The sequence below is a fragment of the Kogia breviceps genome, chromosome 5 (assembly GCF_026419965.1).
Source record: "Kogia breviceps isolate mKogBre1 chromosome 5, mKogBre1 haplotype 1, whole genome shotgun sequence".
Lineage (NCBI taxonomy): Eukaryota > Metazoa > Chordata > Mammalia > Artiodactyla > Physeteridae > Kogia > Kogia breviceps.
In genome coordinates this window covers 36,691,144-36,763,232 of record NC_081314.1, presented here as the reverse complement: position 1 = coordinate 36,763,232, position 72,089 = coordinate 36,691,144, and the positions used below count along the sequence as shown (strand labels likewise).

The following is a 72,089-nucleotide window of genomic DNA, read 5'->3' as shown; positions in this document are numbered from 1 at the left end:
TTGTTTCTTGCTTTGTTACATTTTCCTATAGAACACATTCACAGTAGTGTAAATAATTTCCTGGGGGAATCTCATGTGGAGAAGCCATCATTATTTTTTTGGTGTTATGGTTTTGCTTTGGCTCTCATAGAATGTCTGCTTTTGCCCTTTGAATGCTTAGACACCACATTTTGTAGCCCCAGTACTCTTTCTAACAATAGAAGTAACATAAGAAAAACTAAAATATGTGAAGTAGAGAACGGAGCCACAAACAAGAATCTAGAGCAGAGATGTAAGAGTTTAATAGCATATTTAAGACAATTCATGAAAAACTTAACTGGGACTTGAAGATACTGACTTAAATGGTGATTGATCAATTGATATAGCACAAAATTTTAAAATGTTATCTATATTTTGGAAGATAATAATATGGCCAAAATAATGAGGAGAACAATTACTGTAAATACGGTTTTTGCCTTAGTATACTTGTGAGAACCCAGGCAAGTGAGAATACTCTATGAAAATAAAAAATCTTAATGCTGAAATGTGAAGGAGAAAGTGAAATGATTAATACAGAGTGAAGAGAAGCATGAAGAATAAATGTCAGCAAAAATAAATGTTGCTTTTTGAGGTGAAAATGTTGCAGTTTGAATAGAAAATTCCTGAAGTTGGAGAGAAAAAAAAAATGACCATTTTTCTCCTGTGTTGAAATAATATGAGACATGATGTAATACAAATAAGAGCTACACTAAAATAGAATGTATAACAATTTTTTGTAGGAATAAAGTAACAGAAAACAAGAATTCTTAGATGACATAAAGTAAAAAGAAAAAATTAGGGGCTTCCCTGGTGGTGCAGTGATTAGGAATCTGCCTGCCAGTGCAGGGGACATGGGTTTGAGCCCTGGTCCAGGAAGATCCCACATGCTGCGGAGCAACTAAGGCCGTGGGCCACAACTATGGAGCCTGCACTCTAGAGCCCACAAGCCACAACTACTGAGCCCGCGCGCCTAGAGCCCGTGCTCCGCAACAAGAGAAGCCACCACAACGAGAAGCCTGCGCACCGCAACGAAGAGTAGCCTCCAATCTCTGCAACTAGAGAAGCCCGCCACAGCAATGGAGACACAATGCAGCCAAAAATAAATAAATATATATATTTATTTAGAGAAAAAAGAGAAAATTACTACAGCTAATGAATAAGAAAGACAATACTTTAACATTCAAAAAACAGAGAGTCAGTTTATCTGAATTAGTTAAAAATCATTCCAAATGCTCAAAAATAAGGAATTGGTTAGCTTCCATCTATTGGAAATCCGCTGCTTTTGAATAACAATGAAGACCAGCAGAATCTGCCATAGAAAGATGTTTATGAGACATTTTAGGTGAACAAAATAGACAACACATAGTATGAGTCTATTTCTTTGTATATGCGCACATGTAGGAAAAATTCACCAAACAATTACAAGTGACTACCTCTTAGCAGCAAAATCATGAATTTATTCATTTATTAATTCATTCAAAAATGTTTACTGAGCACCTGCTGTATGTCAGGCATTGTACAGGGCTCTGGATAAATGTTTGTGAACAAAACAGATATGCTTCCTGCTCTATGGCATTTAAATTCTGGAGGAAAATCAGACACTTAACAAGTAGACAGATGAATACAATTAATTAGACATTATTGCTAAGTGCTCAGGAAGTAGTAAGCGTGGTGTCAGAATGCTGTGACATAGAGGAATAGGGTAGAGGTGGGGGTAACATGCTGGCGGGTTGCACAAAGCCTCTCTCAGGAGGTGATACTTATCAATACCCTGGCATTTGAAGGGAGGGAAGGAGCCAGCCCTTTTAACAGCCAGGAGAAGAACATGACAGGTGATGACATGAGAAGAACATGAAGAGACATTAAAACATTTTTTTTGAACTCAAGAGGCTCAGGGGTGTAGATTCAGGAACTACTTTTGTAAAAATAGACTATTCCAGAGTAATTTGTGATTTTTATTTTCTTTATATTTATATCATAAAATGTTTAGGACAGTCATTCTGCTACTTAACATCTTTTATAATAGTGGGAAAAAAAGCAATAAAGGCTAGGAAAAAGATGTCCAAGTTGCAGACTGACTAAAGATCGAGGCTTCTGGTATTGGCAAAGTCAACGTTATTAAAGATAAAAGGAAGGGGGATTTTCACAGAGAAAACAATGAGGTGGAAATTTGAGAAAGCCAAAGGTGAAATAAACAAGCAGTGACCATAAAGTATGTTGCTAGATTTTGGCGTGGTTGGGAGGAATATAGAGCAATGGGAAGGTAAGCGGTGACAGAAAAGGAACCCCACTGATGGTCACGAGCGACTCATTGAATTCATCTTATCATTTGGTCACACATTACAGAAGACGAACTACTCCTCATCAATCCTGAAGATCTAGTTTGTATCCCACCCCCTTCATGAAGCCTTCCTGATGACTTCAGCACAGCATGGTGCTTGCTTTCTGGATTTTTATAGCATCTCTAATAAATGCTATAATGTACAATAGTGCAATCAATACTAGCACTTAATTGGGACCAACTTGTTTAGTTTTAAATTGCATTATGAAGAAGCCCTTTTCTGAATCAAATTTACACATTTTAGTATACTTCCAAGGATGCAAATGTCATGATTGTGTAAGAAGCACTCATTTTTGAGTACTTTGTTGGCTAAAGAGAGCCATTTTTAAAAAGTTACATACATAACAAACATTTTATTTTTATTTAGAATGTAAATGGATATTCACTTATTAATCTTTTAATGTAAGGCAAAATTCTTTTCTTGGAGTTTGAGTTTGTTGATTTAAGTGCCATGTTGTCTTCCTTGTATAAAATTCAAAATCTACGATTTTCAAGATTTTGAACAAGATATTAAAGACATTCTTAGAGAAATTTGAAAGTAGAATCCATCTAACATTCTACCTTTTCCTCCAGTCCTTTAAAAATTGTTACACCCATTTGATTTGACTCTAGTATTTTTAAGGGACTTGCCTTTATTAAAACTTTCCACAACGGGCTTCCCTGGTTGTGCAGCGGTTGGGAGGCCGCCTGCCGATGCAGGGGACACGGGTTCGTGCCCCGGTCCGGGAGGATCTCACATGCCGTGGAGCCTGCGCGTCCGGAGCCTGTACTCCGCAACAGGAGAGGCCACGGCAGTGGGAAGCCCGCGTAACGCAAAAAATAATAATAATAATATTGGGACTTCCCTGGTGGCGCAGTGGTTGAGAGTCCGCCTGCCGGTGCAGGGGACACGGGTTCGTGCCCCAGTCCGGGAAGATCCCACATGCCGCGGAGCAGCTGGGCCCGTGAGCCATGGCCGCTGAGCCTGTGCGTCCGGAGCCTGTGCTCCTCAACGGGAGAGGCCACAACAGTGAGAGGCCCGCGTACCGCAGAACAAAAACAAAAACAAAACTTTCCACAAGCATTCAGCTGAGATTTTGTAAAAACGACTTTTTTCACCCTCATATTTATCAGTTTATAGAATATTCAATTAAATGACATAATTATAATAACAATTCCAACTGGCATTAATAATTTGGAGACAAACTTAACTGACTCTTAGTAAAATACAACCCAGCTAGTGTAATCCCTGTCATTACGTAGGGTGTGTGTATGTACTGGTCATGGCTAATGTACCATTGGCACCAGTCAGTATATTTTCTGGATGAACTGGCAGGGCATCAGGTAATTTGTGACTGGAAAATAGATACAAGGGTTTCTTCCATACTTACTTTCTATACTTATTTTTTTTTATGTCCATCTTCTAGCTTAGATGACTGACCATGATGGATCATTGGAACAATTACTGCATTAAAGTATGGCCACTAAAGTGTTTTCATCAAATTGTAATATTTCATAGAGGAAGGTAGGAATCCTCCTTGAATTAAATAAGAAAATACATATCAAGTGGTTAGCACCTTGCATGGCACGCAGAAGATGCCTGACCAAACCATTAGTAGTTATATCGTAACCTATATTCTCCTTTGAAGACCAGTGGGAAAGTGAAGGTAGCCTCAGGAGCTGTCTTTGGGATAATTTATGGTGGGGATGGAAGGTGTTCCTTTCCTTAGGAATATCTGGGATCCTTCAGTTATTTAGGGACAAACACTACTTTAGTCTTTTTCTGAGACAGAGGGATAGAGTTGGGAATTGCCCAAAAAGAGGGTCTACTATACATGTAGTCCTGATTCTTGTCCTAGCTGAAAACTGGGGAGGCAGTGCAAATCTCTTTGCATCTTAATGCAAGTTCCAAGGAGACCTTTATCCATTGCTGTGGCTTAAAAGGTAAACAGTTGCCACCAGGAAAGAAACCCTTGACCCAGAAAACATTCAGCGCCATGAGTTAGATATCGGATTTAGCTCTGGTACAACCATGAAATGACATTAATTCATGTATGTCTCTGGTGGCTTGGGGAGCCAGGGAGTGGGCTCCCTGAGATCTTTTCAGAGGGCCCCTGAAGTTAAAACTATTTTCATAACTATACTAAGATGTTATTTGCTTTTTTCACCCTCGTTTTCTCATGAGTGTGCAGTGGAGTTTTTCTAGAGACTAATTGATGTGTGATATTGCAACAGAGTGGGCTCAGGAACAGATGGGATAATCCAGTTCTCATCGATTAAGCCAAATGTTAAAGAGATTTGCAAAAATGTGAAACAACACTATTCTCTCACTACTTAATTTGTTTCGGAAAATAGAGTTATTTTTCATAAAACCCGTTATTTATGGTAACACAATGAGTTTGTTATTTATAAATGAATAAATTGATATTTCAGATTTTTCTATTTTAATTTCAAATATGGTAAATTTTGAAAAATATTTACCCACATGAACAAAAAGCTTTCTGGAGTCCTGGATAATTATTAAAGTGTAAAGAAGTCCTGAGATCAAGAAGTCCTGAGAACAAGTGATGTAGAAGAAAAGAGACTGGATCGAACCCTAGGAAATGGTACAGCCAAGAGATGTAGAATTTGTAATGATCAATTAGCATTTAACAGATTATATTATTATGGATCCTTGATTCCAAACACTTTTAAAGGCGAGTGAATGCATTCTAAGAGCCCTGAAACATTTTGCCTCAAACCTTTTAAAGCAAAACCAGACACAATGCAGAGTAATTAACAAAAAGGAAAAAACAGACTCATGTTTCTAAAGAATTTAGCAGGAGAGGAACTGAGAGGTGAAGAAATTTTCATGCCTTGTAATGGTGCAGTCTTTTAATTAAAATATGGATAAAGTTTGAATTTAACCCACAAGCTTTGAAAGTTACTGAAAAATTCTTATTTTAAAATTGCCATCTAGCTAAATTAGCTAATACTTTGTTAATTTCCTTTATCCGTATTCTTCTCTAGCCTATGTACGAGCAGGTATAATGCATTGTTTTAACCTATATGAAGCAGAAATAGCTGCTCAAATACCAAGCCAACGCAGTAATCATTAAAAAAAAAATCATAAAAAAACACCTCAAAATAGCGTGGATACTTGAATATGTAGATTGATAGTATGTTTAACTACAACCTTTTAGTAGCATGCGCCATATTCCATGACTCATCTTCATGAGTCATGATGAACAACATGACCTACTTGTACATGTTTAGTTTGTGACGACTGGGTAACAATAGGTGAGACACTCCGGTGGTATCATTAAGATTCAAGAGCCTTTACAAAGGCAGGTCTTTGGAATAACATTTCATTAGTTGCCCACCTAGTTTTCAATCAGTAACTAACCCTTAATTATTCTGTAAGTTCATCCTGGAGCATGCATTTCTTAAAATAACATTGATGATTTTTTTATATTGCAAAAGGAATACATGTTCATTGTAGAAAATACAGCAAGTATGGAGAGGCTAAAAGAATTAAATGAGTATCAGAGGCACAGCCTTCTCATGAAGATCATCCTCTTAACATTTTGGTATGTATCTGGTTAGTCTTTTGTGACAAGTAAATATACCCGTATGTTTTTCTTTTGCAAAAATGGGACTATACATACTGTTTTGTAAATTGCTTTCCCCCCAATAGTATTTCATTAACATTTTTCTTTCAAGTATACTTCTTTTAGTACTCACATTACCTAAAGTTCTCCAGATATTTTTCTTGCTATTATCTTAGATTATGAGAGTGTATTACGCTGTCTTGAAGGTTATATTTCTCAGGGTTCTTGCTTGCAAACAACAGAAACGGACTCTGGCTAAATTTCCCAGGAAAGGAGTTTTCTGGAAACATTGGCAGCTCCAAGGGTGAGGGGTAAAGTGGAACAACCAGGCTCAGAACATGGAAACAAATGCCCACTACAATGAAACACTAGAGATTTCTACCTAAATATGTGCACGTTTAAAAATTTAGTCCTGGGCTTCCCTGGTGGCGCAGTGGTTGAGAATCCGCCTGCCGATGCAGGGGACACGGGTTCGTGCCCCGGTCCGGGAAGATCCCACGTGCCGCAGAGCGGCTGGGCCCGTGAGCCATGGCCACTGAGCCTGCGCGTCCGGAACCTGCGCTCCGCAAAGGGAGAGGCCACAACAGTGAGAGGCCCGCGTACCACAAAAAAAAAAAAAAAAATTTAGTCCTACCTGCTTGACCCTGCAGAATCTATTCCATACACTTAGATTAGGACTGAGAGATGACAAAATGGTAAAAGACCAACAGCTCAACCACTGATATACATGCACCTCCGAACCAGAGGGGTTCGTCATCATTATATAATGAGACCAGCAGACCAAAGACCCCTGAGCTTGCTGCATTGTGAGTCAGATGTAAGACAGGCCGATTTCATTTCTCACTTATGGTTATTTATGGAGCACATACATTGCAGTTATTTCTTTGCGTGTTGGGAATGACCACGGAGGGCTGTCCTGAGGAGGCTTTGAAAGTCAGCTGGAAAGTAGGGCTGGATGACCTCAGTGTGAAATGCTCAGTCTGTGGCAATGTTCAAAAGCAGAGGAGGCGAACCCAGGGCGTGAAGGCTCTTAAGATTTAAGGCTGTGCTATGTTGCAGGGGCAAATCAAGCCCTTTCATTCCCCATCGCCCTGTTCGAAACTGCTAAGTCTGAGACCACGTGTTAGTCTGACTGAGACAAGAGCTTGACCAGGCATTTTGAAATATAAGATGAATTCTTGGGGAAAGGTGAGAAACTGTGCCATTTTGAAAAGTCGTCTTCTACTAAAGTCATTTCATGATGACATTTAGCAGCATTAAAAATGACATGGGGAAGAAATAGTGCCTCGAGAGATTAGAATAGAATTTCTCTTAGCTTTCTTTTAAAGTTCTGGGGAGTTCTTCTAGAGACAGGTACTCCTGGTTTGTTCAGTAAAACTGGATCTCCAGTAACTGTTCTACGAGGGAGAGGCTGTCTTTCATACAGCACTGGACTCTTAGTGGTGACAAAAAATTATCAGTCTCTTCCCTCCAACACTCCCTCTCCCTCCCCCCAAAGAAGTGAGCTTAAGTCTTAAAATAGGAGCTTGCTGAGAAAGTTAGTGCCCTAGTCTCTGCAACCCTTTTTATCCACGTGTTTTCTCAGAAAATAAAGGCTTCAAAGAGTTGCCACTAAGAAGTAAAGAAATGGGCAGTAAGTGAACAAAGAGAAAGGCAGGTACTCACATCTGCTACTGAGGACATACTCGTCCACTCTGCCTGTATCTTCTCAGTTAATGCTCCCGACCAGTCCGTCAGTAGGTATTAGTATTTCCATCTTACAGAAGAGGTAACTGAAGCTCAGAGAGGTTGAGACTTGCCCACAACCACAGACGCTAACAAGGAGATACCAGATGCAAACTGTGGCTTTTTTCCACTGTAAACTATTTCATCACAATCCTTGTGTTGGGGGTAAGGGGTATCAAGGAGAAGAAAACTGGTCAAGGACACTGCACTGATGGGGAGAACGGAGACGAAACAAAACCATTTTATGATATTTGTAATTGACGTTTGTTGGTGTTAACATCTATATTTGTAGTTGACCACAATATAACATGTAATACAAAATTACATAAATATAAAGGACTGATTATTAACTGAATTTATTTAACAACATGGTCACTAAACACTAATATGAAAACTCTGTCTGTGGCTCACATATTCATACTCCTTACATTATCAGAAATGTTTTTGTGATAATCCATTCTACTATCTGATAAATTTTGTAAATGGCCATATCTGTTTATCTCTATCTCTATCTCCCTATCTATCTATATCTATCTATCACCTGTATCTATCTATCATCTATTTATCTATCTATCTATCTATCTATCATCCATTCATCCATCTTTCCTCATAGGTATACCATGTGTATATATGTACCCTCACACACATACATACATACTCGAAAAAAGGTTTTAATTCTTGGGACATCTTTAGGGTTTTATGTTATTTAAAACAATATAATAACATTTTCTGATTATAAAACTAATCTTTGCTCATTGATGAAAAGTTTTAAAAGTGGGAGGAAAATCAAAATCACCCAAATCTTATAAATCAGTGGAAACCACTGTTAACGGTTTGTTGTATTTCCCTGTATTCTAAAAAGTATATGTTCAGGGGAAAAATCTTCCTCTCTTGAGACCATTATAGAGTCATAAGAAATCAACCAAAGTAGTACAGATCTGTCCTGTGTATCCTTACCTGGTTACGCACAATGGTCACATCTTATACAACTATGGTATAACACCCAAATCCAGGGAACTGACATTGGTGCACTGTGTGTGTATAGTTCTGTCATTTTAATCACATGTATATATTCATGTAATCACCACAACAATAAAAATTGTATATATACATTTTAAAAATTGGGAACTTTCTGTATAATCTGCTTTATAACTTTTTTCTTCATTTAACAATTTAGTACATTGAGAACATTTTTCAATACAATGAATATCTCTCCTATAATGCTTATATTTTTGTCTATCTAGTGTTCCATTGTGTTGACATACACATTTGTGTGCATCTTGGATACTTTCTTTATAGTAAGTAGAATTAGGAGGTCAATGGCCATGGACATGTTAAAGGTATTGGCAGCATGCTACTATTCATTTCTTGAAATAGTGTATCAATTCATACTCATGTGAGCAGAGTGGATGACACTGTCCACTAACCAGTGACTTGGCCAGCATAGGTATTTGTAGTAAAAGAAACCAATACCTATTTGATAAGGTGAAAAGTGTTTAATTTGCATCTATGCTTTAATTTGTATATGTGTGATTTATAGTCAGGTTGAATGTTTCTTATGCTTATTGAACATTTATATGTCTTGATTATAAAATTTTTATTCCTATACTTTTGCCAAATTTTTCTATGGGGGATTTTTTTCCTGTATATATTTGTAAGTGTCATTTATCTGTGAAGGACATTATCCACTATCCCATATGTAGTGATTTCTTTGGTATGTTTGTTTGAGTTTGTTGTTGGGTTTTAAGTTTTGTTCATAATGATTTTGCTGTGCAGAAGTTAAGAATTTTTGTGTTATCAAGACCTATTAATCTGTTTTTAGTAGTTTCTGCCTTTGGAGAGTCCTTTTCCACATTGAAATACTCAAGTTTTTTCTTTGTTCTTTTAAGATTTTTTTATATTAAACCCTTTAAACCATTTGTCTTCTATTTTAGTGTGTAGTATGAGCTAAGTATCTAGTTTTTGTTCTAAGTTGTTAACTATCCAAATTACAGGTTTTAAGCCCTTTTTAAAAAAATTAATTTATTTATTTTTGGCTTCATTGGGTCTTCGATGCTGCGTGCGGGCTTTCTCTAGTTGCGGCGAATGGGGGCTACTCTTTGCTGCGGTGTACGGGCTTCTCATTGCAGTGGCTTCTCTTGTTCCAGAGCACGGGATCTAGGTGTGCAGGCTTCAGTAGCTGTGGCTCGCGGGCTCAGTAGTTGTGGCTCGCGGGCTCTAGAGCGCAGGCTTAATAATTGTGGCGCATGGGCTTAGTTGCTCCGCAGCATGTGGGATCTTCCTGGACCAGCTCTCGAACCCCTGTCCCCTGCATTGGCAAGCAGATTCTTAACCACTGTGCCACCAGGGAAGCCCCAAATAACAACTTTTAAAATCCTTTCATTAATCTGAAATGTCTCATTTATCGTATATTAAAATCACGCTTATACTGCACAAAGGATAAAAAGTGGATTTGAACTCATATTCATTCATTTCATTTACTCATTCATTCTTCAACTTACTCATTCCACAAACATTCATTTAATCCCCACCATGTGCTTTAGATGCAGTGGTTAAAATGATGCACAGGTTGGACAAGGTACTTGTCATCACAGGACTTTCATTCTTTTAGGAGTGGGTTGGGGAAGGAAAGAGGTTATAGCGAAGAAGTAAAAAGTTATGAAAATTTAGGTAGAAGACCTATGAGGAAGAGAAAATATGACTGCTTCTCATGACCTCACACCCTAGTACAAACCCCCATCATGTTTTGCCTGGACTATTGCAATGGTTTTCTAATTTGGCCTCTTTTGGTCTATTCTCCATGCAACAACCAGAGTAGTCTTCCTAAAACACAAGTTAGATCACCCAACTTCTCTGCTCAAAACACTTCAGTGGCTCACCCTTCGTTTTCTGTGGATGGGTAACAAATTACTATAAACTAGTGGCTTGAACCAGCACACATTTACACCTCACAGTTTCAGGGGTCAGGAGTCAGGGATGGTGGGGGTCTTTTAGCATCCACCTGCCACTGAGAGAAGAAGGCAATGCCTTACACGGCCCACCCTGACATCCCTCTCTGGCCACGGTTCCACCCCTCTTGCTGCCCCTCCTCCAGAGCCTGTGGCCCCCAGCAGGTCCTCAGACCCACCAGGCACTCTGCAGCCTCGGGGCCTCTGCTCTGGCTGTTCCCACGGTGTGGAGTGCGCTTCCTACACACAACCTCTGCTTTCCTTCGTCTCTGTCAACTCTTTGCTTCTATGCTACCTTTCTGTGTCCCTGACCACCCAGAGGATGCTGCTAAGGCTCCTCCCCACTCCAACTCCTGAGCTGCCTGTCTCTTGTACCCTGGGCTCTGTTTCCTTTCTCCCACAGCTTCTGACAATCTATTGCTTCTGACGTATGCTATATTTGCTGTGGTTATCCTTTCTCATCTGTCTTGTCCCATGAGAAAGTCAACTCCACACACAAAGGCAGGGATCTTTGTTTTCTTCATGGTACCCAAAAAGTGCCTGGAACATAGCAAGCATTTTATAAATATGTATTGATAAAAGGGGCTGGAAATTACTTAATGACATTTAAACCAAGTTTGCCTTTTTTTTTGTGGCTCTGCCATGCGGCATGTGGGATCTTAGTTCCCTGACCAGGGATTGAACTCATGCTTCCTGCAGTGGAAGCTCGGTGTCTTAAGCACTGGACCACCAGGGAAGTCCCTGAACTGAGTTTTGAATAAGAGGCCTTCTCTGAAAAGATCTGTGGAAGAAAGATCATTTCATGAAGATAATTTGGAAAAAGATTTTATATAAAAGCTGTTCTAAGCATTTTTCAAGCATTATTTCACTGAATCCTCTAAAAACCCTGTGATGTATGTGCAGTTATTATTCCCATTATACAGATGAGGAAATGAGGTGCAAGGAAATTAAATAACTCACCCAAAGTCACACTGTTAGTATTTAAACATAAAGCCAGGCAATATGGGACCACAGTCTGTACACTTAACCTCTGTGCTTTGCTGCCTTTCAAGGCATAGCCAGTGCAAAGGCCCTGAGGCTGGAACAAACGTGGAGTTTTTAGGACAGCAAAGAAGCCCAGTGTGGCTGGTGTTTATTTAGGCGTGAGCAACATGATATGAACTGAGTCCAGAGAGTAGACAAATGTGACAACATAGCAGCCTTACAGACTGGGGTAAGGAGTGAGGTAGAGATTGTTCTTATTGCTGAAGGCTTTTAACAGGGCAATGTTGTGATTTGATTTAGGTTTAAAAATAATTTACTTTGGATCCTGAATGGAGAAGGAACTTGAGGGTGAAGAAGGAGGTAATGAAAAAAAAATCCTCATGAACAATTCTGTTAATTCTGTGTCCCCTGGATGTATTTTTTTTAAAGTTATATTAGTTTATAAATACCTCCTTGAATCTGTTTGATTCCTTATTCTATCAGCTAATGGAATAGCTTTACATTTTTATTATGTTTTATGATCCTTTGCACAGTGAGCTTTATGAAAATGCAGACGATGCAACATTAGAACTTAAAAAAAAATTGTATTAGAGTATAGTTGATTTACAATGTTGTCAGGTGTACAGCAAAGTGATTCAGTTATACATATATATATATATATATATATATATATATATATACATTCTTTTTAAGATTCTTTTCTCATATAGGTTATCACAGAGTATTTTTTAAAATTGTGTTTATCTATTTTTTATTGGAGTATAATTGCTTTACAATGTTGTGTTAGTTTCTGCTGTACAATGAAGTGAATCGGCTATATGTATACCTATATCCCCTCCCTCTTGGACCTCCCCGCCCCCATCCCACCCATCTGGGTCACCACAGAGCACGAGCTGAGCTCCCTGTGCTATAGAGCAGGTTCCCACTAGCTATTTTGCACGTGGTAGTGTATTTACGTCAAACCTAATCTCTCAGTCCGTCCCACCCTCCCCTTCCTCAGCTGTGTCCACAAGTCTGTTCTCTACATTTACGTCTCTATTACTGCCCTGCAAATAGGTTCATCTGTACCATTTTTCTAGATTTCACATATATGCATTAATATATGATATTTTTTTCTCTTTCTGGCTTACTTCACTCTGCATGACAGACTCTAGGTCCATCCACATCTCTACAAATGACCCAGTTTTGTTCCTTTTATGGCTAAGTAATATTCCATTATCACAGAGTATTGAGTAGAGTTCCCTGTGCTACACAGTAGGTCCTTGTTGGTTATCTATTTTATACATAGTAGTGTGTGTATGTTAAGGCCAAGCTCCTGATTTATCCCTCCCCCCACTTTTCCCCTTTGGTAACCGTAAGTTTGTTTTTGATATCTGTAAGTCTGTTTTGTTTTGTAAATAAATTCATTTGTATCATTTTTAAAATTAGATTCCACATATGAGTGATATCATATATTTGTCTTTCTCTGTCTGACTTACTTCACTTAGCATGATAATCTCTATGTCCATCCATGTTGCTACAAATGGCATTATTTTGTTCTTTTTTATGGCTGAGTGATATTCCATTGTATATATATATACAGCATCTTCTTTACCCATTCATCTGTTGATAGGCATTTAGGTTACTTTAGGTCCTGGTTATTGTAAATACTGCTGCAATGAACACTGAGGGGCATGCATCCTTTCAGATTATGGTTTTCTCCAGATATATGTCCAGGAGTGGAATTGCTGGGTCATATCATAATTCTATTTTTAGTTTTTAAGGAACCTCCATACTGTTCTCCATAATGGCTGTATCAGTTTACATTCCCACCAACAGTGCAATTGGGTTCCCTTTTCTCCACACCCTCTCCAGCATTTGTTGTTTGCAGATTTTCTGATGATGCCCATTCTAACTGGTGTGAGGTGATACCTCATTGTAGTTTTGATTTGCATTTCTCTGATAATTAGTGATGTTGAGCATCTTTTCATGTACTTTTTGGCCATCTGTAGCAACACGAGAACTTTTGAGAAGACAGACAGAAAGGCCTCACATGTGCCGATGTCAAACTGCAGCCAATCCATAACACCCTGGCTCTTTCCAGAATAAAATCTTATTTTTAAAAACAGCTTTATTGAGGCATAATTTATGTGCCATAAACTTAACCCAGTTTCAGTGAATAATTCAGTAATTTTTAGTATATTTGCCAGGCAGTGCAACCATCATTGCATTCTCATTATAGAACTTTCTATCACACAAACTTCATGTCCACTAGCTGTCACTTGTCTTTCTCACCTTGACAGCCATGAATCCACTTTGTGTCTATACATTTTCTTTTTCTGGACATTTTGCATGAATGGAATCATACGGTATGTGATCTTTCATGTCTTGTTTCTTTCACATAGTGTAATGTTTTGGAGGCCCATCCATGCTTTAGTATGTATCAGTACCTCATTGCTTTTTGCTCCTGAATAGTATTCTATTATATGGGTATACTATATTTTGTTTATTATTCATCAGTTGACAGGTATATGGGTTATTTCCACTTTTGCTTATTTTAAATAAAGCTGCTTAAGACATTACCATACACATCTTTGTGTGGACATGTGTTTTCATTTCTCATGGGTGGAAATTTTTTTTGGAGGAGTGGAATTGCTGGGTGTTTTGGAAAATCCCATTTAAATTAATTTTCAAAGTCTTAAATAAAACCAGAATAGTCTACACCATGAATTTATTTTGATAAATTGCCATCTCCAAATAATTTTGATTATTTTGCTATTAAACAAATTTGTAAAACTAGCTTTTGTTATATACTTGACATTTTAACTTAATAACGGATGTCTTTGCATTTCATAATGTTTCAAATATTGAGAAATAATTTCTCTATGCTCATAGATTTTTTTTCTTGGTGCTCAGTTTGTGATTTGATTAAAAATGTCATTAAAAAGAAGATCTCTAAGTTATTGTTTTAGACCATATACATATGGAATTATTTCTGCCTTTAAAATAGTCTTCTGTGGAGCAGGAGGCTTGAAAACCACAGAGTGAATATCTTTCTTCTTTGTTATTTTAGCTGCTGACATTCTAAATTCAATTTAGCAATGGCCTTATATTTTTAAAGTTAATGAAGTAGATTTCAGGTTCAGTTAACAGTAATTTAAGATGACAATTAAATCATTAGTGAAGCTAATTATTTTATTAAATGGAAAACTCACTGTAATACCCAAGCTCGTGATGAAATAAAATCTTAGTTCCAAGAGCCATGCAGACTGTGAACTGATAGGTGTCTAGCGCTTTTAAACAAAGTAGAACAATGGCAAGGTTGACAGGTGACACTCCTGCATAAGGTATTATTTCCAGCAAGCTGAAGCTTAATATTTAGGTTCATTTCTAGATCGGTTTTATTTAGCTAAGTCACATAGGGTGTAAAACACCTGTTTCACAGCATCTCAAGCAGGGTTTCTAAATATAAATATATCCATTATGTTTATCCCATTTATCTCAAACTCACATGACAAGTGTAGTAATCGCCATGTTTATAATAAAAATAAAATATGAAAAACGCTGCTAGGAACACTCCTTGTAGCTTTATTTTGGTAAACAAGGGCATGCATTTCTTTTGGGTATGTACTTGGAGCAAAATTTCTGGATAATAAGGAATAGTACGTTCAACTTTGATAGATGAGGCCAAACCATTACCCGAAGTGGTTAAATTTACTTTCCCCACCCATGTGTGTGAGTGTCTGTTATTCTGTCTTGTTTGAAAAAGTAGAACTGGAAGCAAGGCAGGTCCATCAGCAGTGAAAGGAGTGACCAAGAGGTGGTCCATTATCTCACAATGAGACATCGTACAGCATTGAAAATGAGCTGTGGGGTTCAGGTAACAATAGGCTTGAATCTCAAAGCATAATGTTCAATAAAGAAAGTAAGGCATAAAGTAAAGCATACTGTATGGTATCTAGTTTTGTAATGTTCAGAAAAGACAAAATTAAGCTTGTGGTATCAGAAGTCAGGATGGTGGTTGATCTTGGGGAGTAGAGGGGCTAATGATGGAAACGGCAGGAGGGGAGTTTCTGGGTGCTGTTGACCTTCTGTTTCTGGACCTGGGTTTCTTCACTTTCGTGATATTTCTTTGAGCTGCATACCTATGATCTATACACCTGCATGTGTGCATGTTAAATAAACCGCAATAAAAAAGTAAAAGAGGGCTTCCCTGGTGGCGCAGTGGTTGAGAATCCGCCTGCCGATGCAGGAGACACGGGTTCGTGCCCTGGTCCGGGAAGATCCCACATGCCGCGGAGCAACTAAGCCCGTGAGCCATGGCCGCTGAGCCTGCGCGTCCGGAGCCTGTGCTCCGCAACGGGAGAGGCCACAACAGTGAGAGGCCCGCATACCGCAAAAAAAAAAAAAAAAAAAAAAAGTAAAAGACAAGTAGGTAGTCAACTCAGAAATACATTAATCTTCATTGCCTTTTGGTTTTAATTGTAACATTGATTTGAACTTCAGCAGAATCCTTAAAGTAAAATTTATTAAAAAACTCTTGTACACAAATAAAATTCCATGATATATGCTATGAATGTCATTCATTTATTTCAAAATAAGTTTGCTTCCTCATAGAATTCTTTTATAAATTTCCAAAAATAGCTAGGATTTTTGTTTTGAGTACTTTAACTTTACAAATTAATTTTGGAGGTATTGTCATCTTTATAGATTTTTTTCACCTAGGTTCATCTATGAAGTTTCTCCATCTATTTGTTTGCCCTTGTGCTGTTTAGTATTAATAATTTTTTAAAAAATTATATTCACACAGTTAAAATATGAATACATTCTTATTGTTAAAAAATTAAAACATTACAAATAAGCTTATAATTCCAAACTCAAATATATCTTTTCCTTTCCATAGGGCTGTTCACAGTTATCAATCTGGCGTGTACCCCTACAAATTTTCCTACACATCTATATATTTGTAAATGTACTCAGAGAAGACATATGGTATCATGTCATGATTTTTTTGTCTATGTACCATGTAATCCTTATCTGTGTGTGTGTTGTTATTTTCCACTCCCAACAATATGCGTTAGAACTTTTTTCATGATAGAACATTAGAATTCCCTCATTCTTTTAATTTTCTGATTAGTATTCAATAGGACAGATATGCAAAGGATTATTTATTCATTCTATTAATGAACATGTAGACTGTTTCAATTTTTTTATGATTATAAACAGTGCTAAAACATAGCCTATACACATCTCTTTATGCACACTTGCAAGTGTTTCTCTAAAGTAGACTTTGAGAGTTACAGTTGGTCAAAGAGTATGCACATATGAGAGCTTGATTAGTACTGCCTAATTCTTCCCTACAAATTTCTTCCAATTGGCATGCCTTCTAAGAATATATTAAAAATATTCATTTCTATCTTCTCATCAACACTTCATATATTAAATATCATGGGAGATGGTAAAAATGAATGATTATCATGTTCATGGAATTTATAATTGAATGTGATTAAGTATATAAATAGTTGTAATATAAGGCAACACAAATAATGCCTTAAAGATAGCTGAATTTGTAGAAGTAATGGCTTGTGGTTCTTGGCAATGTGAAGAGAGGTTATGCTATCTCTGGGATGCCTTAGTGAATTCTTCCCAGCCAAAAGGCTGACTCAGAAACCCAACTTGTTGCTTACTTACTGAGTGGATTCAATTTCCAGGAATAGATTCACAATAACCAAACTTATGGAGCCTGAAGTACAAACCCAGTTTATTAACGCACAGGAAAAACAGACGTGCCAAAGAGTCCAGACCTGCCCTCCAACCGTTACCTTCTGTGCATGGATACCCCATACAGAAAGCTAAATTATCATTTAAATGCCAGCTAGTCCAGGTTTTAAGAAAATATATCTAGATTGTAGTCCACTGGGCATGTAGTCTCTGTTAAGCCTCTCAACTGGGAAAACTGATTTATATTCTTGATCAATGAACATGAAACGAGAAAACAGAGAAAGAGTGGAGATATTTACTTGTATCACCACCTCCACAATATAAGATGTACCTGCCCCTGGTCAACAAATGTCTCCTTGGCAAAGACATCCTCTCTCAGACACTGCTGGGCTGGGTCCAGCCAGTATTTTCCTCTAGCATTCTCTTTTTTCTGGTGTCTCAAGGAAGGACAGTCCTCCATCTGATGGGCACATTATATTCCACTACAATCAAGTATTGTTCTCTGGGAGCAATCCATGTTATTTAACTCTAATAATAAAATCAATAACTGTAGTCAATGATGTTTATTTAGGGCTTATGACATGCCAGGCACAGTTCCAAGTGCTTTAAATACATTAACTCATTTAATCCTCTTTAAAGTGTCTTTCTCAATCTCCCTTTTTGTCCATCATGTGTTGGTTTGATAGCTTATTTATCCAAGGGAGCAAACTCATTTATTTTATTTACATGTTCTTGGAGTGACCCTCAATATAGGTGTAACATATGGAAACATAATTAAAATCCAGCAGCAATGCTAAGTAGAAGAGATTCTTTTTGACTAGGTCAATAAGAGAAATTTCTCATGAAGGAAGAGATGGTGCTCTAAAGCGTGAGTAAAATTTTTATTGACAGAGACTACATAAGATTTCATGCTTTAAAAAAGTGAGTTTTCCTGCTTAAAAGCTAAGTTTCATTTACCCGGAAAGTTTACTGACATGAAATACCTAATTTCTCAATAATGCCTGATAAATAAGATGTATTTTATAAAGAATTTTGCTATTCAGGGTAGAGGTAGAGAGAGAATACGGGTATTTTCCTGTACAATTTTTGTTGTCTGATTAAACTAAACAGAAATAAAACAAAACTGTCATTGACACTGTGAGCCTTTTCCTTCTAATCGTGTTTCTCACACAGTTGTGGTGCAATTTATATCTTAATGAAAATGAGGCTCAAGAGATGCTCTTGAGATCCAGGAGGGGAAATTAGAATGTGTTGCCCTTGATTGCAGAATCTGTTATTTCCTAGGGAAAAAGCATCAGTGGTCACTTATAAATTGTGATTCTGACCTACATTGCAGAGCTAGCAAATTTCCCTGGGAGCCTGATCAATAACATACTGTTAAAAGAGAACATTGCTAACAGCCTTTCCTTAGAAAAAGCTAAGGTCAACAGTCAAGAAAACAATTTGTTCAATTTCATCTGCTCTCCTGGAATTCCCATTAGGTGAAATTGCTCCCTATTTCATAGTCACAAAAGCATTTCATTTAAAATAATAATGTTGATGTTCATTGCATTTTAATATGAAAGTTATACATGTAAATATAAAAGGGACCTATGGATTATTATGATAGCAGGCTGGCTGTGTCTGACATCCTTCTCCCCGTTTCCAGTGTGGTACCCTGAAAAGATGCACAGAGAAGACCCAAGCTGGCAACAGAGGAAGAAACGAAATGGAAGACAGCCAGTCAACTTTTGCATGAAATGTCTACTAGTTACCACTGATGGAGACAAAGTAAGAATCTATTCTTGGACTACACACCACCTGCGCACTTTTTGCATCTGAACTGTACAAAGAGGCCCAAAGATAATAGGAAGAGATCTTAAGTCAACCCCTATTTAAAGGGGGCCATTCTCTGAGTTAGGAGTTTTCAATCTTGGCACTATTGATATTAGGATTAGGATTAGGGTTACAGCTAGGATTAGGGTAGCAGGCTGGCTGTGTCTGACACCCTTCTCCCAGCTTCTGGTATGGTACCCTGAAGAGATGCACAGAGAAGACCCAAACTGGCAACAGAGGAGGAAACTAAAAGGAAGACAGTCACATCCAGTCCCTAGACCAGATAATTCTTTGTTGTGGGTGGCTGTTCTGTGTGTTGTGGTATGTTTAGCAGCATCTTGGTCTCTATCTACTAGATGCCAGTAGCACTCCCTACTCTCACCTCTGTTTTTTTTAAAAAATTTATTTATTTATTTATTTACTTTTTAAAAAAACATCTTTATTAGAGTATAACTGTTTTACAATGGTGTGTTAATTTCTGCTTTACAACAAAGTGAATCAGTTATACATATACACATGTTCCCATATCTCTTCCCTCTTGTGTCTCCCTCCCTCCCACTCTCCCTATCCCACCCCTCTAGGTGGTCACAAAGCACCGAGCTGATCTCCCTGTGCCATGCAGATGCTTCCCACTAGCTATCTGTTTTACGTTTGGTAGTGTATATATGTCCATGCCACTCTCTCACTTCGTCACAGCTTTGATAACACAAAAATGTCTCTAGACATTGTCAAACTCCCCAGGTTGAGAACCAGAATCTAAATGACTAGAGTAGCCAGAGCCTGGAGCAGCCCCTCTGTCCCACCTCTCTTTTATCACCATAATACCTGCTTTTTTCACTTTTTATGACAGGAAGTCAAGAGGGACAGATTAACGTGCCCTGAAGCCCAGGCACTCTGTTCCTAAAAAAGTGTAAGGAAACGTGTTCGGACCCCAAGTCATCTGTGCTCCAAGAAGTTAAAGTAATGATTAGCTTTGAGGGAGGGGATATTGACAGGGCAGGGACACAAAGGAGGCTTTTCCAGGTACAGAAATATTCTGTACCTGGATCTAGGGATGGTGATACATATTGAAGGTTCATCAAGCCCAACTGTGAAGCTGGGTGCACTTTGCTGTATTTAAGCGATACTTTAATTAACAAAAACATCAAAAGAAAGAAAGGCACAGGAGAGATAAAACCCAGCTTGGGCACAGTAAAAGGAAAAGGGCAAAGGACCATTTCTTTGCAGATTGATGGGGAGAACGTACTTCTGAACATGAAGAGCCATGCAGAGGTTAGCAGGCATGAGCTCCATTTGGGGAGACTTCTGGATTCTCACACAGCCCATGCCAGTGGTGCTCCATAATCCCTGTGAAGCAAAGGGAAACCTAGTATTAAAAGCTGGGCTTTGGGATTAGTAGATGCAAACTATTACATATAGAATGCATAAACAACAAGGTCCTACTGTAGAGCACAGGGAACTATATTCAATATGTTGTGACAAACCATAATGGAAAAGAATCTGAAAAAGAGTGTATATTCACGTATAACTGAGTCACTTTGCTGTACAGCAGAAATTAACACAGAATTGTAAATCAATTATACTTTGATAAAATACATTTTTAAAAACTCTGGACTTGTTATTCAACCATTTGCCATAATCTTGGAGAAATTTCAGCAAAATACAAAGATAATGGATCAGTTTTAAAAATGCAAAAAAATCTAAATGCCCATCGACAAATGAATGGATAAAGAAGATGTGGTACATATATACAATGGACTACTACTCAGCCATAAAAAGAATGAATTCTCTCAGCTTTTGCTTGTCTATAAATGTTTTAATTTCTCCATTGAATCTGAATGAAATCCTTGCTGTGTAGAGTAATCTTGGTTGTAGGTTTTTCCCTTTCACCACTTTAAACATGTCTGGCCACTCCCTACTGGCTTGCAGAGTTTCTGCTGAAAGATCTGCTGTTAACCTTATGGGGATCCCCTTGTATGTTATTTGTTGCTTTTCCCTTGCTGCTTTCAATAATTTTTCTTTGTATTTAATTTTTTTGTGTGTGTGTGTGTGGTACATGGGCCTCTCACTGTTGTGGCCCCTCCTGTTGTGGAGCACAGGCTCTGGACTCGCAGGCTCAGTGGCCATGGCTCATGGGCCCAGCCGCTCCACGGCATGTGGGTTCCTCCCGGACCGGGACACGAACCCGTGTCCCCTGCATCGGCAAGCGGACTCTCAGTCACTGCACCACCAGGGAAGCCCTGTATTTAATTTTTGATAGTTTGAATAATATGTGTCTTGGCGTGTTTCTCCTTGGTTTTATCCTGTATGGGACTCTCTGTGCTTCTTGGACTTGATTGACTATTTCCTTTCCCATGTTAGGGAAGTTTTCAACTATAATCTCTTCAAATATTTTCTCAGACCCCTTCCTTTTCTCTTCTTCTTCTTGACCCCTATAATTCGAATGTTGGTGTGTTTAATGTCCCACAGGTCTCTGAGACTGTCCTCAATTCTTTTCATTCTTCTTTCTTTATTCTGCTCTGCGGTAGTTATTTCCATCCAAAAACAACAGAATACACTTTCTTCTCAAGTGCTCATGGAACATTCTCCAGGATAGATCATATCTTGGGTCACAAACCAAACCTTGGTAAATTTAAGAAAATTGAAATTGTATCAAGTATCTTTTCTAACCACAACACTATGAGACTAGATATCAATTACAGGAAAATAAAAAACTATAAAAATACAAACACATGGAGGCTAAACAATATGCTACTAAATAATCAAAGGATCACTGAAGAAATCAAAGAGGAAATAAAAAAATACCTAGAAACAAATGACAATGAGAACATGATGACCCCAAAGCTATGGGATGCAGCAAAAGCCATTCTGAGGGAAGTTGATAGCAATACAATCCTACCTCAAGAAACAAGATGGGCTTCCCTGGTGGCGCAGTGGTTGAGAATCTGCCTGCCGATGCAGGGGTCATGGGTTCGTGCCCCGGTCCGGGAAGATCCCACATGCCACAGAGCGGCTGGGCCCGTGAGCCATGGCCGCTGAGCCTGTGCGTCCGGAGCCTGTGCTCCGCAACGGGAGAGGCCACAACAGTGAGAGGCCCACGTACCACACACACACACACACACACACACACACACACAAAAAAAAGAAACAAAAAAATTCTCAAATAAACAACCTAACTTTACACTTAAAGCAATTAGAGAAAGAAGAACAAAAAAACCCCCAAAGTTAGCAGAAGGAAAGAAATCATAAAGATCAGATCAGAAATAAATGAAAAGAAATGAAGTAAACAATAGCAAAGATCAATAAAACTAAAAGCTGGTTCTTTGAGAAGATAAACAAAATTGATAAACCACTAGCCAGACTCATCAAGAAAAAAAGGGAGAAGACTCAAATCCACAGAATTAGAAATGAAAAAGGAGAAGTAACAACTGACACTGCAGAAATACAAAGAATCATGAGGGATTACTACAAGCAACTATATGCCAATAAAATGGACAACCTGGAAGAAATGGACAAATTCTTAGAAAAGCACAACCTTCCGAGACTGATCCAGGAAGAAATAGAAAATATGAACAGACCAATCACAAGTACTAAAATTGAAACTGTGATTAAAAATCTTCCAACAAACAAAAGCCCAGGACCAGATGGCTTCACAGGCGAATTCTATCAAACATTTAGAGAAGAGCTAACACCTATCCTTCTCAAACTCTTCCAAAATATAGCAGAGGGAGGAACACTCCCAAACTCATTCTACGGGGCCACCATCACCCTGATACCAAAAGCAGACAAAGATATTGCACAAAAAGAAAACTACAGGCCAATATCACTGATGAATATAGATGCAAAAATCCTCAACAAAATACTAGCAAACAGAATCCAACGGCACATTAAAAGGATCATACACCACGATCAAGTGGGGTTTATCCCAGGAATGCAATGATTCTTCAATATACGCAAATCAATCAATGGGATACATCATATTAACAAACTGAAGGATTAAAAACCATATGATCATCTCAATAGATGCAGAAAAAGCTTTTGACAAAATTCAACACTGATTTATGATAAAAACTACCCAGGGGGCTTCCCTGGTGGCGCAGTGGTTGAGAATCCGCCTGCCAATGCAGGGGACACGGGTTGGTGCCCTGGTCCGGGAAGATCCCACATGCCGCGGAGTGGCTGGGCCCGTGAGCCATGGCCGCTGAGCCTGCGCGTCCGGAACCTGCGTGTCCAGAGCCTGTGCTCCGCAACGGGAGAGGCCACAACAGTGAGAGGCCCGCGTACCACAAAACAAACAAACAAACAAACAAACAAAAAACCAAAAACTACCCAGGAAGTTGGCATAAAGGGAAATTACCTCAACATAACAAAGGCCATATATGACAGACCCACAGCCAACACCATTCTCAATGCAGAAAAACTGAAAACATTTCCCCTAAAATCAGGAACAAGACAAGGATGCCCACTCTCACCACTATTATTCAATATAGTTTTGGAAATTTTAGCCACAGCGATCGGAGAAGGAAAAGAATTAAAAGGAGTCCAAATCAGAAAAGAAGAAGTAAAGCTGTCACTGTTTGCAGATGACATGATACTATACATAGAGATCCTAAAAATGCTACCAGAAATCTACTAGTGCTAATCAATGAATTTGGTAAAGTAGCAGGATGCAAAATTAATTCACAGAAATCTCTTGCATTCCTATACACTAATGATGAAAAATCTAAAAGAAAAATTAAAGAAACACTCCCATTTACCATTGCAACAAAAAGAATAAAATACCTAGGAATAAACCTACCTAAGGAGACAAAACACCTGTATGCAGAAAAGTAAAAGACACTGATGAAAGAAATTAAAGATGATACAAACAGATGGAGAGATATACCATGTTCTTGGATTGGAAGCATCAACATTGTGAAAAGGACTATACTCCCCAAAGCAATCTACAATGATTCAATGCAATCCCTATCAAAGTACCAATGGCATTTTTCACAGAACTGGAACAAAAAATTTCACAATTTGTATGGAAACACAAAAGACTCCGAATAGCCAAAGCAATCTTGAGAAAGAAAAATGGAGCTGGAGGAATCAGACTCCCAGACTTCAGACTATACTACAAATCTACAGTAATCAAGACAGTATGGTACTGGCAGAAAAACAGAAATATAGATCAATGGAACAGGAAAGAAAGCCCAGAGATAAAGCCATGCACGTATGGTCACCTTATCTTTGATAAAGGAGGCAAGAATATACAATGGAGAAAAGATACCCTCTTAAATAAGTGGTGCTGGGAAAACTTGGACAGCTACATGTAAAAGAATGAAATTAGAACACTCCCTAACACCATAAATAAAAATAACTCAAAATGACTTAAAGGCCTAAATGTAAGGCCAGGCACTATAAAACTCTTAGAGGAAAATATAGGCAGAACACTCTATGACATAAATCACAGTAAGATCCTTTTTGACCTACCTCCTAGAGAAATGGAAATAAAAACAAAAATAAACAAGTGGGACCTAATGAAACTTATAAGTATTTGCATAGCAAAAGAAGCCATAAACCAGACGGAAAGACAACCCTAAGAATGGGAGAAAATATTTGCAAATGATGCAACTGACAAAGGAATAATCCCCAAAATATACAAGCAACACATGCAGCTCAATATCAAAAAAAAAAAAAACTAAACAAAACCAACCCAATCAAAAAATGGGCAGAAGACCTAAATAGACACTTCTCCAAAGAAGATATACAGTTTGCCAACAAACATATGAAAGGATGCTCAACATCATAATCATTAGAGAAATGTAAATCAAAACTACAATGAGGTATCACCTCACACTGGTCAGAATGGCCATCATCAAAAAATCCACAAACAATAAATGCTGGAGAGGGTGTGGAGAAAAGGCAACCCACTTGCAATGTTGGTGGGAATGTAAATTGATACAGCCACTATGGAGAAGAGTATGGAGGTTCCTTAAAAAACTAAAAGTCGAACTACCGTATGACCCAGCACTGCCACTACTGGGCATATACCCTGAGAAAACCATAATTCAAAATGAGACATGTACCACAATGTTCTTTGCAGCACTATTTACCATAGCTAGGACAAGGAAGCAACCTACGTGTCCATCAGCAGATGAATGGATAAAGAAGATGTGGCACATATATAGAATGGAATATTACTCAGCCATAAAAAGAAACAAAGTTGAGTTATTTGTAGTGAGGTGGATGGATCTAGAGTCTGTCATACAGAGTGAAGTAAGTCAGAAAGAGAAAAACCAATACCGTATGATAACACATATATTTGATATCTAAAAAAAAAAGTTCTGATGAACCTAGGGGCAGGACAGGAATAAAGACGCAGATGTAGAGGACGGACTTGAGGACCGGGGGAAGGGGAAGGGTGAGCTGGGACGAAGTGAGAGAGTGGCATGGACATATATACACTAGCAAATGTAAAATAGATAGCTAGTGGGAAGCAGCTGCATAGTACAGGGACATCACCTCGGTGCTTTGTGACCACCTAGAGAGGTGGCATAGAGAGGGTGGGAGGGAGACGCAAGAGGGAGGAGATAGGGTGATATGTGTATACGTATAGCTGATTCACTTTGTTATACAGCAGAAACTAACACACCATTGTAAAGCAATTATACTCCAATAAAGATGTTTAAAAAAAAAGAAATAATAGTAAATGACAGTGATCAGAAAAAAAGAATGAAATAATGTCACTTGCAGTAACATGGATACAACTAGAGATTATCATACTAAGTGACGTCAGAAAGAGAAAGACGAAGAACGTATGATATCACTTATATGTGAAATCTAAAATGCAACATAAATGAACTTATCTATGAAACAGAAACAGAATCACAGACATAGAGAGCAGACTTGTGGTTGCCAAGGTGGAGGGGGTTGAGGGAGGGATGGATTGAGAGGTTGGGATTAACAGATGCAAACTATTATATATAGAATGGATAAACAACAAGGTCCTACTGTATAGCACAGGGAACTATATTCAGTGTCCTGTGGTAAACCATAATGGAAAGGAATATGAAAAAAAGAATGTCTCTATGTGTATAGCTGAGTCAGTTTGCTGTATAGCAGAGATTGACACATTTTAAATCAACTCTACTTCAATTTAAAAAAATAAAAAAGAAAAAACATTAAAAATGCAATAGATGATCCATCTAAGCTGTGCACAGAAGGAGACCCTGTGTGCTTACTGAGGAGCTGAGAAGGAGAAACCCTATCAGCTGCGCTTGTCCACCTCCGTGAGTGCAGTCGTTGGACCAACAGGATCCTGTGGAGCTTTTCTGCTGCTAGTTGTTTGTTTTGGGTCATGCCATGTGGCATATGGGATCTTAGTTCCCCGACCAGGGATTGAACCCTCGTCCCCTGCAGTGGAAGCACAGAGCCCTAACCACTGGACCACCAGGGAAGTCTCAACATAGGTACTGTTTTTGCAGGCAGAGTGTTCTCTGCTCCCCATTCCCCTAGTGACACCAATTATTCTACCTCTAATCTAAAGAGCAGTATCCTCCATGATGCTGGGCCAGCAATGGCTCATTGTTTGGGGTCCCAGAGCCCACACAGTAGAGCACTGTGTCCAGAGTATTAACAATGAGCAGTGAGTCAGCCTCAACGGGCGTATGGAGCAGACAGTGTGCCAGGGGCAAATCTGGCCCCTCAAATCACGTATCCTCTACGTGACAATGGTGTGCACGCTGCATGGCACGACACTCCCCTCGCCCCTGCTTCTAACCCATTTTCCACCTCTCTCATGCTTCCCTGTATAAAGATTTGGAGGCTGTTGCTCATCCTGAGTGGTCAGTGCCTCTAGCAGTTCACACATCCCAGCACGCCCACATTTTGAATGGGCTCCTTCTGTCCAGAGTGGCTGGTACGTCTGACATGGGTAGTGTGTTGGTTGTAATTGACCTGTTAGTTCTTCAGGGCGTCCATAGTGGTCCATTTGTCCAGGCCAGTGGGGTCTGCACCATTTGTTTGCATCTCTCTGGCACCTCCTAGTTGAACTCAGCAGGTTCAGGAGGCAACCTAAACCATATGGTCTGAGCACCTCCGCGGTTGGGTCTAGGTAGTGCCTGGGGCTTTTGCATGCCTCTCCAGGAGGGGTTTCCATTGCCTCAGGATCGTTCCTCTCCCTGGTTTGGCTGTTCAGTCTCTTAAATACCTACCTCTTCTCCCAAAGAAGGGGGCCCACCTTTACCCTGTCCTGTCCTAGCTCTAGCCAGTCCCCAGCAGGGCTATTCAATAGGAGGGAGGCTGACTGCTTGTACCTTATCCACGCCCCATCTGGGAACCCATGAGGCCTGGTCAGCAGGGTTCTTTTCCACTTAGCCCTCTCCCAGTCCTGACTCTCTCCCAGCACTGCCAGGGTTTAAGGGAATCCCCATCAGTGGCTTCAACAAACCTCTCTCTTACCTCTTGGCTTTGTGTCAAAGGAGCCATGATTCATTGATTTGCTTATCGATTAGTTCATGTATTCATTCAGCAAACATTTATTATTTATTATTTAATATCTACTGTGTTCCAGGCATGACTTTATGGGTGAGGGCTATAGCAGTATATGAGACAGATGAGATCCTTATTCTCTTGGAGCTCATTTCCCAGTGGAGAAAACAGACTAAGTCAATAAATAAACAAGTATATATTAGAGAATGATAAATGCTATGATGTAAATAAAATCAAGACCTGTGATATAGACAGGGCTGGGGTGGGGAAGGTACTGAGAAGGTATAGTTTTTGTCTATGCAAATAAGAAGGCAGAGTCTTAAAATACCCCAAGGTTATAAAGTGCAGTGGAGACTTGATAGCCTACTGACATCCACTTCCCCCTTGTTCCTTCCTAAACAAACCACTTCTCAGGAAAAGCTGAGTGTCCCAGATCCAGGGCTCGGCCCTGGTCAATATCACCACTCATGGTAGCCCCACCCCCCTGGCCAGTGATTGGTCTAAGAATCTGAGCGTAAGCACATGAGGTTTTCCTGTCAGTAGGGTTTGGATCAGGAGGGGGCTCATGACCCAATCTGAAGCAGTGAGATGTGCAGGGGAGTCCTCTAGAAATGTCTGGGAAGTTTTCTACCCTTAATAGGAAGAGATGGTCTGTCTCTCTCATTAGCTGGGATCAGGGAGGCAAGAAGATGCAGGTGTTCCTGGGAGCTGGCCTGCAGCTGTGTAGGAAATGGACAGTTTCAGACCTGAGTGGAGGGAAGCAAGCTATCTGGTTCTTGAGGACATGAGTGAACCAGCCATGGTTCACTTACTGGCTTACAAGCCAGTAAGCCAGCCCACGTGGAACGTCTGCTCTTTAGTGCTCGTCCTTCATCCCTGTGTAGCCAGAGCTTCCGTTCATGCACAGAGTGGGACAGAGGGCCCCTGGAGCAGCCCTCAGCCAGTGATGAGCAGGAGATGATAGACAACTACCTCATCTCCCTGGTCCCTGCTAGGACGGCTCTGAGCATCCTGTGTTCTCCAAGCAGAGAACATGTACACTGAGCTGTGAACGACAACAGGAAATCATCCGCGAGAAGGATGCTCCCAGCTGAGGCAAAGGTTGGCAAAACCCTAATGTGGGATTTGTTTTGGTACATTAGACAATCAGAAAAAAGCAGGACAAGTATGACAGGAGCCTGGCCAGCAGGTTGTAGAATCAGGGAATCTGGCTAAAGTCCTCCTCCTCATCTTGCCTGCAGTTTGGTCTTGAGCAGGTTCTCTAACCCTTTTGAGTCTTAGTTTCCTCATCTTTAAATGGGCTTAATCATAGCACCCCCCCCCCCAGGACAGGGCTGTGGAGAGAATCAAAGGAGATTGTGAATGTGAAATGTTTATTATGTCCCCTGGCACAGAGGAGTTATTCTCTCATCTAGATCAGGTTTGCTCGCAAATGTTCCATTTGCCGTGGATTTTACATCTTTTTGGGGTCATTGTCAGAATGAGCAAAGTCTCACCCAGCTGAACCTCCGGACAATGAGAGCAAACCACCACGGGTAAATTCCAAGGAATCATAACTAAGAGTTCTTTATAGAGAAATTATCTGGATCCATTTAGAGCTTGGGATGCCCCAGAGTTCATCTTCTTGCCAGGAAATCTGGAAGCAGGCCTTAAAAGCTTGCACAATGTAGGGTAAGTGTATCATCTGAGCCACAGCACATCACCTCTCCTGTAGCCACGTCTGCTGCAAACTATCAAAATAGAATCTGTCCAAATCCATAAAGATTGTGGCTCACAATAAAGACTTTGGCAGATTTGTCCATCAAATAAAATGAAAACCCTACCACAGACCTTATTGGGGGAAGCAGAAAGGCCTGATACGGTTTCACTCGAACACACATGATTAATTACCTACGGGCCTTGGCATGTGTATTGTGGCTGCTTTGAAAGCTGCTCTAACATAGATTCCTTCTCCTAATGGAAAGAAGTGTCCAGGAAAGAGCCTGAATTTTCCCTGATGTCCAGGGTCATCAAAAATACTCCCTGCCTCTTTAGACAGTGTTCAGCTTCCAAGGAAGCAACTGCAAAATTGCTTATGTTAATTGCACAAATGACTCTGTGCCATGAATCCAGAGCTGACCCGCAGGAGAGCAATTCCACCCAGAATGCTTTTAGCAGAGTGCTATCAACACACTGGATAAATAATATTATTTATTTATTATTTATTTATTTATTTTTGGCTGCATTGGGTCTTCACTGCTGCACGCAGTCTTTCTCTAGCTGTGGCGAGCGGGGGCTGCTCTTCGTTGTGGTGCGCGGGCTTCTCATCGTGGTGGCTTCTCTTGTTGTGGAGCACGGGCTCTAGGAGCTCTGTCTTCAGTAGTTGTGACACACGGGCTCAGTAGTTGTGGCTCGCAGGCTCTAGAGCACAGGCTCAGTAGTTGTGGCCCACGGGCTTAGTTGCTCTGTGGCATGTGGGATCTTCCAGGACCAAGGCTTGAACCCCTGTACCCTGCAATGGCAGGCGGATTCTTAACCACCGGGCCACCAGGGAAGTCCTAAGACATTGGATTTAATCATGTGTGTTCGTTTAGAAAAACAAAGACCAAGAAAATGTGTTTCGACTCACCTGTCAGTAGTGATATTTCTGTTAGAGCTCCCTGTCAGAGAAGTCTCATAAAATAATAGAAATGGCTAAGTAATATTTATCTAGGGCAAGTAATATTTTTCTGACCTCTCGGAAGCTCTGAAAGTAATCAAACCTCTCCATATTTAGTCAAAAGCTATTTTGGGAACCTTTCTTTCTACCATCATAGACTAAATTTCTATAATTATGGGCTATTAAAAATGAAATGAAGAGATAAAAGAAGATTCAATTCCTAGCTCTGGCACTTACTCATTCTTTGACCTTATTAATAATCATAGTAATAATGACAGTTAATATTAATGACAGCTTACCGGGCCCCAAGCCTTATGCATAGCTGTTAACTTATACCCATTTCATTTAATATTTGCCAAACGCCTTTGGGAGGCAAATGTATTACCATGATATTCTTTTTACAGCTGAGAAATAGAGACTTTAAAAGGTTGAGACACTTGTCTAGGGTCACACTCTTAGCAGACGACTAGGCTGCATTTCCACCTTGGGCTGCCTGGCCTGGGAGATCATGTAGTCACAGTATATTCTGCCCTCTCTGGGGCCTCGTTTCCTCATCTATATTTGTCTTGCTCTCCTAGGTAAATGGGGAGGCCAGGGCTTGATCCAGACTGAGTTTCCAGGCTAGGCATGGGAGGGAGCAGAGCTGGCTCAGCTTTGCTGCTGAGGGCATTGGGCTCAGAGTGAGACCAGAACCAGGGCTGCAGCCATGGGGGTGGGACAGGAAACAGAGGGGCGTCTGAAGTGCCCAGTCCCAGCCCAGTGAGCCAAAGTGGAGGATCAGCTCCAGAGATGCTGTAACACTGAGCAAGGGCATTTGGGAGGCAGACTGGAGAGACTGCCAGAGTCGGGAGACTGAAGCAATGGGAAGAGAGGGCTGCTGGGGCAGAGCTGCAGTGGATGCCTGGCATATTTCTGCCACCCGTGCAACAGAGGTCATCAAGATCTCTCTCTTCCACGCATCTCTTGAAGAGTCACGATAGAGCCTATGTGCAAGCTCTTTGCAAACTCTAAAGTGAGGATTTTTAATCCTAAAGCATTGTCTGTGTCTGTGCACACCAGATAAGATGAATCTGTGTGTCTGGTTCTCTCACAGCAGCCTGGGCTACAGATTTCTGATCCAGAGCACCTCAGTTGAGTTTAGGACTAGGCAAAAAATAGGAAGATCGTTCTGACAAGGAAAGAGGGAGAGAATTTTCCAGTTTTGTCATTGCTCTGAGCAGAGAATATTCACGTGTACCAAGAGAAGGACCAACGCCATTGCAAATTAATGCCAGAACGCAATGGTTTCTAGGTGATAATGAGTGGTGTGTTGACAGATGGGATCCAGGACTTAAAACACGTGTGGCCAATTTTGTTCTGTAGCTGCAGCTCAGCATTGTTCATGACAAAGGGAATCTCCAGGGCTTGTGAGCACCGACTATCCCAGGCAGAAGGGCAGCAAGATGGGGAAGGAGCTGAACTCAGAGGCAATCGAGGAGACCTCGGGAGAATTTATTACCCTCGACCTGTCGGGCTCAGGCTGGAGATGCCCAGGGTGGGCCAGGGGGTCACGTAGAACACGCTGCTGAGTTTCTGTTCCACTCCGCAGCCCAGGGGGCTGGAGCAGGCAGCACTGGGAGGCAACTGGTTTCACGCAGCCGCCATGGGGCCTGCATCCAGCTGGGTGGTGAGGCTTGTGCCGGAGCTGGCCGGCGGCAGGACCGAGACAGGGCTGGCAGAGACGCGGCTGTTACCTGGCGTGGAGGCCTGGCAAACGACAAGTCATCAGCAGAAAGCTGGAAGCTCTGCAGCTCCACCAATGCTGGGAAGAAGCTGTGCAAAGACATTTCTCTGCTGGGAATGCCCTTGGCTCTCACTGCAGGCTGCTTAGTTCAGGCCGAATAGGAAACAGGCATTGACATCAACCAACGTTCAGCATCAGAACCTGGCAGGAGCGTTCCAAGGGCAATCAGGAGAGTTAGGTGAATCCAGCCTTTCAGTTTGTGGAGGAAACACTAAGCCAAAGTTAGCTTTACCTTCTAGGATGAAGAAGTAGGAAAAAGCCCGAGGAGCTAATAGAAAGATTCTGAAGCAGGAAAACACGAAACCCACTCTTCAGGATGCAGAAGAAGTGGACAATTAGTTAAAAATAATGACAGATGGATAGCTTAGGAGCAGAGGAGGGGGATTAAACAGAGGTAACTGAGGCTTCTAAAAAGGAGACCAGAGCAAAAGGATGAGAGTCACATTCAAATGTATGTTAGAAGCAGATGTTCCCGAGCTGTGGGAAACCTGATTATATAGAAATGGCTAATGCAGTATCTGCCTACAGTAGTGAAAAAATATCCAGACATATCCTGGTTATATTTTAAAAATCAAATACTTCCAAAGCATCCAGGGAGAAAATCAGGTGACCTACAAAGTGGGACAATCATATTTCCCTCTGATATCTTCTCTACAATATTAAAATTTAGAACAGCATAGATTATGGGAATAGATGGGGCAAAGATTTGGTTTAAAAATGGTGCAAGCCAGGAAACTATACTCAGTATTTTGTAATAACTTATTTGGGAAAAGAATCTGAAAAAGAATATATATATATATTATATATATATATATACACATATATATATAAAACTGAATCACTGTGCTGTACACCTGAAACTAACATAACAATGTAAATTAACTATACTTCAATTTAAAAAATACACTTTAAAAAAGAAATTAAAAAAAAGAATGGTGCAACATCTTATTGTATCAATATCTATCTATCTATCATCATCTCTCTATCCATCTATCTATCTCATTCCATTTCTGAAAAGGTAAGCCAAGTAGCTACCAAAGAAAGGTCCCTGAAAAAAAGGACTCAAAGGTGAACTCTAGCTGACCCAAAGATACAGAACTCAGTGATGGGAAAATCATTGTATGAGGCAGACATAAATTAAATTTAAAGAATTGTTGTAAATATGGTTTGAAACCAAAGGAAAGTGTCAAAAACAAAATCTGAAAGAAACACGCCTAATCAGAAATTTGGCAGGGTTGGTTATGTATATATGTCCAAAGCACTTGACACATAGTACATGCTTTATAAACATTTGCTGAATGAGTACAGGGCCCTTACCATGTCTGTAAAATAAGTCAGAGAAAGGGGCATGGCCAGTACTTAGAGGAAACTGAGTCATTTTCTTCTTCCCCTGGGTAAAGCAGAAAACGAAGGAGGGTACCCAGTGGCATTTCTTTCTATAAAGAAAACATTTTTAATCTTACAGTGCAGTCCCTTGAAAAGGACAGCTGTACAGCACAGCAGCTGGCATCCAGGGGCTGGTATTGAGGAAACGGGCAAGAAGAGTTACTGACTGGAGGAGGAGGAGGTGGGAGATGGTAGCGGTGAAGGATCATCAGCGATAGGGGGCGGAGGGCAAGCTGCAATGTCACTCAGGCCTGACGTTGATGGCGCAGGTTCTGGGTCCTTGCTGGATTCAATTCTATCCACCCTCTTGAAAAAACGATCCAGTGATGCCTGGGTAGTAGCTCTTTTTTCCTCGTCATAGATGACACGGTAGCACTGGATTGCATCCTGAGCAGCTGCTGCAACCTCCGTGTACCGTTCTACCTTCTGATCCTGTACCTCAAAAACTAACAGCGCCTCCTCAAATAAAGAAAATCCCCTGCCATTTCCTGCATTGTGAATCTCTTTGGTTCTTCAGTTACTTCTTCTTCCTCCACTTCTGTTTCCATCATTATCACCTGGTGCTTCTTAACAGTACCAGAAGTAATCAGTACCAGCTACGACTCCGCTGCTTTTTCGCTTGCTTCCGGATATCCTGGGTTTGAAACAAAGATACTGTACTACTGTACTCTGTACAGTACTGTACAGTAAAGTACACAAAAGCACCACCACTTGTAGAGGATGCACGCATGTGACAGTGTACGCCAGACACAGGAACTAACTTTCGTGATTGGACATGTGAACACACGTTGCATCTTTGAAAGTTCGCAACTTGAAGGTTCATAGGTAGGGGACTTACTGTACAGACACACACACAGTTTTCTGAGGGAGATTGCCTCTGCTGGCTCACTTGGGCTTCCAGCGTATGTTATGGTGCTAGGCAGTGGGTGGGAGCAGGCGTTGTGCAGATTCTTGTAGGAATGTGAGGGAGAGAAGATGCAGTGCAGTAGGGTGAGGTGAGGGAAGAGTGCGAGGGCAGAATCTTAGGAGGGAGGGAAGCAGAGGGCAAGGGTAGAAAGCCTGGGGAGAGAGTCAGGAATAGAGGCACTGAGGGTTTGGAGAGAGGATTTTAGGAAGAGTCGCTGTGGGTCTGTACAGGATATCCTTTGATGTTCTTGCAGAGAGACCATGAGGGCCAGAAGTTCTCTCTACTTTTGGCTTCTGGGCAGAGTTTCCTGGGACAGTCACATGCCTGGAGACTGAAGGTGCAGGTTAGGTGCTGTCAGTACCATGCAGGGCACAAAACACATGTTCTCTGCCCTCGTGGAACTTACACACTAGCAGGGGTGCTAATAGGAATCAAATGACCACCCAAGTATCACGGATTCATTCATCATTCAGTGATCCATTCATCCACTATTTTTAAAGCACTTACCGTGTGCCAGGCAGGCACTGTTTTGGGTTTGGGGGATTCTGATTCATCAGTAAACAAACAGACCGTAGGATTCCCTCCTGGTGCAGCTTTATAATGTGCCAAACTCTCTAGGCTGGAACTTCATTTCCCAGAATTTCCTTCTCTCTGCATTTCAGGGATGAAGATGGCCCCAGAGAAACGTGCAGAAGCTCTGCATGGCAGGAGCCCAGCTATGGCACCGTCTCTGAAGGTCAGTGCATGGGGCAGCTCATGACATGGAAGTCGACCTGCTGGACCACCGTCCTGGTGCTGGGGTTACCTTCCAGGCTTGCTGGGGCTCCTCTTCCTCTTCCTCTTCTCTGAGGCCTGGGTCCAGCCTGCTGCAGCTCCAGGACAGAGGGCCAGCTTCTGCCACGATTCCCCCTACCACCTGGACTGGAGGCAGTGGGCCACCACGGTCCAAGTTTGTCCCGTGAGTGCCACCGTGTCCCCGCTCCCACGCACAGCCTGGTCTCCTTCCTGACTGCTGGAGAGCTTGACTTCCGGCCACACCAGGCTCCACACCAGATGCAGAGGCAAGAGCCCGCACAGCTGTGCCACCTGTTCCCATGACTGCACAGTGACTAACCCCTGTGATCCATCCCCTTTGTCCAGCTCACCTGCGGTTCTATTACTCTGGTTGAATCCTGATAGATATTCTGCCCTTGGGCAGTTGACATTCTAGACAGACAGTAAATAGCTTAATACAAAAGCAAATTGTGACGTATGTTTCAGAGGGAAAGGTGTGATGGAAAGAAAATTAGAGAACGAGTCGGGGTGGTCTAGGGTACCCTTGCGGGTGGATGTGGAGAGACAGGTGCTATGGGAAACAGGGCAGTCGTGATGGGCCTTACTGAGAAGGTAAGATCTGAGGGACCAGCCAGAAGTAAACACCAAGATCAGAGGGACCACAGGACACACTGCCAGAGGCAGGAGGTTGCCTGGAGCATCCCTGGAGCTTCCAGGAGGCCAGTGTGACTGCAGGGAGGGGGCAGAAGGGTATCAGGCACTGGGGGGGGGGGTCTGGTTTGTGCAGCAGGGGTTGGCGAACACGGACCTGTGGGCCATGTCCAACCTCCTGCCTGCTTTTGTGCATCAAGTCTTACTGGCACGCAGCTATGCTTGTCCATTTCCACATCATCCGTGGATGCTTTCTGGCTACCACGGCAGAGCTGAAAAGTTGTGACAGAGACTATATGGCCTGAACAGGTGGAAATACTCACTCCAAAAGTTTGCTGATCTCTGATCTAGAGGCTCAGAGGTTTCGCCTTTTACTCTGAATGAAACAGCCATCTCAGGGCTTTGGGTGGAGGAGAGTCATACTCGGACTAAGCTTATATAAGAATTATTCCTGCTGCTGTGTTGAGAGCAGGTTGCAGGGTGCAAGGGTAGAGCGGGGAGACCCTTTGGGAAGCTATGGCAGCAATCCAAGCAGGGGATGATGGTGGCTTGGACCAGAACAGCAGCAGGAGGGAACAGAGGTGGTTGGATTCGGGTTATTTTTTGAAGGTTGAGCCAAGCTGACAGACTGGATTTGGGGTGTGAGAAAAATGAGTCAACATATACATAATTACAACTCATCTTAAGTGCTGGTATAAAGGATTCCTTAGAAGTACCTCAGAGACCACAGGGATGGGAACGGTGCCAATCGCCCTATCCAGCTGAAGCAGTGCTGTTTGTCTGTTTTATGTATTGGACTTTCTACTAGAAGAAAGATTGTTTACAATCTTGGCTACACGTTAGAATCACCTAGGCCCTTTTATAAGGTCTGATGCCTGGGTCGTCCCGACCCCCAAATTCTTACTTAATTTGTTTGGGTTTTGACCTGAGAACCAGGATTCATAAAAGATCCCCTGATGACCCTTTCTTTTTCTTTTTTTTGCAGTACGCGGGCCTCTCACTGTTGCGGCTCCGGACGCGCAGGCTCAGCGGCCATGGCTCACGGGCCCAGCCGCTCCGCGGCACGTGGGATCTTCCTGGACCGGGGCACGAACCCGTGTCCCCTGCATCTGCAGGCGGGCTCTCAACCACTGCGCCACCAGGGAAGCCCTCCCTGATGATCCTTTTATCAACCAAAGTTGAGAACCACTGCTCTGATATTTTCTTTGAACAAACTTTCTATGTTGTTTGTTTTTTTGCATTTAGAAATTGTTTTCAATTTCTTTTCCATTTTTACTGGAGTATAGTTGAAATGAACTTATTTACAAAACAGAAACCTGCAGATCTCGAAATCAAATCTATGCCTTTTGAATGATTGAAAAGGGTTGGTTTGAGATCTAGAAGGGCATGGTGGAATTCATCTTTTTTTTCTCTTTTCATCTTCCTGCACTCGGCACCTTCATAACACCTCCTTAATTTCCTTTGAAGCAATTTCTTCTCCCCTTTGTTCTTAGCCTTGGTAGTAGTAACGCCTGTCCCCTCACCGTTAAGGGGAACTTCCTGGATCTCTTCTCTCCTTTCCCTGGCGCAGTCAGATGGCAGCTGTTTGACTTGAGCCCAACCGGTTGGACACACGGATAGTTGCAGGTGACGTTATGGCCAACATGCTGGCGTCGTCCTGAACAGGATTTCCCAACATGCATTGGTTGCTGCGTCCTGCTCCCAGCTTTCTGGTCCTCAGCACCCTGATTCTTTCCATCCATCCCCAAACCTGGTGCCCCTGCTTCCTCTTGGTCCTGTCAGTCCCCTTTGCCCTGCCCTGTATCATGGTGATAAATTCCCTATTGCTTAAGTTAACTTTAGCTGGTAACCAAGAACGCTCCTGATACAGAATGCCTGGGTGGCATCCTTCACTCTATTGTATCATGACATTATTCCAGTCTATTCATTGTGATTTCTTGGAAAATCACAAAAAAAGAGCAAATAACAGGAATAACAATCTATGGAACTATGCTTATTCGATAGGGAACAGACAGATATGAGTTGGGGCCAGACCCTTTGGAGGTTATAACAATCATTTGTAAAACGAGCATAGCTATCAATAATAACAACAATTTCTTAACCATCTACTTTTTGAAATACGAAAATTGGATTTAATATTTCAACAGATGCCAAGTCTTTGTTTGAAATGCAATATAAGTAAAATCTTCAAACTGGTGAATTAACACGACCTCAATCTTGGGCCATGTGTCTGATATCCAAAGGAAGAAGGATTTGTGTCAGTTTGTGTCCTGTAGGAAGCAGACCAAGATGGAATTAGGAGTGCAAGAGATTTAGTGTAGGAAATGCTTGTGATAGATAAAGAGGAGCAGTCATAGATGCAGCTACAGCTAGAGGGGAACCTCAGACCAGGCTGCAGGTCTGGCACCTGTGAAAGGAGAGCGGTGAGGAAGGAGGATTCTAGGAAAAGCTCAGGTTGCAGTGCAGCTCTGAGAAAATCTAGATAAGGCTGATGGAGAGCTCCAGAGCAAAGGTGGCCAGTTAGAAGAGTCCTGCATTGGCCCTAGTAGACTGCAGAGCTCAGGCATTAGCTGGGAGCAGCCTGGCAGAGTGGCCTCAATATGAATGTTGGGGAAGATCTCAAAGATGCAGCAGCTGTAGGTGGTTAGCTGTGTTCCTTGCCCCAAGTTCTTTCCTGAAAGATTTGAGCAGTGCCCTTCCATAGAGGTCACAGAGGGCCAGAGGAGGCAAGGGAGGAGGAGCTTTTCTTTCTTTCTTTTTTATTTCCTTTCTTTCCTTTTCTTTCTTTCTTTCTCCCTTCCTTCTTTCCTTCTTTTCTTCCTCTCTTTCTTCCCTCCTTTCTTTCTTTCTTTCTTTTTCTTTTTCTTCCTTCCTTCCTCCCTCTCCCTCTCTTTCTCTCCCTTCCTTCCTTCCTTCCTTCCTTCCTTCGTTCCTTTTACCCTCAGCAGTGAAAATGCAGAGTCCTAACCATTGGGCAACCAGGGAATACCCAAAGGAGGAAAATCTTACCTTTCAAAATTCAGGGTCAAATTCCCCCACCTGCCCTGGTCTTTATTCAAGACTACGTAGGGTGTGAGAACTGCATATATAACAGGAGGGGTTATAACTATGAGTTTTCTCTGTGCTTAAGCAAGAAGTCTTTCAATCCCTTGTTTGAGGAAGATAAGTCATTTTGAAAAATTGGTGCATTTCCTTCCCTGTAGAGAGGGGTCAGAGGTGGGCTGCTGAAGAGGAGAGGCATTATTCTTCTAAGAATGGGACCACTGGGAAAGGGGAAGTAGATCCCATCTCTTCTTTCCTGCTCAAGCTATGTTCTTTCTGTTTTCTCCTCTCTCCTGTGCTATCTACTGCTCCTTCTTTACCAAATCATTTCTATCATTATAAGCGTGCTCTTAAAAGATTTCCCTTTGTCCCAAATTCTTCTTCAATCACCCTCCTATTATTCTGCATCTATTCAAGACCAAGCACACCAGCTTTCTCTTGTTCTTTTACACCCATTCATTCTTCACTTTATCTGGCTCTACTCTTACTGTCCCTTAGAAATGGCACTTGTCAAGGGCACTAGAGACTTCCATGGAGCAAACTTAATGACCATTTCTTTGTTCTTGCCTGTGTGACCGCTAGCACCTAACACTGCTGAGAGCCCTTCTTTTTTTTTTTTTTTGCGGTACATGGGCCTTTCACTGCCATGGCCTCTCCCGTTGAGGAGCACAGGCTCCGGACGCGCAGGCTCAGCGGCCATGGCTCACAGGCCCAGTCGCTCCACGGCATGTGGGATCTTCCCGGACCGGGGCACGAACCCGTGTCCCTTGCATTGGCAGGCAGACTCTCAACCACTGCACCACCAGGGAAGCCCGACCCCTTCTTTTTGAAACACATACCTTTCTTGGTTTCCCATGTCTTGGTATTTTCCCTCTCTGGCTACTCCCTCTCGGTGTCCTTATCTGACTCCCCCTCCTCAACCAAGTCTAAACTTTGGACTTTGTCTGGTTTAGGTCTGAGCTGAATACTCTTTATTTTTTCTTTCCCCTTCTCTCTCCAGTGTTTCCTGGTCAGGGTGCTTTGACCATTTGGGGTGGGAAATTCTTTGTTGTGTGGTATGTTCTTGGCATTGAAGGGCTTTTAATGTCCCTGGTCTCCAGGCACCTAAATCCCATTTAGACTTTTGAGTTTTTCCTCAGTTCCCCAGAAGCAGACCCTGAAAAGAGGAATCTGTGCAAGGAGTTTATTAAGAAAGAGTTCCCAGAAGAATCGGAAAGAGTGTGTGGGGAAACAAGGCAGGGAAGGAGAGACACTGAGACAGAGTGATATTTCAGGCCAAGTTCCAGCCTCAGACAGATCCCCAGAGAAGCTCTGAGTTTAAATTACACCTCAAGGTTGTCCTGGCTTTGAAGCAGGAGATAGATGGGCTCCAGGTTAGACATTTACAACTGGTCTTCTGTTTACATTTCATGGGGCAGGAAAAAGTGGGCTTCAGGCCGACACTTACAACTAGCCTCCTGTTTGCATTTCCTGAGACAGGAGATAGGTGGGCTTCAGGTTAGGCATTTAAAATCAGCCTCCTGGGGCTTCCCTGGTGGCGCAGTGGTTGAGAATCCGCCTGCCGATGCAGGGGACGCGGGTTCGTGCCCCGGTCCAGGAAGATCCCACATGCCGCGGAGCGGCTGGGCCCGTGAGCCATGGCTGCTGAGCCTGCGCGTCCGGAGCCTGTGCTCTGCAACGGGAGAGGCCACAACAGTGAGAGGCCCGCGTACCACAAAAAAAAAAAAAAAAAAAAAAAAAATCAGCCTCCTGTTTGCTCTCTGAAATGGAAGCAATGACAGAGACAGGGTAAATAGCCAAGCTTTGTCTCTTGCGGATGTCTTAAGATAACTGTCATAGCAAGAACAAAGAGGGACAAAACCTTGTTTGAATAAAGTATCAAGGGATCTCCACTCTCCTCTGCCCCTTGAGGCAAAGGAGACATTACGCATGCACAGAAAGGCTCCTTGGGGGTCAAAAGTCAGGGGACAATGCCAGGCCATAATGAGTCTTGCTTCTCCCAGACGCCTTAACGGCGGGATCCGTGTGCGAGGTGGAGAGGTGCGTGCGCACCTATTGGGCGGGTCCTGAGACTAATTAGCCAGGAGGGACAAAGTAAGATGATTGGCCAGAAGGGAAACAAAAACCCGGAAGACTGCCCCCTTATAAAGGATTTAAACTTCCCAAAGGCGCGACTTTCCCTCTGAGTTTGCCTGTCCGTCTTTCCGCACGTACTTTGCTTTTACAATACACTTTTTACTTTTCTCTTTACCTTTTGCCTCCTTGCCTGAATTCATTCCTGACAAGGCAGGCAAGGACTGGGGAACCAGGCCCTAGCCTCTGGCCCCTGTTGTCTAGCAGCTACAACTCGCGGCCCGGGAACTGAGATCTTGCTTCCAGCTACTGCTTGCTGCTGCTGCGTGCGTCCGGAATCAGCTTGAGACAGGTAAGTGGGTTTTCATATCCCTCCTTACATAAGTCATTGCCTAAGGACTGCTCTGTGTGTGTGTGTTGGGGACCAGGGTGTCCGGCGTGAGTGGGTCAGATATAAACTCCGAAGCACTTTCAACTCTCCGTGTTCGCAGCAATGCAGGCCGGCAGCTCAAAAGAAATCACTGAAGAAAGTTGCAGGTAGGAGCGCTTAGCAGCAAACAACTCAAAGCTGGGGGATGGATGCCCAGAGCTGGTAAGGAGGATTCTAGGGGACCCGGGAGGAACACAGACAGAATGTGTTATAATTTTCTGTAATGGGCACGTGGATGGAACAGGGTGGGTAGAGGCTGAGTGTACAAAGGAGGAGAGGGGAGAGTGCATCCCACACATGAGAGTGGTTCCTTGGAGGTCTGTTTTTCTGGAAAGTTCTCAGGTGAGTGGCTATGAGAAGACAACTATGAGAGTTACAATGTGAGTTCCTAAGAGCTGTGTTGGCAGAAGCCTGCATCTAGCCTCCTGGTCCAGGAATCACTCTCTGGGATTAGCTAACCATTGTTTGCACTCAGAGGCCAGGCCTCCAAATGCTCTTCACTGCACTTGGCTGGTCTCCTCCCATCCCTCCCCCCCCCCCCCAGGCCTCTCACAAACATGATCCCTTGTGGAGGGAAGTGCAGGTCTTCTACCCACTGTGAGCAATGAATAGGAGTGTCTGTTTTGCTGTGTCTTTCAGATTGAGGTATTTCGTTTGTTTGTTTATTTTAAAGATTTTTTTTTTTGATGTGGACCATTTTTAAAGTCTTTATTGAATTTGTTACAATACTGCTTCTGTTTTACGTTTTTGGTTTTATGGTCAGAAGGCATGTGGGATCTTAACTCCCTGACCAGGGATTGAACCTGCACCCCCTGCATTGGAAGGCAAAGTCTTAACTACTGGACCACCAGGGAAGTCCCCAGATTGAGGTTTTATAGTTAAAAAACGACTAACTGGATAACTTAAAAATGGAAAGAAGAAACATTTCTGTTAAAAGTTAGGAAACTGTTTAGTAAACCATTATACTCGTAAGTTTTAAAAGAGTTACATATAAGTACACCACAAGCTGGAAAGAGAGGAAGCTGGATGCTTCATTATGTGGATATATTTTGAAAGGCAGAAAGAGAATATTCACCTTCAACTCTAACACCCAAAGGCATCTGATTGTAACATTTTGATTTATTTCTTTAGGATATTTTTCCATCTATATTTTTTCATATAATGCTTTTCCCTTCTAATGTCATAATAGAAGCCTTTGCATATGCTATAGGATATTCTTGGAAAACAGTATTTGAAATTGCTGCATAATGTGTATATTGAGCTTTACTCAACATTTTCGCAACTGTTGCATAGTGAAGGTTTTTATGCTTTTATTTTATAAATACCACTGCAATGAACAATATCACAAAGGTCTTTGTGTGTGTGTGTTTGTGTGTGTGTGTGTGTGTGTTCTGGACCACTTTCCAAAAAAGCTTAGGGCTTGTTGTGGTTTTACAGTAATGAAAATAAAAACAAAAATAAACTAATGGGAGCTAACTAAACTTAAAAGCTTTTGCACAGCAAAGGAAACCATAAACAAGATGAAAAGACCACCCTCAGAAAGGGAGAAAATATTTGCAAATGAATCAACGGACAAAAGATTAATCTCCAAAATATACAAGCAGCTCATGGAGCTCAATATCAAAAAAACAAACTACCCAATGAGAAAATGGGTGGAAGACCTAAACAGACATTTCTCCAAAGAAGACATACAGATGACCAAGAGGTACATGAAAAGATGCTCAACATCACTAATTATTAGAGAAATGCAGATCAAAACTACAATGAGGTATCACTTCACACACCGGTCAGAATGGCCATCAACAAAAAATCAACAAACAATAAATGCTGGAGAGGGTGTGGAGAAAAGGGAACCCTCTTGCACTGTTGCTGGGAATGTAAATTGATACAGCCACTATGGAGAACAGTATGGAGGTTCCTTAAAAAACTAAAAATGGAACTACCATATGACCCAGCAATCCTACTACTGGGCATATACCCTGAGAAAACCACAATTCAAAAAGACACATGCACCCCAATGTTCATTGTGGAATGAAAAATGTCTCGTTTTGGGGGGTAGTTTTCAATGTAACAGTAGATAACTATTATAAGGCTCTTGATATATTCAAGGCGACTTTCCAAAGGTTATACAAATTTGTTCACTCATCAGAAAATAGATAAGAATGGCTGTTTTACTGTAATCTTGTGGAGGTTTTATTAAAAATTTATTTTATTATTTTATTATTTTTAATCAAAGTATAGTTGATTTACAATGTTGTGTTAGTTTCAGGTGCACAGCAAAGTGATTCAGTTATACATACATATATACCAATTTTTTTCAGATTCTTTTCCCTTATAGATTACTACAATGTATTAAGTAGAGTTCCCTGTGCTATACAGTAGGTCCTTGTTGGTTATCTATTTTATATATGATATTGTTCATAGGTGGAATCTAAAAAAAAAATGAACTTATATACAAAACAGAAATAGACCCTCAGACATAGGAAACAAACTTATGCTTACCAAAGGGGAAACTCGGGGAGGGGGAGGGATGAATTAGGAGTTAGAGTTTAACATATACATACTGCTATATTTGAAACAGGTTTTCTTTAACAGGTCCAAGGACTATTCATTTGTAACCTTAAGATTATTAATGTTTCTTCCAGGCAACTACATTTGCTAGAACATATATGCTAAAGAACAATGTCTTTTATTGTTTAAGTTGTTTATTTCTTAAAAAAGGTGGCCTAGCAGGAGATCAAGATGGTGGATAGGAAGACACTGAGCTCACCTTCCTCCACAAACACATCAAAAATACATCTACATGTGGAGCAACTCTCGCTGAGAACAACCTGGAGGCTGGCAGAAAGGCTCTTCTACAACCAAGACTGTAAAAAAAGATCCACATGGAGTGGGTTAGGAAGGGAGCAGTACAAAATAGATAAACCACAAGGTTATATTGTGCAGCACAGTGAGCTATAGCCAGTATTTTATAATAACTTCAAATGGAGTATAATCTATAAAAATATTGAATCACTATGTGGTACACCTGCAACAAATATAATATTGTAAATCAACTGTACTTTAATAATAAAAAAAGAAGGTGGCAGAGACCCTCGTACTAAAATGATCAAGGAATGATGGGGGGTGAAGCGTAAGCCCGTAGGTACTGCAGCAAGGGGATTAGAGAGTGGTGTATTAGGATGGTGCACCTCTCAGTGGGAGCCAGAAGTCTTTTGGAAGAGGCAATCAGGTCCAGAAGTGGTAAAAAAAAAGAATAGGAAGGGCCTCTCCACTTCAGGCCCCATGATATGCAGGATTTAGGAGGAAAATAGTCCTCACTTGAGAGAGTTGTGTGGAAAGAGTCATAGCGGGACAGCCAGGCTTTTTCAGAACAAGAAAGTGAAGGAACTCCTAAAAACATAGGCTCTGAGGATTTGGCTGGTAACAGACTATGAGTTCCAGGGGATACAATGGAAGAGTCTGAGTGATGGAAAAGGAGTAGGATACTGGGTGTGAGTACAAGATGTTTTAAACCATGCAGGGGTGAGAGCCCTGGGACCCAGAGATAAGGAAACTGGGGCTAAGAGAGGTTAAATGACTTAGCTAAGTCACTTAGCTGATATGAAACATCATTTATCTCTATTCTCAAGAATAGGAACTAGCATGGAATCTCCTAGGAGGCACTTGGCAAATGTTTGTTGAATGACTAAACCTACTTATCTCTATGAACAAATACAGTCATCCAAAGAATTCAAGGAAGAAAAAACCCCTTTATATCAGTTAATTCAACATTTCAGTAAAAATGGGGGTCTTTGAGCCTCAATCACTGTCTCCCTGCCCACAGCTTCTGCCTGGGCAATTCATTTTGCTTGATCTGTATGAGGTTATCAGAGGGATAGTAGTGTCATTAGCTCACTGAACACAGAAAAATGGAACTGTGGAAATAAGTAATTTCTAAATGCATGGGTGAGTTAATTTCTAAGACAGGATGGATACAGATGTGTTCATTGCCTTTAAAATCACATTTAAATACACTAGACATGAGAATACAGGTACACTTTTGGACCCTCTGGTTATATTATGTAGTTCATGAATCATCTTAGTCAACTTTTCTGGAAAACAAAGAAGAAGGTGGTTTTGCTCCTCAACCTTTTGACAGTTAAATGTTAACTGACAACAGCCTCACTAATCTGGTTACAGTGATCTCAGCAGTTTTCCAAAGTCTTGGAGTCGGGGAAGGATTTGTAAGCTTTTCCTTGTTACATAAGTCATACACATAAAAAAATAATCATTGTCTTATTAAAATAGAATCATCCCTTAAACAAAAACCAAAAATCTCAATTTTTCTCTACACTCTTGATAAATTAAAAATGGGGGAAAGGGGTTCTTATATTAAAACATTGATAAAGCCTTGAACAAAATTTAATGTTTGTAGGTTTTCAAAGAGCCTCATACTTGAGAATATGTACGGTGCAATCAACTACCTTCTGATTTCTCTGTTTTCAAAAGCTCATCCACTGCTTTTCTTCATTATTTTGAGTTTGCAGAGCACTTTAACTGCTTTGGAGCACTTCTGTGAGTGAAATTGGAGAGAACTGCTGTCTGTTCAATCATGGAAGCCTAAAGTGTGCTGTGCTATTGTCACACCAAAAGCACATGCTTAGCTACCAATCGGACATGATGGGGTATATATGAAATGGAGTGGGACCCTATGTCCCTCCTCCCCATGTCCTCTGCCCGCCTTTTGTCTGTGGAAAACTTTAGCTAAAGAATAAGTTTACTCAGAGAAGTGAGAAAATGCAGAAACAAAGGAAAACAGTCAAACAAGACAAAAAACCAATACTTTAGTCATTAAGCAAAGTCAAGGACCTCTAGTTCCTCCTCAAGGGCTATAGATAATATTCTGAGCCCTATCCTGTGAGTTGTCTTGTAGATTCTGAAACCCCCATCAGGTGGAAAAAGTTTACTACATGATGACCAGACTGTAGCCATGACATAAGCTGCCACATTTCTGAAAATTTACTTCAAAGAATTGGAAACAAACCGACTCTGGAACTGAAGATTAAATGTATTTAAAACAATCAAGAGGACACTGATCACACCACTGCATGACTAATTTCTGACAGATGATTGTCAGAGCTGTCTGTGTTGTTTCTGCATGTAGCCCGCTCCCTCCATCTATGGAAGCTCTTGCCCACTGATTGTCAGTTGTGGGGGGGAGGAGTTGGCCTTTGGACAGGAGTCCACCCTCCCCCCTGGTTGCCAGCCTCCAAAATAAAGCAAACTTTCCTTTCCACCAAGCTTGCCTCTTTTTTGGCTTTTGAGTGGTGAGCAGCCAGACCCTCACTTTCGGTAACATATACATGGAGTAGCAGGAAGTATAGCATGGAAAGAAAAACACTACTGAATAGAAGAACAACTTATGATACTTATTAGCATTAATATTTTAATTTAAAACTCCTGGAAAACAATGAAATAATCTATCCCCTGAACTTACTCTTACGCCAAGTGTTGATCAGTGGACTTCTGGAGGGGTCTTTTGTTTGTATGGATTTTTCTGGTTTTAAGTACATAAATGAAATCCTCTAAGTTTGACTTCCTACACTATATGATTTTCATTTGAAATGTACAAGTTCAAAGGTCATGAGACCTTATGATGTTATATGCAGAGTCCACGAAAGCATTGTTAGTTGACTTCCTCTTAGTATTTTACACTATATTTTATATAAATGTATTTATTTTAAAATATAAATATTTTAATCTAAATATATTGTAAATGCATCAATGCTACATCTTCACCCTAGTTCAGGAAGATGGTAGGCACATGGGTTTGTATTTGCTCACTCAAACAAGCCACCTCTAGCTCTTCTTGGAAAGAGGCATACATAAACAAACACATGAGCAAAGAAATAAATGCTGGTTTAAAACAAAACTGGCATTTGACCATGTTCTGACATCACTACAAAACTGGCGTTATTTTCCTCAGGGTTTCTTTTTATGTGTATCAGTGACTCATGAAAATTACAGGAGACTCTCCAGAATGGCCATCATCAAAAAGTCTACAAATAACAAATGCTGGAGAGGGTGTGGAGAAAATGGAACCCTCTTACACTGTTGGTGGGAATGCAAATTGGTGCAGCCACTGTGGAAAACAGTACAGAACTTCCTCAAAAAAACTCAAAATAGAATTACTGTATGATCCAGCAATCCTACTCCTGGGCATATATCCAGACAAAACTATAATTCAAAAAGATATATGCACCCCAATGTTCACTGCAGTACTATTCACAATAGCCAAGACATGGAAAGAACCTAAATGCCCATCAACAGAGGAAAGGATAAAGAAGATATAGTACATATATACAATGGAATATTACTCAGCCATAAAAAAGAACCAAATATTGCCATTTGCAGCAACATGGATGGACCTAGAGATTATCATACTGAGTAAAGTAAGTCAGAGAAAGACAAATACCTTATGATATCACTTACATGTGGAACGCAAAATACAACACAATGAATCTATTTATGAAACAGAAACAGAATCACAGACCTAGAGAACAGACTGGTGGTTGCCAAGGGGGTGGGTGGTGGGGGAATGATGGATTGGGAGTTTGGGATTAGCAGATGCAAACTATTATATATAGAATGGATAAACAACAAGGTCTTACTGTATAGCACAGAGAACTATATTCAATATCCTGTGATAAACCATAATGGAAAATAATATTTTTAAAAAGAACGTGTATATATGTATAACTGTATCACTTTGCTGTACAGCAGAAATTAACACAACATTGTGAATCAACTATACTTCGATAAAAAATTACGAGATTCTCAAATTTATAAAAATTAGGAAAAATGTGTTTCTTCCTTGCTCTCAAATCCCCTCAAATTCGATTTTAGAAATAAGTTTACTTGGCTATGTTTATTTTGATATCATAGAAGAGTTTGATTTCATAATGTATAACACCTGCCTTTGGCAGAAACACTGATCCTTTTTAAGCTATGAGAGGAGAGAATTTTTTCCAGGCAATCCCCTCTGAATATGTCTTTAACCCCTCCATCCCATAAAAAGTTCACTGCCACTGTCATTCACTAGTGCAGGACTCATTCTGGGTCTTCCTTCAGTGTTGGCTTAGAGCATGTCCCTGCCTCCCTCCTGTGGCCCAAACACCTGCACACCTGCATCCACACCTGCCCACCTGCCCACCTGCATCCACACCTGCACACCCACATCCTTCCCCTCTGGTGTCCGGCTCAGGCTCAGCAGCTACCCCAGTTCTTTGTGTAGCCCTTCCTGAGATGTCCACTGCTCAGCACTGGTGCCTGGTGTTGGACCTGGCTCCTGGCACCTGACCTCCCTCCTGGTGGGCCTGCTGTGCCCCGGTCCTTGCTCATCCAGGTGTGGGAAACAGACATCTGTAGGAGCTGTTCCTCCATTCATGATAATTTAGGAAGCAGAGCTAAAAGTTGCCAGGCATTGCCACATCTCATGAGTGCCTTTCACACAATCATACACTTTAAGATGATATTTAAAGAGATGAATCCTGTGTTTGAAAAATTAGCTAACAGCATAGTGCTTTCTTTTTTATTTTTAAATTTTTATTTTATTTTTATTTATACAGCTGGTTCTTATTAGTTATCTATTTTATACATATTAGTGAATATATGTCAATCCCAATCTCCCAATCCATCACAGCACCACCACCACTGCCACCACCCTGCTTACCCCCTTGGCGTCCATACGTTTGTTCTCTACATCTGTGTCTCTATTTCTACCTTGCAAAATGGTTCATCTGTACCATTTTTCTAGATTCCACATATATGTGTTAATATACAATATTTGTTTTTCTCTTTCTGACTTACTTCACTCTGTATGACAGTCTCTAAGTCCATGCACATCTCTACCAGTGACCCAATTTCCTTCCTTTTATGGCTGAGTAATATTCCACTGTATATATGTACCACATCTACTTTATCCATTCATCTGTCAATGGGCATTTAGGTTGCTTCCATGACCTAGCTATTGTAAATAGTGCTGCAATGAACACTGGGGTGCATGTGTCTTTTTGAATTATGGTTTTCTCTGCATATATGCCCAGTACTGGGATTGCTGGGTCATATGGTAACTCTAGTTTTAGTTTTTTAAGGAACCTCCATACTGTTCTCCATAGTGGCTGTATCAATTTACATTCCCAGCAACAGTACAAGAGGGTTCCCTTTTCTCCACACCCTCTCCAGCATTTATTGTTTGTACATTTTCTGATGATGCCCATTCTAACTGGTGTGAGGTGATACCTCATTGTAGTTTTGATTTGAATTTCTCTAATAAATACTGATGTGGAGCAACTTTTCATGTGCCTCTTGGCCAACTGTATGTCTTCTTTGGAGAAATGTCTGTTTAGGTCTTCTGCCCATTTTTTTGATTGGGTTGTCTGGTTTTTTAAATTATTGAGTTGCATGGACTGTTTATATACCTTGGAGGTTAATCCTTTGTCCGTTGATTCTTTTGCAAATATTTTCTCCCATTCTGAGGGTTCTTTTCATCTTGATTATAGTTTCCATTGCTGTGCAAAAGATTTAAGTTTATTAGGTCCTGTTTGTTTATTTTTGTTTTTATTTCCATTACTCTAGGAGGTGGGTCAAAAAAGATCTTGCTGTGACTTATGTCAAAGAATGTTCTTCCTATGTTTTCCTCTAAGAGTTTTATAGCGTCCAGGCTTACATTTAGGTCTTTAATCAATTTTGAGTTTATTTTTGTGTATGGTGTTAGGAAATGTTCTAATTTTATTCTTTCACATGTAGCTGTCCAGTCTTCCCAGCGTCACTTATTGAAGAGACTGTCTTTTCTCCATTGTATATCCTTACCTCATTTGTCAAAGATTAGTTGGCCATATGTGCGTGGGTTTATCTCTGGGCTTTCTATCCTGTTACATTGATCTATATTTCTGGTTTTGTGCAAGTACCATACTGTCTTGATTACTGTGGCTTTGCAGTATAGTCTGAAGTTAGGGAGTCTGATTCCTCCAGCTCCGTTTTATTCCCTTAGGATTGCTTTGGCTATTTGGGGTCTTTTGTGTCTCCCTACAAATTTTAAGATTTTTTGTTCTAGTTCTGTAAAAAATGCCATTGGTAATTTGATAGGGATTACATTGAATCTGTAGATTGCTTTGGGTAGTATAGTCATTTTCAAAATATTGATTCTTCCAATCCAGGATCATGGTATATCTCTCCATCTGTTTGTTATCTTTAATTTCTTTCATCGGTGTCTTATAGTTTTCTGAATACAGGTCTTTTACCTCCTTAAGTATGTTTATTCCTAGGTATTTTATTTTATTTTTTTGCAATGGTGAATGGGATTGTTTCCTTAATTTCTCTTTCTGAACTTTTGTTATTAATGTATGAGAATGCAAAAGATTTCTGTGCATTAATTTTGTATCCTACAATTTTACCAGATTCATTGATTAGCTCTAGTAGTTTTCTGGTGGCATATTTAGGATTATCTATGTATAGTAGCATGTTGTCTACAAACAGTGACAGTTTTACTTCTACTTTTCAGATTTGGATTCCTTTTATATCTTTTTCCTCTCTGATTGCCATGGCTAGGACTTCCAAAACTGTGTTGAATAATAGTGTCAACAGTGGACATTCTTGTTTTGTTCTTGATCTTAGAGGAAATGCTTTCAGTTTTTCACCATTGAGAATGATGTTTGCTGTGGGTTTGTCATGTATGGCCCTTATTATGTAGAGGTAGGTTCCCTCTTTGCCCACTCTCTGAAGAGTTTTTATCATAAATGGGTGTTGAATTTTATCCAAAGCTTTTACTGCATCTATTGAGATGATTGTATGGTTTTTATTCTTCAATTTGTTAATATGGTGTATCACATTGATTGATTTGCGTACATTGAAGAACCCTTGCATCCCTGGGATAAATCCCACTTGATCATGGTGTATGATCCTTTTAATGTGCCACTGGATTCTGTTTGCTAGTATTTTGTTGAGGATTTTTGCATCTATATTCATCAATGATATTGGTCTGTATTTTTTTTTTGTAGTATCTTTGTCTGGTTTTGGTATCAGGGTTATGGTGGCCTCGTAGAATGAGTTTGGGATTGTTCCTTCCTCTGCAATTTTTTTGGAAGAGTTTAAGAAGGATGGCTATTAGCTTTTCTCTAAATGTTTGATAGAATTCACCTGTGAAGCCATCTGGTCCTGGACTTTTGTTTGTTGGAAGATTTTTAATCACAGTTTCAATTTCAATACTTGTGATTGGTCTGTTCATATTTTCTATTTCTTTCTATTTCTTCTGCTTGAAAGGTTATACCTTTCTAAGAATTTGTCCATTTCTTCCAGGTTGTCCATTTTATTGGCCTAGAGTTGCTTGAAGCAGTCTCTTATGATAGTTTGTATTTCTGAGGTGTCTGTTGTAACTTCTCCTTTTTCATTTCTAGTTTTATTGATTTGTGTCCTCTCCCTGTTTTTCTTGATGAGTCTGGCTAATGGTTTATCAATTTTGTTTATCGTCTCAAAGAACCAGCTTTTAGTTTTATTGATCTTTACTATTGTTTTCTTTGTTTCTATTTCATTTATTTCTGATCTGATCTTTATTTTTTATTTATTTATTTATTTTTGTGGTATGCAGGCCTCTCACTGTTGTGGCCTCTCCCGTTGCAGAGCACAGGACGCACAGGCTCAGCAGCCATGGCTCACAGGCCCAGCCGCTCCGCGGCATGTGGGATCCTCCCGGACCTGTGTCCCCTGCATCGGCAGGTGGACTCCCAACCACTGCGCCACCAGGGAAGCCCTGATCTGATCTTTATGATTTCTTTCCTTCCACTAACTTTGGGTTTTGTTTGTTCTTCTTTCTCTAGTTCCTTTAGGTGTAAGGTTAGATTGTTTACTTGAGATTTTTCTTGTTTCTTGAGTTAGTATCATATTGCTCTTAACTTCCCTCTTAGAACTGCTTTTGCTGCATCCCATAGGTTTTGGATCGACATGTTTTCATTGTCATTTGTCTCTAGGTATTTTTTTATTTCGTCTTTGATTTCTTCAGTGATTTTTTGGTTATTTAGTAACGTATTGTTTAGCCTCCATGTGTTTGTGTTTTTTACGTTTTTTTTCCCTGTAATTTGTTTCTAACCTCATAGCACTGTGGTCAGAAAAGATGCTTGATATGATTTCAATTTCCTTAAATTACCGAGGCTTGATCTGTGACCCAAGATATGCGTCCATCTGCTGTTTTCGGTTGGAATGTCCTATAAATATCTGTTAAATCTATCTGGTCTATTGTGTCATTTAAGGCTGTCCTTCCTTATTAATTTTCTGTCTGGATGATCTGTCCATTGGTATAAGTGAGGTGTTAAAGTCCCCCACTATTATTGTGTTACTGTCATCTTTTATAATTGTTAGCAGTTGCCTTATGTATTGAGGTGCTCCTTTATGGGGTGCATATATATTTATAATTGTTATATCTTCTTCTTGGGTTGATCCCTTGATCATTATGTAGTGTCCTTCTTTGTCTCCTGTAACATTCTTTATTTTAAAGTCTATTTTGTCTGATATGAGTATTGCTACTCCAGCTTTGTTGTGATTTCCATTTGCATGGAATATCTTTTTCCATCCCCTCACTTCCAGTCTGTATGTGTCCCTAGGTCTGAAATGGAACTCCTGTAGACAGCATATATCTGGGTCTTGTTTTTGTATCCATTCAGTGAGCCTGTGTCTTTTGGTTGGAGCATTTAATCCATTCACGTTTAAGGTAATTATCAATATGTATGTTCCTATTACTATTTTCTTAATTGTTTTTGGTTTGTTTTTGTAGGTCCTTTACTTCTCTTGTGTTTCCCATTTAGAGAAGTTCCTTTAGCATTTGTTGTAGAGCTGGTTTGGTGGTACTGAATTCTCTTAGCTTTTGCTTGTCTGTAAAGCTTTTGATTTCTCCATTGATTCTGAATGAGATCCTTGCCAGGTAGAGTAATCTTAGTTGTAGGTTCTTCCCTTTCATCACTTTAAATATATCATGCCACCCCCTTCTGGCTTGCAGAGTTTCTGCTGAGAAATCAGCTGTTAACCTTAGGGGAGTTCCCTTGTATGTTATTTGTTGTTTTTCCCTTGTTGCTATTAATAATTTTTCTTTGTCTTTACGTTTTGTCAGTTTGACTACTATGTGTCTCAGCATGTTTCTCCTTGGGTTTTTCCTGCCTGGGACTCTCTGCCCTTCCTGGACTTGGGTGGCTATTTCCTTTCCCAGGTTAGGGAAGTTTTTGACTATAATCTCTTCAAATATTTTCTTGGGTCCTTTCTCTCTCTCTTCTCCTTCTGGGACACTTATAATGCCAATGTTGGTGTATTTAATGTTGTCCCAGAGGTTTCTTAGGCTGACTTCATTTCTTTTCATTCTTTTTTCTTTATTCTGTTCCATGGCTGTGAATTCCACCATTCTGTCTTCCAGGTCACTTATCCATTCTTCTGCCTCAGTTGTTCTGCTATTGATTCCTTCTAGTGCATTTTTCATTTCAGTTATTGTATTGTTCATCTCTGTTTGTTTGTTCTTTAATTCTTCTAGGTGTTTATTCTTTAATTCTTTTAGGTCTTTATTAAATGTTTCTTGCATCTTCTCAATCTTTGCCTCCATTCTTTTTCCAAGGTCCTGGATCATCTTCACTATCATTATTCTGAATTCTTTTTCTGGAAGGTTGTCTATCTCTACTTCATTTAATTATTTTTGTGGGGTTTTATCTTGTTCCTTCATCTGATACATAGTCTTCTGCATTTTCATTTTGTCTATTTTTTCTGTGAATGTGTTTTTTGTTCTACAGGCTGCAGGATTGTAGTTCTTCTTGCTTCTGCTGTCTGCCCTCTGGTGGATGAGGCTAAGAGGCTTGTGCAAGGTTCCTGATGGGAGGGACTGGTGGTGGGTAGATCTGGGTGTTGCTTTGGTTGGCAGAGCTCAGAAAACTTTAATACACTTGTCTGCTGATGGGTGGGGCTGGTTCCCTCCCTGTTGGTTGTTTGGCCTGAGGTGACCCAGCACTGGAGGCTAGGCTCATAGAACTTCTGCTGCCAGTGTCCTTGTCCCTGCGGTGAGGCACAGCCACACCCTGCCTCTGCAGGAGACCTTCCAACACTAGCAGGTAGGTCTGCTTAAGTCTCCTATTGGGTCACTGCTTCTCCCCCCTGGGTCCTGATGCACACTACTTTGTGTGTGCCCTCTGAGAGTGGAGTCTCTGTTTCCCCCAGTCCTGGCAAAGTCCTGCAATCAAATCCCACTAGCGTTCAAAGTCTGATTCTCTGGGAACTCCTCCTCCCATTGCCACACCCCGAGTCTGGGAAGCCTGACCTGCATTTCAGAACCTTCACTCCAGTGGATGGACTTCTCTGGTATAAGTGTTCTCCAGTTTGTGAGTCACCCACCCTGGGGTTATGGGATCTGATTTTATTGAGATTGCACCCCTCATACTGTCTCCTTCCATCTTCTCTTTTGTCTTTGGATGTGGGGTATCTTTTCTGGTGGGTTCCAGTGTCTTCCTGTAGAAAATTGTTCAGCAGTTAGTTGTGATTTTGGTGCTCTCACAAGAAGGAGTGAGTGCATATCCTTCTACTCTGCCATCTTAAACCAATCTCTACCCATAGTGCCTTCTTAACTGAAATAGTTCTCTTAACATTTTGGATGGCTTTGGAAAAAGAAAGAAAATAAAATGGATCACCATGAAAACTCCCTGTATTTCTTGTGGCAGGAGTCTACATTAGCTTTAATTCCATTCTTGTAAGAAGACAAAACCAAACCACACCCAAGCCAGCACAATGGTCTTGTGTGTATGCGTTAGTTTCTGAACAACCCCCAGCAAATCTCGTGTCGGAAATAGTAAGCAATCTCCTTAGACTTCGTCTCTGATACTGCCTGCAGGCTCTTCGTCCAGGCCACGCTCCATTTCTGAGAGAGCCATTTAAAAAGTGCAAGTCTGATCGGGATACTCTTTATGAAACAGAAACAGAATCATGGACATAGAGATGATCATGGTGGTTGGCAAGGGGAAGGGGGTTGGGGGATGGATGGAGTGGGAGACTGGGGTTAGCAGATTAAGCTATTATATAGAGAATGGATAAACAACAAGTTCCTACTGTATAGCACAGAGAAATATATTCAATATCCTATGATAAACATAATGGAAAATAATATTTTTTAAAAAGAATGTATATATGTATAACTGAATCACTTCACTGTACAGCAGAAATTAAGACAATATTGTAAATCAACTATACTTCAATTTAAAAAATTGGAAAAAAAATAAATTATATTTTGGCAAAAAAAGGAGAAAAAAAGATGAATTTCATAATTAATGCCAATAAATTATGCAGTTAAAATGGCATTAATAAATAAATAAAGCCTGCAATAACAAAATAACTCATTTTTGCTCCATGTGGTGTCAGCCAGGGTAACTCAGTGAAGTAAGGATCTACATCCAAGTGGTTCACTTACGTGGGCTGGCAGGGAATGCAGTCAGGGTGGCTGACTGGGTGCCTCAGTTCTGTTGCGTGTGGGCCTGTCCTTGTAGCTGCTTGACAATCCATCTAACAGGGTGGCTGGATTATAAATGAGAAGAAATGGAAGCTGCCAGTCTTCTTAAAGACTGGGCCTGGAAACTTCCCTGGTGGTCCAGTGGTAAGGAATACGACCTACAACGCAGGGAACTCGGGTTCCATCCCTGGTCAGGGAACTAAGATCCCACATGTGGCGGGGCAACCGAGCCCACGCATCACCTCTACTGAGCTCACACGCCTCAACTAGAGCCCACGTGCCGCAAACTACAGAGCCCACGTGCCCTGGAACTGGCGCGCCACAACTAGAGAGAAGCCCGTGCGCCACAATGAAGAGCCTGCGTGCCGCAACGAATGACCCCACATGCCTCAACGAAGATCCTCCATGCCGCAACTAAAACCCAACACAGCCAAAAATAAATAAAATAAATAAATAATAAAATAAATCTTAAAAAAAAAAAAAAAGACTGGGCCTGGAACTGGCACCATTTCACTTTCCCTGCATTCTCTTGGTCAGTTGTCATAGAGTCAGCCCCAGATTCAAGGAATGGGAAATATAGCTCCACTTCTTTTTTTTTTTTTAGAGGAAAATACTAATACATTTTATTAATACATTTTACATGACTTGTAAACTTCCACTGAAAACAATTTTCCTATACCATAAATAGACAAGATAAAATTTGAAAGGAGGTATTTAAAGTGTATAAATATTTAAAAGGATTAATATCTAGAATATATAAAGGAGATTTGAATAAATAAAATAAAGGAACCAATAGAAAGTAATGCTTAGAAGGTGTGACTGTAAACTTGGAGAAGAATAAACCCAATAGTGAATAAAGTATATGAAAAGATGTTCAACCAATGTTCAATTCAATAAGGGAATTCAAATTAAAAGGCGATAACATTTCAGAACTGTCAGATGTCATATATTTTGATGGTGATGTAATTTTGCATGTTGGCCAACATATGGAGAAAAAAGGATCAGATGTAATTTTAGTGAGAAGGAAATTTGCAAAACACTTAGTCATTATGTAGTACACCTGAAACTAATATATTATATGTCAATAACAACTCAATGAAACAGAACATTTGTGAGATACTTTACTGTCAGATTTTGCAGTGTCTCATTTGAAGATCATTTCAAAATGCTCTATAACCCTAAATTCTATTCCTAAGAATGTGCCCCAGAGAAATTCCTGTGTGTGATAAAGCTTGTACAAAAAGACACACTGGTAGCTCTGTTTCTTGATGGAGGGACTTGACAAAGATCTTGCAGCCACTTGTAACCCACCTCAGTTCCCAGAGGTACATCTTGTCCTGTTGCCTTTCTTCACCTCTCCTCCCAACCCATCAGTCTTTTCTCAGCTGAAAAGCCCTTGTTCCTTTCCCACTACTTTATATGGCATCAATCCAAGTCTTATCAAGGTGCCAACAGCATTTGCTTGAACAGCTATAATCACAGTCATGCCAGGAATTGCGATGGGTGTAGTGAGGCTGAGATGACTAAGACACGGACCCTGTCCATAAGGGAACCATAAATTAGAAAAATACTGTTTTTTTCCCCTACTCTGATCTAGTTTTAATCTCCCCCCAACCAAGTATCCTACCAAGAACATAATGCAATATTTTAATATAAGCATATTATGGAATATAGAACAAGATCTTCACCTCCTTTCTATAAAAGCTTACATCTTTCTTGATACACCCAAGCCATGTTAACTTCCTTAAAAGTTACATTTCATTGTTAATTGACACTGAACTTATTATTGATTATGCCTCTAAATCTTCTTTTTCTAATGTCCTCTTGGTATGGCATGGCACTTGTATATCATGCTCAGAAAGCTGAATTTTCGACTCAATTCAGCTACTTCGAAGCAGTTTTTGTAAAGTTTCACTTTGTTAGAACTAAACTACTGCTTTAGCCTATAAGATAATTTAGATCATCATCTCTTGTCTAACATAGTAATGTTCAGTCAACCCAAAGTTGATGTTTGTGCTCTTAGGTGGTCAGGCAAATAATTGACAAAAATGTTAAATAGACTGAATGTAGAGCCCTGTGACCTGCCACTGGAGATCTCGGGTGACACAGGAATCACCACTCAGCTCTCCAACTGTTGTGCCCCAGTTGGCAAAACTTCATTTGATCCAATAGCGTACCATGAAAACAACACTTCCAAGCGTTAGCTCTATCACTCATCTCTTTAGAAAGTTTATACGAATATCCAGTCAACACCAACAGGGTTATCTCCCCTGAAATGTTATCTATATGGGTTTCCAAGTAGACCACAGGGCTGTATACTGTCTTGGAATGTCCTCAGAATGCTCCATCATTGAGCAGGTAACACAGTAAACACCTCAGAGTCCTTTCTTTCAAATGGAAGAGGGGAAGGCAGAGATAAAAGGAACTCTTCAAACTTCACCTTCTTTCCTTGTGGCTTGTGCTCTCCTCCTCCTCCACCCCCTCCAACGCCTCCCCGGCCTCTGCCACCAAATCTACCTGGGCCACCTGGGCCACGACCTCGGCCTCTGCAGCCACCTTCACCCTTAGACTTGGCCCAGTCCAAAGTAACTTTGTTTCCATCAATTTCACCATCTTCCATGGCCTCCTTGACAGCTTTGGCATCTTCCTCACTGTTGAAGTCTACAAAACCAAACCCCTTGGAGGATCCAGTCTCCCGGTCAGTGACTATCCTTGCACAAATACTCCTTTAATGTCTCTTCTGTAGTATCCTCAGACAGACCTTTGACAAACTGAGTTTTGGATGGTTGGCTTCTTGCATTAGGTGATCCCCTGGGTCCTTGCAACTCCAGCCTGATTGCTCTGCCCTCAATTTCCCTTTTATTACATGAATTTAAAGCTTCTTAAGCAACTTCTACAGTAGTTCCCAGATCTTGCAACCCAATAGCCCTGTCGGGGAAGGAAAAATTATCAGGAAAATATAACATTTTCTCAGTGAAAATGTATTGTGTCCTAATCAGCCTTACTCCTTTTTTACGCTCTTACTGACTTAAAAATATCATTTCGTATTTTGGTGATTTCTTTTCTCAGAAGTTAGTTTGATTGGGGTACAGTTCACATACAACAAATTACACCCATTTAGAAAGTATAATTTGACATATGATATCACTTATATGTGGAATCTAAAATATGATACAAATCAACATATCTATGAAAAAAACAAACGGATACAGAGAACAGACTTGTGGTTGCCAAGGGGGAGGGGGATGGGAGAGGGATGGATTGGGAGGTTGGGATTAGCAGATGCAAACTATTATATATAGGATGGATTAACAACAAGGTCCTACTGTATAGCACAAGGAACTATATTCAATATCCTATAATAAACCATAATGGAAAACAACGTAAAAAAGAATATATATATATATGTATAGCTGAGTCACTTTGCTGTACAGAAGAAATTAACACAACATTGTAAATCAACTATACTTCAATAAAATTTAAAAAATAAAATGTATAATTTGATGCATTTTGACAGAATTATGTATAGACCCTTGAAACCACCACCATAACTGGGACACAAGACATTTCCACCACCTTCCAAGGTTTCCTCATGCCCCTTCTCCTTAACTCTTCCCTTCCATCCCTGGTCAGAGGGCAACCTCTGATCTCCTTTCTGTCACCATAGGTTACTTGCTTTTTCTAGAGCGTGTTATAGATGGAATTATACAGTATGTACTTTTTTTGTGTTTGCCTTCTTTCACTCAACACAATGATTTTGAGGCTCATCCATGTCGCTGCTCTCCCAGGACTGTGTTGCTTTTTACTGCCAAGTGGTATTCTGTTGCAGGGATAGAACACACTTTCTTTCTCCACTTCCTGTTGGTAGACATTTGTTTCTAGTTTTGAGCAATGATGAATATAGCTCTTTTGAATATTCATGTCTGAGTCTTGGTGTGGACATGTGTTTTCATTTCTCTTTGGTACCTAGATGACTTCTCCTTTTTTGGATTTTTGTGTTGCTTTGTTTTTTCACCAGACTCTTCCTACCTAGAATTAACACCACCATTCTGTGGTTTTGAAAACCTAACTTATGCCCTATTTTGGAGATTCCAGCAAAAGTTATCTACCTCTAACCTTCTGGGATATCATGATATCCTCAAAAACTTTCCATTTACAAGTTTTCTCAGTTCTTGGAATATAGTTTCATAAATTAGAGAATTGATTCTCCTCTAGCTAGCAGATTTTGGCATAAATATTACTAAACACTTAATTGTCAGACTAAGTAGTTTATGTACATTATATGTACATTATCTAATTTCCCACACACAACCATCTTTATAAGAGAGGTACTATTTTTATTTATTTATTTTTAACAGATGAAGAAACAGAAGCATAGAGAGGTGATGTAACTTGCCTAAATTCTGACAGCTGCGGAGATATGTTTTGAAGCTAGTGTTTTTGTGTTGAGCTGGAGTCCAAACCATTTCACAATATAAGACAGAGAGTGGTGATTATGATAAGAAACTGGGCATACAATGTGATGAGTGTTTGTAACACAGAAAGATTACTCTGGGTGAGGACAATGAGAAACTTCCTTGACAGGGAGGTGATGGCTAAAGTGGATTTTGAAAGCTGGATGAATTTGGTAATGGTGAGGTGGGGACAAAATGATATAAAATTCAGATGCACAGGCAGCATAAACAGCAGCCCAGGGGCAGGAATGGGAGCTCCATTGAGCCGCCTCAGTGCAGAGATCTGTGGGTGATGGGAGGCCAGGGGGAAAGTGGCCTTGAGATTAGGTGCCATGGCGGGCAGACTGCGATCAGACCAAAACCAGTCTTCGAATGCCAGGCCAGGAAGCTGACCTTGACCGTAATTGTGATGTATGGGATGCAGTGCTCAGGCTGGGCTTCAAGATTAATATGGTGACTTGAAATGGATCCAAGGAAGATGACAGTAAAACTAGGAAAGCCAATTGGGAATCTACTGCACTTAAAAATAAAAGATCAGAGGCCCTGAATCAGAGGGAATGACAGGGGCATGGTTTCTATTGAAAGAGCCAACGGAACTCTGATTAGTATTAGAAGTTAAAATAATTTTTGTGTCATTTACTGTTTTTGGCTAATCTTGCAACTGCTTTTCCAAACTAGCTTTAAGTACTTAATTGCATTTATACCCATTGATATTTTTCTGTTTTTAAAATTTATAAACACAGAGCTCTCAAGTTATGCCATGAACATATAGAAGGAATTAAAATATAAATAAATTGAAACTATTTAACTCATTAAATAAATGCACTGCTTACGATCCTTACTTGGGTAATATTTGAGTTAGTAACTCTTTCAAGTGATATCTCTTTTTGCTTATATCTAAAAGACCTATAATATTTTACAGCTACATAAGTATTTAATAAAGGTGGTGGATTTCAGAAAGTTTAAGTATAAAATTGAAGAGCTTACAGAACACCCACACATATTTTATTTTATTTATTTATTTTAAAAATTATTTATTTATTTATTTATTTTTGGCCATGTGGCTTGTGGATCTTAGTTCCCTGACCAGGGATTGAACCCTGGCCTTGGCAGTGAAAACATCAAGTCCTAACCACTGGACTGCCAGGGAATTCACTGTTTTATTTTATTTTCTGAGGTATAGTTTACACACAGATTGTTACTGAGACCAAGCTCGCTCTACTTGCCACATGACAGGCCAATAAATTGGGAGATCAGTTGTTCGGGCAAGGAATAATGATTTTATTCGGAAAGCCAGCAGACCAGGAAGATGGCAATCTAGTGTCTCAAAAAACCACCTTCCCTCAGTCTGAATTCAGGCTCTTTTTATACAGAGGAAGGGGAGGGGGAGGGGCCCACTTTGGTGCCAACCAATGGCTGAGCAGGACTGTTAATAGTTGCTCACTTGGGGGAGGGGCCCACAATGACCCCAACCAATGGCTGAGCAGGACCGCTACCAGTCGCTTGCTAACAGCCAGGTGCATGCCCCATCCCTATTACAAGATCTTAATGTAGAGATCTTAAATACATAGTTTGATGAGTTTGGCAAACATACACCTGCACATAACCTTGCCCTGACGAAATATAGAACTTTTCATCACCCAGGAAGTGTGCTTTTTCCAGATAATCCTGCATCACTCCCTACTTCCCCCACTGTTCTGATTTATTGTCACAGATTGGTTTCGACTGTCCTAGAATTTCACATAAATGGAATCATGCAACATGCACTGTTTTACTTTCACCTGTGGTAGAGATTCGCCCGTGATGGTTGCACAAATCTGGAGTTGTTTCCTTTTTATTGCTGAGGAGGATTCTGGTATATGAATACCTCATTGTTTGTTTGCCCATCCTCCTGTTGGTTTGGGTTGTTTCCAGTTTGGGGCTGTTATGAATAGAGCTGCTATGAACATTTTTGTGCGGGTCTTTTTGTGGCCATATGGTTCCCTTTCTTAGACAAATGGCTTGGGAGCCATGGCTGGGTCATATGGTAGGTGTATGTTTAACCTTTTAAGAAATGGCTACACTGTTTTCCAAAGTGTGTGCATTTTAAGAATATATTTTAGGATTGTGTGGTTCTGGACATCTTATTCTTATAAAACCTACCACAAGACTTGATTAAGAATGTAATATTCACGTTAGACTTAGAACGATATTTCCTGTGGCAAGGAGGACTTAGAGATTACAGGTGTCTGGCTTAGCCATCAACACCATTTTCTCCATAATTATGCTATAAATTAGGGGTGACCCCTGAGCCTCTTCTAGTAAGAACTTAAGTAACCGGAAGGTGGACACAAAACCCTCCAAGGTGAAGTGGTGCCTCAAGGAAAAACATGCTATCATGTCACATAAGTTAATAATTTTAAGGAGCCTGTAGGCTTGGCAGTGGAATTAAATGCTTAACAATAATTCAAAAATGGCTTAGAGAAACTTAAAAATGTGAATCATTTAGCAGGACTGAAATTTTGCTCCTGACATATAAGTGTGACACAGGAGAGCACTTACCTGGGAATTTATTACCAGCTTCTGAGCAAACAAAGCCTGACCTACATTTGACTAAAGTCAGCTGTCTTTGGTTAATCCTATGGGCTTCTTTTTATTAATGTCACAATCGCTAATGTGGTATAACATTGTCATTACCGAATAGCACAGTGGGATGAGCTGCAGCTGTTATTTCTCTTTCAGAACTTACTGAATCATTAAATCTGAGTTTGGGAGAATACAAGTTGTAAAGATTATTCAAATTCTGATTGAGAAATAGGACTACAGGGAAATTGTAGGTACATAAAGTAAAACTTTGAATCAATCAATGTTCCTTTTTTTTGGTGAAGGTTGAATGATCAAAATTGTTCCTTATGTTTAATTTAAAACCAAATGTCAAGGAAATAGGTGAACAAAAGGAAATAAAAGAACAATAATAATTACATGCTAAGTCTCTTTTTCTGTGGGGAAACCGATGTGTTGTTACTGGGGAAATATTAGGAAAATCATTTTCCTTCAAAAGATTGTAACATTTTAAGAATCTTAAATTAGTTTAAGAAGGATACACTTTAATACTCTTTAATACCTAAGGAAATTTTGATGTATTGTTTGTAGGTCTTCCTTGCAAAAAGTTCTCTCTTCTTTTAGAATTCTTACTTTGCCTTTGGTCACAATTAGTCCTTCGTAAAGGGTATGAACCTGCAGTTTCTAAACTGAACCAAGTTACGTTAGCGTGGCTCAGAAAATTTTCAGTTTTTGAAGCAGGAGTACAGTGATATTGAATTTTTGTTGGATACCACATAAACTACTAGCCCAAGATACTTCACAGTTTCTTCAATGTGATTGTACTACATTCCCCTCCAGGGTGTCAAGTATTTGCAAAACTGGGTTTTCACAGTTGCTGTGATAAATAGCAATCACCATGTGAAACGCAAAGTGGAATGAGGGCTGAGGGTGGCAGTGTCCAATCTGATTCCAAGGTTTAAGAAGTTGTGTGGTGCCCAGGATGCACACATCCTGATTATTAAATGCTTGTGGGGCTTCCCTGGTGGCGCAGTGGTTGAGAGTCCGCCTGCCGGTGCAGGGGACACGGGTTCGTGCCCCGGTCCGGGAAGATCCCACGTGCCGCGGAGTGGCTGGGCCCGTGAGCCATGGCCGCTGAGCCTGCGCGTCCAGAGCCTGTGCTCCGCAACGGGAGAGGCCACAACAGTGAGAGGCCGCGTACCGCAAAAAACAAAACAAACAAACAAACAAACAAAAGTGCTTGTGGTTATTTAAGGATGGGAAAAAAAAAAACAGATTTTCTTTCAGTTTTTGTGTATTATTTTTTCAAATGGCTATTCAGTTGTTAGGACAAAAAAAATTACCAAGTTATATGGACCTAACAAATTTTTTAGTAAATAAAGCAGTTGGTCATTTCTCTTGGGTTAGGGATGTTGTGAAAAAATTACAAACTCACTTAAGGATCCCTTGAAGGAGAGAAATTTGGGGAACTCCTGGTATAATCTAATGATCGAATAAGATCATTTCTGACCTGTTAGGTTAATTCAATTACTGTGTTTTGAAAGTTATTTTAAAATGTTGGGAGCAACAGAGTTCAGAGATTGGCATTTCTTTCTTTTCTTTAAATTGAAGTATAGTTGATTTACAATGTTGTGTTAATTGCTGCTGTACAGGGAAGTGATTCAGTTATACATATATATATATATATATATATATATATATATATATATATACACATTCTTTTTCATATTCTTTTCCATTATGGTTTATCAAAGGATATTGGATATAGTTCCCTGTGCCATACAGTAGGACCTTGCTGTTTATCCATCCCATATATAATAGTTTTCTTCTGCTAATCCCAAACTCCCAATCCATCCCTCCCCCCCAGCCCCTTGGCAACCACCAGTCTATTCATAGCTTGGCATTTCTGAAGCTCATTTCTTCTAGATGATATTTTGGAACTCAGGCCTTCTGCAATGACATCATTGACTCCAAGCAAAACTTTTAAGTTGAAAAGCTTGTCTTTGACATCATACCCCATGGGCACAGACATCCCTGCATACCTGGAATGCTTGCTCCCCACCACTCCACTCAGCATGTGGTCTGTGGAGCAGCTCATCAGAAATGCAGACTCTCAGGTCCCACCCAGAACTGCTGAATCAGAGCCTGTGTTATCACAAGGCCTCTAGGTGACTCACATGCACATTAAAAGTGAGAGCCACTGCCGTCACATCCCACCTCAGCCGCTCTAGATGAAATCCCCCATTCCCTTTGAGTGCATCTTTTTTTTTTTTTAAAGCGGTAAGCGGGCCTCTCACTGCTGTGGCCTCTCCCATTGCGGAGCACAGGCTCTGGACGTGCACGCTCAGCAGCCATGGCTCACGGGCCCAGTCACTCCTTGGCATGCAGTATCCTTCCAGACTGGGGCATGAACCCGTGTCCCCTGCATCAGCAGGCAGACTCTCAACCACTGTGCCACCAGGGAAGCCCTGAGTGCATCTTTAAAATCTAGTTTTTGGTTCCCTATCTGATTTGGGCCTTACTATCCACTACTTAAACCAAAACTTCCTAATGAATTAATGTCTAAGGATAGTTGAAGTGTGCTATCATTTCCCATATAACTTAGGAATTTGGGGAGAACCTTCATATAAATATTTATCTAACCCAGCATTTTCAAAATATCTGTTTTGGACTGAATGCTTGTGTTCCCCCACCCAAATTCATTAGTTGAAGCCCTAACCATGAAATGTGATGGTATTTGGACATGGGGCCTTTGGAAGTCAGGAGGGTGGGGCCCTAGTGATGTGATTAGTGCACTTGTAAAAAGAGACAACAGAGAGCTTGCTCTCTCTCCTGCCATGAGAACAAAGAAGAGGTTATGTGAGCACACAGCCAGATGACAACTGCCTTTAATCTAAGAGAAGGAGCCTCAGAATGAAACCTACCTTGCTGGCACCTTGGTCTCGGACTTCCCAGCCTCCAGAACTGTGAGAAATGAAATCTGTTGTTCAAGCCACTCAGTCTATGGCATTTTGTTATGGAGTCTGAGCTGAGACACGGACCATAATCAGCACCTGGTACAATTGGGAAGCCCTGCATGTCCTAATTCAGTAGTTCTGGGGTCCAGAAATTTGTTTATATATAGTCTACACAGTGAGTATTAGGATCAGATACTTAATAAACCCACTACTTCCCAGACTTACTTGACTGTAAGAATCACCTGAGAATTTGTAAGCTCTCAGATAAGAACCTATAAAATAGGTGTTTTTAATGAGTGTGCTGCACGATTTTGATAATTAGGTAATTTGGGAAAATCTTTTAACCCAAGGATTAAAAGTGATGGAGTTCTGAGCACTTGCTGTGGACAGGTAGGAATATGTTAGTGGGCTTCTCCATTCAGTGATCCTCCTACTGATGTGGCCCCAGGAAAAACTGAAGTTGGCAGTGTTATTCTTCAGGCACTTCCAGCTTCCTTTGCGTGTTCCTGCCTTTCTTCCAGGTGACCAGGGCTATTTTCAGCCTTCCACATCCACATATGCCTTTGGATTCTGGTCCACTTGGAAGGCATTTTGAAAAAGAATTCAATTAAGTTATATATGACAAGTTGTAACTTAATGCAACGTTCTTCCCATGTGGGCTTGCAATTCAGTGTGGGCCATTCCCTGCCCTTGAATAAATGCAGGGAAGTGTGGGTGCAGGTGTGGGGGGCAGTGATAGGCATGAGAATTTTAAGGCAAGAGAAGCGTCTTCATACCTCCCCCCCCATCATCTTTCATAAGAAGTCATCTAATCTGAGCACAAATAAGTTGTTTTCTAGTTTTTGCCATTGCTTCAAACCAAGGTTGGCTCTGAAAAAAATCGTAGCACAGGTGTCTAAGATTTTCTAAATGCATAGAATTTGAAAAACTGTCACAATGGAATGTTATTTTTTGTCTTGTAAGTGTCTTTGACGTTTCTCCGTGCAGCCAGCTCACTGCACTCTCTTGTGTTCTGGCTGTATATTGAGTGGTCGGCTCACTGTATACCCTGAAATGGGTTTCTCTGGTGTGGAGCAGAAGGTATGGATGTCAGGCATGTGGGGTGGAAAAGTGGGACGTGAAAAGTGGGAAAGCACCTTTCTGTGCTGCCAGAGAGGAGTCCACAAGGTGCTGTTCTGGGTTCTGGCCGTCATTTAAAGGGAAAACTTCACAATGTCCAGAGCAAATGAAGGAGGAGGATGTCCTCAAATTCCTTGCAGCAGGGACCCACTTAGCGGCCCGCACCTGCACTTCCAAAAGGGACAGAACATCTACAAAAGGAAAAGTGATGGCCTCCACATCATAAATCTGAAGACTACCTGGGAGAATCTCTTGCTAGCGGCTCGTGCTGTGGTTGTCACTGAAAACTGGGCTGATGTCAGGGTTCTTTCCTCCAGGAAGAGTGGCCAGCCAGCTGTGCTCACGTGTCCTGCTGCCACTGGGGCTGCTCCTATCACTGGCAGCTTCACTCCTGGGACCAGCCAGCCAGCCCTGCAGGAGCCCTGACTCCCAGGGCTTCCTGATCCCGCTGACGTCAGCCTGTCACCTGCTCCATGGCTCTGCTTCACACAGCCTCTCCTCCGTGCCAAGGGGCCACTGCCATCCAGGCCATGACAAGAGAGCCCACTCAGCAGGTCTGAGAAGGTGGGTGCTGGCCGGGGAGGTTCTGCATGTGATCTCTGCTTGTACAGAGATACTGAGGAGATGGGGACAGAAGGGCAGGCTGCTGCTGAAAGGCTGTGACTGAGGAGGAATTTCAGGGTGAAGGGGCAGCTCCAGCTCCTGAATGTACCACTACTCAACCTGGGGTCTGAAAGTGGTGGTGGCCTCCATGCCTGCCCAGGGGTCCCCCCCCGAAGACTGGTCCCCAGGCCCCACTGCTCAGGCCACTGAGTGGGTAGGAAGAACCACTGAGTGAATTTCAGCTGTTGTTGCACAGACTCTTAAACAGAAAGCAGAAATAAGCTTGATGGAAAATAAACCTTTCTTTTTTAAAAAAGGTGAGAAAGGGCCACTTCACAGCAGCAGCAACCAAAGCCCTGGGGGGAGGGAAGGCTCTGTGGTCCATGGTCAGTGAACAGTAGGGCTGGGAATGGAGCTTAGGTCCTCTGATTGCAGTTCTGCCTTTCCAAGTAATGAAGGTGATCATAGCAAACACTTATCGACACACGGTATCTTCCTTCCTTCCTTCCTTCCTTCCTTCTTTCCTTCCTTTCTTTCTCAGCACTGAGTTTACTTCATTCCTTTTACATCTACCAAGTGAGGCTGCATTCTAGACACCTTCCTTCTATATAGATTCTTTTTTAAAAATTGCGGTATAATTGAGAGATGGCATTATATTTCAGGTGTATAAAATGATTCAATATTTGCATACGTTGCAAAATGATCACCGTAATAAGTCTAGTTAACATCCATCACCATACATAGTTACAAAATATTTTTTTTTCTTGTGATGAGGACTTTTAAGATCTACAGTTAAGTCTTGAACAATGTGGGCATTAGGGGCACCAGCCCTGTGCAGCTGAAAATCTGCATGTAACTTATAGTCGGCCCTCTGCATCCACGGTTTCTCCCAACCAAGGATCGTGTAGTACTGTAGTATTTACTACTGAAAAAAAATCTGTGTGTAAGTGGATCCACGCAGTTCAAACCTATGTTCTTCAAGGGCCAACTGTATTCTTTTGGCAACTTTCAAGTGTGCAATACCACGTTATTAACTATGGTCACCATGCTGTATATTACATCCCCATGACTTATTTATTTTATAACTGGAGGTTTGTACTTTTTGATTCTAAATCAAAGACATTTTTAGTGATATTTTACTATGTATCGTTATTTCCTTAAGAGCATAAATGCCACTAAGCTCATGTACTTATTCAAGTCAAACTGTTCTATCTATAGGATTCCGGTTCCATGCAGTTATTTTTTTAAAAGTTTTTATTGGAGTATAGCTGCTTTACAATGTTGTGTTAGTTTCTACTGTACAGCAAAGTGAATCCCCTCTTTTTTGGATTTCCTTCCCATTTAGGTCAGCACAGAGCACTGAGTAGAGTTCCCTGTGCTGTACAGTCGGTTCTCATTCGTTATCTATTTTATACATAGTCGTGTATCTTTCTTTAAGTTTACACCACATATGAGGTAGGTGCTATTACTCCCCTCCTTCTGCAGATGAGGAAACTGGGAGCTGGAGCGTACTCTAACTTAGGTCCAAACATCGTTTGTTTATTGCGTGTTGGGTCCCTGTGCAGTTACCAGCTTCTTTCCCTTGGCTCAGATGGGTCCTACAGTATTTGCTACGTGGTGATGGGTTGGACTTTTTCTCTGTTCTTTTCAGGGGGTGATGTCACGCTGTGTCAGTAGAGGGCGCTGGAGGGACATTGCCAGGGGAAGATGCTCTTCCTCCGTCTGCGGCTGCGTTCGCTTCTCCCGCAGCCATCAGTCCTGGGGGGCTGAGAGGGGAGGGACATCTGGTGGCGCTCTGCGCAGCTGTGCCCCAGAGGGGGCAGTCCCTTAGCAACCTGCAGCCCCAGCCCGGGCCCAGGAACCACCTTGCCCTGTTCTCCTGACACGGACCTGGCATACCCCGGACCCTGTGCCCTCTCACCACCCTGGCTTGTGCCCTTGACGTGTGTGGACAGCACACACTCCAGGCCTTGCACCTGCAGTGGCGCCAGACTTCCTCTGCACGCCCTCTCACCAGCCACAGCTCGCCTGTGCCTGAAGGGTCGACACTGCTTACCCAGCAACCCTAGTCCAGCCCCAGTCCAGGCAACGCAGTGAACTTCACCACCCGAGGGCTGCAAGCAGGCCGTTTTCCATGAGGCTGAATGTCAGCCTTGGGGAGGGGACTTTCCCTCTCAGTTTGTCCTTCCTTGGATAGTCTCCCTTTGTCCAAGGTCTCCTTTAGGAGAGTTGTCTTTACATCTTTGTAGTTATTCTCCTATCGGGGTTAATAATTCTTTATATTAAATATATGTTTACTGTCTCTTGACTTCCTAACCTGATCCAGACTGACACAATCGTATCCTCTTTTCCACCCAGAATAATCTCTTCACCTGTCTGCTTTGCTTTATTTCTGACTCATTTATACGAAGGTATTTTTTAAAATTTACTTTATTGAAGTATAGTTGATTTACAATGTTGCATTAATTTCTTGTGTACAGCAAAGTGATTCATTTATAAATGTATATATATTCTTTTTTATATTATTTCCCATTATGGTTTATTACAGGATGCTGAATATAGTCCCCTGTGCAATACAATAGGTCCTTTTTTTTTTTTTTTTTTTTTTTGTGGTACGCGGGCCTCTCACTGTTGTGGCCTCTCCCGTTGCGGAGCACAGGCTCCGGACGCGCAGGCTCAGCGGCCATGGCTCACGGGCCCAGCAGCTCCGCGGCATGTGGGATCTTCCCGGACCGGGGCACGAACCCGCGTCCCCTGCATCGGCAGGCGGACTCTCAACCACTGCGCCACCAGGGAAGCCCAATAGGTCCTTTTTTTAATCTATTGTATGTATAATAGTTTGCATCTGTTAATCCCAAACTCCCAATCCATCCCCTTACCCCATACAAAGGTGTTTTTTTATGACACCAATAATTCAATTGTTTTCTCTCTTTGAACTCAGAGAGTGGCCAAGGGGATATCCAATAACTGATTGATTCCACAACACATTCAGTCATAAAAACTTTCGCTGAATGCATGTTTGATGCAAGGTTCTCGGGTTCACAAGGCGGATCAAGGCACCATCTGTGCTTAGATGAGCTCTCACAGTCTTGTAGAGGAGGCATGAAGTTAAACAGATAAATTAGAATACAATGTGAGAACTACTATAGTTGAGAAATGAGCACAGCTTTCTGCGAGCACAACGACAGAATGACTCATTCTGTCTGAGGGAGCTGACACAGCCCCATCGGAACTGGATCTGGAAGAGTTTACCTAACTCTAAAGTATGTGAAAATCTGTTGACATAAATCACTATATGGTTATATACAGGGCTATGTAGATACCTATAGACCGATTTTTTTCCTTTCTTTAAATTTAATTTTTATTTTATATTGGAGTAGAGTTGATTTACAATGTTGTGTTAGTTTCAGGTGTACAGCAAAGTGATTCAATCATGCATATGCATATATCCATTCTTTTTCAGATTCTTTTCCCACTTAGGTTATTACAGAAAATTGAGTAGAGTTCCCTGTGATATACAGTAGGTCTTTGTTGATTATCTATTTTATATATAGTATATGTTAATCCCAAACTGCTAATTTATCCCCCCCCCACCTTTCCCCTTTGGTAACCATAAGTTTGTTTTCGAAATCTGTGAGTCTGTTTCAGTTTTGTAAATAAATTCATTTGTATCATTCTTTTTAGATTCCACATATAAGTGATATTATATGATATGTGTCTTTCTCTGCTTGACTTACTTCACTTAGTATGATAATCTCTATGTCCATCCATGTTGCTACAAATGGCATTAGTTCATTCTTTTTTATGGCTGAGTAGTGTTCCATTGTGTGTATATATATATATATATATATATATATATATATATACCACATCTTCTTTATCCACTCCTCTGTTGATGGACATTTAGGTTGCTTCCAGGTCTTGGCTATTGTGAATAATGCTGCTATGAACATAGGGGTGCATGTATCTTTTTGAATTATGGTTTTCTCCAGATATATGCCCAGGAGTGGGATTGCTAGACTAAGTTTTTAGACTTTTTTATCGGGGTGCTAGTAAAGGTAAAGAGGGATGGTAAAATATCGTTGCTGTGCTGGGTTCAGAGGCCAGGGCCAGACATAGGCCTGGCTTTGTCATTAACTCACTGGAGTACCCTTGAACATAGTAACTCTGTGGAACTAAACTTCTCTGTCTATAACCTGAGGCCATTAGATCACATAGTCCCATCTGTCTCTTCTAACTCTCAATGCTATATATTTTAATAGAATGCATTTAAATAGCACATGCAGGTTGTATGAAACCAAAAGAAAATTTTAATCAGAAAGCATTCTAAATTGTAACATTTAATTTTACTTAAAAAAATTTTTTTTTGTAAATACCATGGCAAAACACTTACCTTTGTTAATTCTAGGTTATAGTTACAAGAGTGGTTGTTATTTTCTATCCTTTCCATATTAACTTTTTAAAAATAAAACAATTTAGTTTAAAAAGGAAAAAATAAGAAATGCACATCGGATATAAATAGATACTCAAAGTAATTCTAAAATTAAAATGAAAAAAACTAAATTTTTTTAAAGTAAGGTACTATTTGGTTAAATAATAGGAGACATCTTGGAGGAGATCTCAGAAATAGATGCTTTAATCTGGAGGAGTTACTGT

General features: G+C 40.9%; 1 pseudogene; it reads left to right on the top strand.

Annotated features, from left to right (window-relative positions):
• Positions 1 to 35,654: 35,654 nt before the first annotated feature.
• Positions 35,655 to 58,786, top strand: LOC131756784 (ras-associated and pleckstrin homology domains-containing protein 1-like; annotated as a pseudogene).
• The last annotated feature ends 13,303 nt before the right edge of the window (positions 58,787 to 72,089 follow it).